At 57.6% G+C, this 51210-nt stretch overlaps 5 protein-coding genes across 15 annotated transcripts; 2 read left to right on the plus strand and 3 right to left on the minus strand.

The window, feature by feature from the left end:
• The first annotated feature begins 584 nt into the window (after positions 1-584).
• Positions 585-9341, plus strand: SYTL1 (synaptotagmin like 1). Of its 3 annotated transcripts, none has more exons than XM_042996162.1 (15): positions 587-929; positions 3334-3562; positions 4536-4684; positions 4838-4961; positions 5042-5087; positions 5507-5579; positions 5913-5998; positions 6136-6249; positions 6424-6590; positions 6834-6930; positions 7268-7426; positions 7692-7770; positions 7878-7977; positions 8762-8967; positions 9175-9341. In XM_042996162.1, the coding sequence occupies exons 2-15, from the start codon at positions 3372-3374 to the stop codon at positions 9312-9314; spliced, it is 1731 nt and encodes a 576-aa protein (XP_042852096.1). In that variant the 5' UTR covers positions 587-929; positions 3334-3371; the 3' UTR covers positions 9315-9341. The 3 variants fall into 3 exon arrangements, with proteins under 3 accessions (XP_042852095.1, XP_042852096.1, XP_042852097.1); XM_042996163.1 differs by having other exon boundaries at positions 589-929; positions 4877-4961; XM_042996161.1 differs by having other exon boundaries at positions 585-929; positions 4536-4961.
• MAP3K6 (mitogen-activated protein kinase kinase kinase 6) lies at positions 7984-22469 on the minus strand. 2 transcript variants are annotated; one of them, XM_042996160.1, is made up of 29 exons: positions 21793-22469; positions 20388-20527; positions 20278-20301; positions 19839-20029; positions 19555-19723; positions 19065-19171; positions 18466-18636; positions 18268-18380; positions 17470-17629; positions 17083-17245; positions 16896-17003; positions 16721-16770; positions 16536-16631; positions 16295-16382; positions 16060-16193; positions 15579-15706; positions 15188-15324; positions 13630-13735; positions 12974-13131; positions 12679-12871; positions 12433-12571; positions 11972-12131; positions 11666-11842; positions 11253-11394; positions 10833-11004; positions 10626-10738; positions 10466-10539; positions 10093-10169; positions 7984-9884 (listed from the first exon to the last, which is right to left on the minus strand). In XM_042996160.1, exons 1-29 carry the CDS (start codon positions 22133-22135, stop codon positions 9794-9796), a joined length of 3924 nt encoding a protein of 1307 aa, XP_042852094.1. In that variant the 5' UTR covers positions 22136-22469; the 3' UTR covers positions 7984-9793. The 2 variants fall into 2 exon arrangements, with proteins under 2 accessions (XP_042852094.1, XP_042852093.1); XM_042996159.1 differs by having other exon boundaries at positions 10833-11002; positions 11236-11394.
• Positions 22470-24082: 1613 nt separating this feature from the next.
• On the minus strand, positions 24083-28900 carry FCN3 (ficolin 3). Its single transcript, XM_007078163.2, is given in 8 exon segments — positions 24083-24361; positions 25182-25316; positions 25425-25554; positions 26818-26945; positions 27335-27379; positions 27741-27836; positions 28114-28195; positions 28844-28900. Coding segments are annotated over 8 exon segments (912 nt in total). The 3' UTR covers positions 24083-24122.
• A 1964-nt stretch (positions 28901-30864) lies between these two features.
• Positions 30865-35073, minus strand: CD164L2 (CD164 molecule like 2). 5 transcript variants are annotated; one of them, XM_042996257.1, is made up of 8 exons: positions 34905-34982; positions 34526-34552; positions 34272-34439; positions 34100-34171; positions 33448-33492; positions 31751-31895; positions 31465-31476; positions 30865-31193 (listed from the first exon to the last, which is right to left on the minus strand). In XM_042996257.1, exons 3-8 carry the CDS (start codon positions 34396-34398, stop codon positions 31187-31189), a joined length of 408 nt encoding a protein of 135 aa, XP_042852191.1. In that variant the 5' UTR covers positions 34399-34439; positions 34526-34552; positions 34905-34982; the 3' UTR covers positions 30865-31186. The 5 variants fall into 5 exon arrangements, with proteins under 5 accessions (XP_042852191.1, XP_042852187.1, XP_042852188.1 ...); XM_042996253.1 differs by lacking the exon at positions 34526-34552 and having other exon boundaries at positions 34905-35072; XM_042996254.1 differs by lacking the exons at positions 31465-31476; positions 34526-34552 and having other exon boundaries at positions 34905-35071.
• Positions 35074-35230: 157 nt separating this feature from the next.
• GPR3 (G protein-coupled receptor 3) lies at positions 35231-45070 on the plus strand. Of its 4 annotated transcripts, none has more exons than XM_042995767.1 (4): positions 35231-35374; positions 37411-37727; positions 43015-43937; positions 44767-45070. In XM_042995767.1, exons 3-4 carry the CDS (start codon positions 43020-43022, stop codon positions 44953-44955), a joined length of 1107 nt encoding a protein of 368 aa, XP_042851701.1. In that variant the 5' UTR covers positions 35231-35374; positions 37411-37727; positions 43015-43019; the 3' UTR covers positions 44956-45070. The 4 variants fall into 4 exon arrangements, 3 of the variants coding, with proteins under 3 accessions (XP_042851701.1, XP_042851700.1, XP_042851702.1); XM_042995766.1 differs by having other exon boundaries at positions 35231-35349; XR_006221032.1 differs by lacking the exons at positions 43015-43937; positions 44767-45070 and adding an exon at positions 38230-38718 and having other exon boundaries at positions 35231-35349.
• Positions 45071-51210: the final 6140 nt, after the last annotated feature.

Consider the following 51210-nt stretch of genomic DNA (forward strand, 5'->3'; position numbering starts at 1 on the left):
GGGGGGGGGGCAGTCTGGGAACTGGCAGCAAGCAGCAGGAGGCCGGGGCTGTTCACAGCAGTGGAAACTTGGAAGTTAAGATTTGATAGGTGAGGGGGAGGGGTGTGGAGACAAAGTCAGGGGACCAAGCAGCTTGGCTGTGGCCAGCGCTTCCCAGGAGGCACATGTGGACAGGGTGGAGCAGTGATTGTGGACTGTGTTGGAGAGGGGACACTTGTGGAAATGGACTGTGTTGGAGAGGGGACACCTGGTACCTACCACATGCCGGCTTGTGCCGGGCGCTCTCCTGTCTCTTAGAATAGGGCTCTTCCCACTTCTATCCACAGTGTGCAAGAGAGGAAATTGCAACTCGGCGTGTTTGAGACACCTGCCTAAGGTCACAAAGTGGCAGAGCGAGAACTCTCTCTACTAAGGGTCCTCTGACTGCAGTCTGCAACCCTTCCAACCCTGCTTCTTAGAAAGGTCTCTAACCTTGCTTTCAAAGCAAGTTCCTATCAGCAATTCAGCGGGCAGGGTAGGGGCACCACCCATTCCACAGCTGAGACAACCAAGGCTCTGAGGGGTTGGTGCCGCTCTGCCCTGCGGTACAGGAATTACAGAATAAGTCCACAGTGGAGCTGGGGCCAAGCCCCGGGTGCCTCCCGCCCACCAAATTGGCTCTGGGTCCTCTGCAAGGCAAGGCTTTGCAGCACCCCACCCCACCCCCTGCCCCGGGTGCCGGGAGTCCAGGCCTGGTTTTGCATCGGGCCCTGCTGAGAAGGTGAGAAGGTGTTTCCTCCTCCTCCTCCTGGGGCAGCTGCTCTGGGCTGCTGATTGAGTCAGCCTTAGTCCCTCACTGCACGTCTCCTGAAGTTCAGCCCTGAAACTCGGCTGCCAGGGGAGCTGAAGTCATCCTACGAAGGTGTCTGAGCCATACTGGACCCCTCCAGGTAACATACCTCAGGACCAGGGTTCCCTGCCAGTGTCCAACGGGTAGGCACTTCCACCTGGTATCCTGGGTACCCTCTGGGGCCTTGGGTGTGGGAGGAGGTGGGAGAGGGTCTGGGACTGGAACATATTGACCAATGGGTCTGTCCCATAGGGTCAAAACAGAGTGGGGAGGACGGGACACTTGGTTCTGCCTCTAGAAGGAGAAGGGTCTGCAGGGAAGGAGGCGCTGCTGGGGACCCCAGGCTCAGACCTGCAGGACAAGGGCATGGTCGGTTCTGCAGAACATCCCCCACCTCCCTACTCAATCACACACACCCGGTGGTCCCCAGGGCACCAGATCATACCCCACAACACAGCCCAGTCACACATACAGCACAGGAGGAAATACACAGTGTGTGGCACGCGCCACACAACGCTGTCACCGGAAAGTTACTGAACGTACCAACACAGACAACAGTCACCCACGCGGCATCACATTGTGACATTATGCACAGACACACACGCATTGATACAATATTCACACCCACAAAATAAACAGCCTCCTAGATCCCACAGTATGCAGACTCTCACAAGGGCACGACGTAACAGAGACCTCAACACAGCCTTGCACACCATGCCACAGAAGAGCCCCCGACCGTGCATTTGCAACACCCAGCACTTTGAACACAGCAGATGTGCAGGAAGTATTGTTAACATTGGGCACATGGGCATTCACAGTGTTATACGTGGTACTCGATATAGACATTCGGGAACCCCAAGCCCTGGGGTGAGGGTGGGGCAGCACAGGGAGAGGGCTCTCTCGGGCTTGACTCAGCTGGGCGGGCACAAGCCAGGACCTGCCTGCAGAGCACCCTCTTCTCATCTCAGCCTTGCCTGGTGCCCTGGTGTGGGAGAGGCTGGGAGGGGCAGCAGGGGAGGAGAGGCTGCCCAGCGGGCTCACGCCATGCCTCTGCTCTGCCCATGGCCCAGTCATGGGTCTCTTGCCGCGTTCACATGCCCCTCTGAGCTTGGCAAATGTTTTCCTTCCGGAGTCACCATGGTACCTGAGCAGCCTGGGCGGCTTTGCCGAACTTGGCCTCCACCTCTGGGACCCCAGCCAGGTCCTGGGTCAGGGCAAGGGGGAGAACCCATGTGGCCCAGAGGAGAGGGGCTCAGGGGCTCGGGGAAGAGGGCAGGGGTGGCAGTAGGGGCATCCCTGGCTGGAGTCCTCAGTGGGAGTGGGTGCAGTGGTTACCTCAGAGGGGAGGAAGTGGGGGTGTGGGCTGGGGAGGAGGTTGCTTCAAACAGGAAGGCCAAATGGGCCAGGGCAGAGTGGAGGTGAAGGGTGGGGGGAAGGAACCCATATTGGGAGGTTCCCCGGGGCAGGAGGGTAAGCAGATGTGTGTCTGTGTGTGTGTGTGTGTGTGTGTGTGTGCCTTCCCCATGTGTGTGCAGGTATATTTCTGCATTCAATTAATCAAACTTTTACCAACTATCTCTTGTGTATAACATACGGGGTTTTGGGGTGAGGCCCTGTCCCTATCTTCAAGGAGCTCACAATCCAGTTGGTGGAGGGGCAATTTCTGTGCAAAAGTCAGTGTGATTTGTATGAATCTCAGGTCAAGGTTTTGTCCCCAGGGTTATTATACATTCTGTGGGTCCTCGTGTGCATGTTTAAGAAAATGTAGGTACAGGAGCACCTGTGTGGCTCAGTTGGTTAAGCCTCCGTCTTCGGCTCAGGTCATGATCTGGTGGTCCATGAGTTCAAGTCCTGTGTCAGGCTCTGTGCTGATAGCTGGGAGCCTAGAGCCTGCTTCAGATTCTGTGTCTCCCTCTCTCTTTGCCCCTCCCCCACTCCCACTCTGTCTCTCTCTCTCTCTCAAAAGTAAATAAACATATATATTTTTTTTAATTTAAGAATATGTTAGGTACATGTCCTGGTCTGGGCATGGGTCTATATGGGACTATAACTGCATAGGGTCCTTTGTGGAGGAACATGTGTCCACGTGCCTGTCTATGCAGGTATGCCCATGTGTATACCTCCCTGTGGGTAGTTGTGTCTTCGGTGTCAGTGTGTGTGCATGTGTGACTCTGTACACGTCTTCAAGTGTGTCTATGCGTGTATTCATGAGCTGGTGTATGCACGTGTCCATGGGGGTGCATCATGCCACCTTGATCTGCCAACATTTGGGTGTATATTTGGGCAGAAAAGGGCAGTCGGGGTGCCTGGGTGGCTCACTCGGTTAAGCGTCTGACTCTTGATCTCAGCTCAGGTCTTGATCTCAGGGTCATGAGTTCAAGCCCTGCGCTGGGCTCCGCTCTGGGCGTGAAGCCTACTTTAACAAAGAAAAAGGAAAGGCAGTCAGCTCCAGGATGTGCCCCGTATTCGGGCAGGGCCTGACCTGACCTCTGGTCTGCCCCCAGGGAGCCACGTGTGCCCAGCTGGGGCACTGCCCCAGCTGATGCCCCACAGGGGTCCCCCATCTCAAGAGGGACTCTGGACCCTGCCCTGCCTCCTCATGGCGCATGAGCCAGAGCCTGAGACTGATGGACTGTTAGACCTCAGCTTCCTGACAGAAGAGGAGCAGGAGGCCATTGCCGACGTCCTGAAGCGAGATGCCCACCTTCGCCAGTTGGAGGAGGGCCGGGTCAGGTGAGGCAGGGCAGGGGAGCCCAGGAGGAAGGGGCCCCAGACTCTGGGAGGCTCAGGTGCGCCAAATATCTGGGTAGTTCTTGTTTTTGCCCATTGGTTGCCTGCGCCCTTAGCCAGCTCAGCTCCTCACCCCTCCCAAGGTGGCTGCACCAGCTCCCTTACCAGCCTTCCTGCCTCCCAGCTTGCCCTCTCTGAGCCCCTGGTCATGCTGTGCCCGGAGCTCCCCAGATCTGTTCTTAATATCCCCTAGCAAAACCTCCTCTGTTTCCTCAGCATCTCATGTCAGGGCCAAGCTCCTAAGTGTGGTCTGCAAAGCCTCCCTGATTAGTCCCTGCCAGCCTCCCCGATCTCATCCTCCACCAGCAAGCCCCACCCCTGACACACATAAGTGTCCACTACAGCCACCCAAGTGCTTAACAGTCTGAACACACCCTTCACTCCTATGCTGTCCCTTCTTCCTGGAAGAAAGAGCACAGTGGCAGAAGAGCATGGGACTTCAAGTAGCATTTGGGGACAGACAGACACCTCTCAGCCATGTAACCTTGGGCAGCTTACCCGACCTCCCTAGCAACACTCTCCTCATCTGTAAAAGGGGCCTAAGGAGCACTACCTCATAGAATTAGGAGGAGGGATTATGCACAGTAGTCATTTAATGAATGATAATGATTCTCCTTCTCTGCCAGGAGAACTCCAATTTGTCCTTTAAGAAGCAATTCAAATGTCACCTCCAGTGGGAAGGCCTCCTAGATTCCCACAGGCAAAGCTGGCCCTTCTCATATCCATCATGGCACCTACCTCATTATAGTGTACTTATCTACTCTGGATGCAGTCTTCCCACCAACCCGAGCTCCTTGACCCAGAGTAGGGATCGAGTCTGATTTGTTGTGTCCTTGGGTCCGGGTCCAGGGCTTGGCACAGAGTGGGTGGCAGGAATGTTGGTTGGGTGACAGCCATCCCCTCCCTCATCCTCCAGCAAGCTCCGGGCCTCGCTGGCAGACCCCGGACAGCTGAAGATCCTGACGGGAGACTGGTTCCAGGAAGCGCGCTCACAACGGCACCACCATGCGCACCTTGGCTCTGACCTTGTCCGAGCCTCTATCCGCAGAAAGAAGAGCTCCAGGGGTGAGAGGAGATCCCTAGGGTCGGGCTGGCTGCACACAGCCCAGGGCACTGGGTATACATGGACAGGAAGAGAGGGCCCCTGGTACTGTGTGTCTTTGGGTGGGCACCACCCCTCCCAGGAGCAGGAGGTAAGTGAGCATCTTCAAAGGCCAGACTTCCTGAGACTGAGGGGTCACAGAACTTCTCACCCAGGCACGGGAGACCAGGCTCCAGGCAGCGATAGGGAGGCTGAGGCTGCGGCTGCTGAAGAAGAAACTGAAGAGGAGCTGGAGCCCAGGTGAGGAGGGGTGACAGGGAGGGGAGGGTGCCTACCAGTCCCCTGGGGCCTGTCCCCTGACAGCCACCTCTCCCTTCTAGGCTCCCCACGGACAAGGCCCCCCAAGAGATGCTCAGCAAGGCTGAGGTGAGTAATGAGTCACTGAATGAGCTGATGAATGAATGGGATGTGAGAATCAGGAGATCCTGGTCTGGGCCGCTGTCATCCTCCTCTGTCCAGTGGAGATACGGACCTGGCCTCTAAGGGAATCTCAGAAGCCGGCTATTAGAGGTGGTGGGGGACGGAGCTGGGCGAGGTCCAGGACTCAGACACTACTGTCTGCCACCAGTGGGACCCTGGGAGTCAGGCAGGGCAGGCCCTGGCATGTGAGGGGGTGTGACGTACAGGCCCAACTGGTCCTGCAGCTGCTTGCCAGCCCTGCCTTGAGGGCTGTGCTGAATCTGTCTGGAGTAGCCAGCTGGAGCCTCTGACCTCTGACCCCACTGTGACCTTTGACCCCCTTGCCACTAGACCCCACTGTGACCTCTACGCCTTGCTTCTTTCAGGAACCTGATTCTCCCTCACCGTATGTCCCTCTAAAGACTTCAGAGCATGAGGAAGAGCCCCAGGCCCAGGAAGGTGAGTGGGAGGGTGTGCACTGGGGAGTAAAGAGGTTTCGGGGATCAGTCTAAGTGACCCCAACCACCTGTGGGGGTCACCTTCTCTCTCACCTTCTCTCTCTCTCTCTCTTTCTTCTCTCTCTCTCTCTCTCTCTCTCTCTCTCTCTCTCTCTCTCTCGTGTGTGTGTGTGTGTGTGTGTGTGTGTGTGTGGTCTCCTTGGGCGTCCCGCAGCACTGGGGCCTGAATCTGCAGGTCACCGGGGTCGCAAACCAGTCCCTCCAAATTGGCTCAGGGGCGGGCAGGAGAGGGCCACGCTCAGCAGCTTGTGCCCCATCCCCGCCCCGGGCCCAGGGGCCCCACAGGTCTACGCGGTGGAGGCGGACCCGGAGCCCAAGCCGCGGTCGCGGGGAGAGGAGCCACCGCCTACTACAGCCCAGGTAGGCGGGAACGGCCCGCGGCTGCTCCCAAGACCCGGAGCGGATTCTGGGCGGGCAGTGCCCTTTGCCCCAGACTTTAAGCCGCCTGGGAAGGGGCTGGGAAAGAGGGGGCGCCCGGTCACTTCCCCCCTCCCCAGACCCAGGCGGCGCCAGAGATCCTGGAGAACGGAGAGGAGGCTCCGGGGCCCGGCCCCTCACTCGACCGCATGCTCAGCAGCAGCTCCTCCGTGTCCAGCCTCAACTCCTCCACGGTGAGGGGTGAGGGCGAGGACCTGGGGACGCGGGAGACCGGTGGGGAGGGGGGCGCCTTCCCTCCGTAACTCCGCGCGTGGCCCGGGCCTGACCCCTCCCTCGCCCCCCCCCCTCCCCTGCGGCGACCTGAGCCCTGCCTGCACGCTCTCCCTGACCTGCACCCTCGTCCGCAGCTGAGCGGCAGCCAGTTGAGCCTGTCCGGGGAGGCGGAGGCGGGCGCCGTGCAGGTGTGCGGCTCTGTGCACTTCGCGCTGCGCTACGAGCCGGGCACCGCGGAGCTGCGCGTGCACGTGATCCAGTGCCAGGGCCTGGCGGCCGCGCGACGCCGCCGCTCGGACCCGTGAGTGCCCGACCCGCTCTCGCCGCCCCACCCCACCGTTCTTCGTGACCTCAGTTTCCTCGTCTTCAAAATGGGGAGTATCAATGTCCATGGGAGGTGTGGGTGAGATAACTCCTGGGAAGCGCTGCACGGGAAGCCGTGCTCCCCGGCTGGAGCTGGGGAGGCCCACTGGGGCGGGGGGGGGGGGGTAGGCCCTGGAAGGGCCCCCCACTCAGCTCCAGTCCTCCCCTCCCCCTGCCTCAGCTACGTCAAAAGCTACCTCCTCCCGGATAAGCAGAGCAAACGCAAGACGGCGGTGAAGAAAAGAAATCTGAACCCGGTCTTCAATGAGACTCTGCGGGTGAGGCTGCGACGACCAAAAGACTCCCCCATTAATGAACCCGACGGCCCTTCCTGCGGGGGCCGGGTGGCAGGGACCGCCATAGTATGGTCATTGCAGGTCGCTCCGATCCTCCGTTCTGCGGGAGGAACGGCAGGGAGGCCCTCCGTCCATGCGTTCTCCAGGGGGTCAGTCTAGTGGTGGGCATGGCGCTAGTCCAGACCCCCATTTAATGGCCTTCGGGGCTCCCCCGGATTCCCTCGTGCAAGGAGAGCGGTAGGACAGGGGCGTACACTCCCGCAGCGCTGAAGCCGGGGCCAGCCGCGGTGGTCCATTAAAGCGCACTTCCTGTCCCCAGTACTCCGTCCCGCAGGCCGAGCTCCGGGGCCGTGTGCTGAGCCTATCCGTGTGGCACCGCGAAAGCCTTGGTCGCAACATCTTTCTGGGCGAAGTCGAAGTGCCTCTGGACACGTGGGACTGGGGCTCTGCATCCACCTGGCTCCCCCTGCAGCCCCGGGTGAGGCAGCTGGCCCGCATGGGGAGATCTCCCACCTGCACCCTGCCGAGCTTTCCTCCAGCCCCACTCAGACTCCGCCTTAGGCCTCCCCTCCCCTCGGGGCTACCTTACTCGCCACCTTACTGCTCCCTTCGAGGGCCTGGCCCCCGACGGCCGGTTGGGTGCCCCCGGCTGGCCGCGCCCGGTCGATGTATGGAGACCCCACCCCTTTGCGGCCCCTTCGGCTTGGGCCTGCTCCCGCCCCTGACGAGACCGCCTCTCGCAGGTCCCGCCCTCTCCCGACGACCTTCCCAGCCGCGGGCTGCTCTCTCTGTCGGTCAAGTACGTCCCCGCCGGCTCCGAGGGTGAGTGACCGCCCGGCGAGAGGCCGTGCTGGACCGGCCCTGGGAGGAGGGGACCTCCAGTCGCGCAAGGGCGTGGAGCCTCGGGCCTGAGCCGTGCCTCTCCGCAGGCGCGGGACTGCCCCCCAGCGGGGAGCTGCACTTCTGGGTGAAGGAAGCTCAGGGCCTCGTGCCGCAGCGCTCAGGAACCCTGGATTCCTACGTACAATGGTGAGGGGCATCGGGACCTTCGCGCTTCCCTTCCTCCGCGCCCCCTCCTCGGGAGCGCCCCACCTCCGACAAACCCCTCCTAATCAACCACCCTTGATCCCCCCCGTCTGATCTTTGACCACTGAGCGGGGGTGAAAGGGACGACTGGAGCAAAGGCCTGTCAGGGAAGTTAAGGACACCCTTGAGGAGCTGCATTTCAGAGTGACTGGCTCTTCCCTGAAAAGACCTGGAAGGCCAGGCTGTGGGGCTTGGCCCTGAACTTGCAGTTCAGTGGTTTTCAAAGTACCCTCTAGGGGTCTTCTAGGGGTGCCTCTAGGTGGTACCCCACACTCCGAGAGTGAAATGGAATTCAGCGGATCAGGTTCTGAGCTGCAGACCCAGATTCCACCACGGACAGTGTTGGGCTTTTACTTTTTCAGTGATATTTTATCTTGCAGAAAGGGTTCTGAGGCTTTAAAAAGTTTGGAAACAACTTTTGAGGGCAACAGGGAGCCAGTGAAGGTCATTGTGTGGGGAAGTAGCAGAGACATTACTCCAGGGTCTTGTGAATAAGAGTTGTAACTTTTATTTATTTTTTTTATTTGTATTTTTTGGGGGGGAGTTGTAACTTTTAAAGGCAGGAGGCCTGAGAGGTGGCTGGCACAAAGATCCCCGAGTTGGGAAGGTTTGAGGCCCAGGTGTCAGGCAGCAGCCAGGGGACATGGACATTGTGAGGGAAAATGGGTAGGATTCAGTGAATGGTTGGTTCTGGGTCATGTGATTGCCAGCCCACCTCCCCCCACAGTTCAGTGCTGCCTGATGACAGCCGGGCCAGCCGCCAAAGGACAAGGGTGGTGCGACGCAGCCTCAGCCCTGTGTTCAACCATACCATGGTTTATGATGGCTTCGGGCCTGCTGACCTGCGCCAGGCCTGTGCTGAGCTCTCCCTCTGGGACCATGGGGCCCTGGCCAGCCGCCAGCTGGGGGGTACACGCCTCAGCCTGGGCACAGGTGAGTGGGGCAGGGCCCTGGGGAGATCTGATGCTGAGAAGCAGGGGCTCCGTGTGTGGCCTCGGGCACTTCTCTGCCCTCTCCTGGGCTTTGGTGTCCACTGAGAACTGGGAGTGGAAGTGCATAATCTGGGACCAGGCAGGTGTTCCTCGAGACCTGGGGTGTCCGGTGTGAGCACGGCCTCCACCCCTGTCTGCACATATCTAGGCAGCAGCTATGGGCTGCAGGTGCCCTGGATGGATTCCACACCAGAGGAGAAGCAGCTGTGGCAGACACTCCTGGAGCGACCATGCGAGTGGGTGGATGGCCTTCTGCCACTCAGAACCAACCTGGTCCCCAGGACATAGTTGTCCTATAAGCCACCCAACTCCTCTCAGGACCCCCATCTCAGGGCCTGCCCTTGGCTAAAACCAATAAAGTTTATTCTAAGGGCAGCAAGGGGCTGGTGTCTGTTTGGGGGTGAGGGTGATGTTGGGAAAGGGTGACGGTAAGTGAAGGGGAACAGGTGAAGGAACTTTAGACTCAGACGGAAAGACCTTAGGGAGCTGCACCCAGGAGCCCCTGCCCCCACCCCTTACTTCGGAAGTTGCCAAGGCCCAAGCGTACAAGGGTGTTCTGTTTAATAGTCTTTGCCTGGCGGTACTTGATATGCTTGGGGCATCTCTATGGTTGATTCTGCCCACTGGGGCTAGGCCTGGGCCCTACCCTGCCCCCCATCCACCTGGCCTCCTCCAGTTGACCCGGAGTCCTGGGGCAGGTATATCAGAAGCTTCTCGTGTCTTCTCCATTCATCCATCCTTGGGTCTAGCCTCCTGTCTCTGAGCTCTCATTCAGCCTCTTGGGGGCCAGGGGTAACCGGCGTGGATCTTCCTCGCTGTGCCAAGATGGCTCTCCAGATGCGGCATACCATCCCTCCCCTGGGGATAGCAGGCTCAATGTGGCTTGCCAGAATAAGGTCCTGGGCCCTAATACCCACTGTCTGCCTGATGCCCTCTCTGTCCCCAGAGGACACTGGTTTCCCTGTAATTTCCAGGGAGGAATCCAGGCAGGCATGTAGCTGGGGGTCAGGATCTGACCAACACGAAGCCATATGCATGGGTCATCCTTGGAGGGCCCAGGACATACCTGATGCGGGTGTAGATGAGGTCATCTCGAGTGGCACAGGTCAATAGGGTATGGAGGGTGAAACTGTGGTTCAGCAGCTGGTTGCGGACAGAGACCCCGATGCAAAAACAGTGGAAGAAAAAATCAGAGAAAGATGTGTTCAGAGACTCAGGTACTAGCTGTGTAGTACCACCAATATGCTAGGGCAAATACCCCTTTTGGGGCCGCAGTTTTCTCATCTGTACCATGGTGGGGGGGTATACTAAGTGCTCTTCCCACAGTGAATTCTCTGTGTGAGGGGAAGAGAGAAGGGAAGTGAGAAGAGCTGAAAGATGGGCAGAGATGGAGTCTTTGGTCGGTGGGGGTCAAGGATAGCCAGCACTCTCCCCCTCACCATCTGGATGGTGCCTGAATCCACATTCAGTTCCTGTAGCCACTGCACCAGGCCCTGATCCACTGTGAGAGCAGCTGTCAAGGAGGAGTCAGGTGGTGAATCCAGGGGTACTTCCTGCCAGAAGCTGCCTCACACTCACAGCTAGTGTTCACCAGCTCACCTGGGGGCTCGGAGGCCAGGGCAAAGATCCCTGTCTTCCCGCTGACCTGCTGTAGAGCTTGGTGCACCAGGGCCTGGCACTCCCGCTCCTTCTCAGCCAGGACATCTCGAAGCCTGTTGGAGAATGCAGAGGCTGAGAGAGTAGAATAGCCGGAGGAATGAGGGTGAAGCTGGCCCAGAGGGGATGGACAAGGCCCAGGGGCTTTACCTGTCAGTTTCTGCTCTCAAGAGGCTCAGCTGCACCATCAGGGGCGGGGATCCCTGCTCTGGTTCCCCAGGGAGCCGGCTCAACTGGACCAAGGTTTCCTGCTGCTTGGACTGGGGTTCCTCTTCTTTACTTGACTCCTCTGACCTCGGTGGGACCGCCTCCGTCTCCACCTCTGCCAAGCCAAGTGACTGGGGTGAGGTCAGGCAGGGAGGGAACGCCCATCTGGGATCCCCAAACACATCCCCAAACACTGGGGGTAAGGCGCAAGGCGCTGGGTACCCGCCAGGCAGTGCCAGTCTGGGATAGGCCCGTTTGGCCACGCCCCACCCGTTCCTTTCCGCCCCTGCGGAGCCTAACCCCTACGGGCCACGCCCCCTCCCGGCCCCATTTGTGCTCGTCACGCCCCCGAAGGGGTTTTACCCTCGCTGGCCCGCCGACCAGCTCCATTCGGCCCGCCTGGGCCCAAGACAGCCAGGGCTACCCGTACAGCTCGGCTGAGCAGCGAGTCCAGTACGAACATCCAGTGTGGGCGGATATGGCGCCTGCGGAGGATCTGCTTCACCTGGAGAGGGAGAAAGGGCGCTTGGCTGAGTCTCAGACAGAGGTGGGGCTCGAGTCGGAAGGCCCTAGAAAGCCTTCTGCCAAAGGCTAGTCGGACTTGGGGCCGAGGGAGGGGCTGGGAAGTTAGGACTGGGTAGATGTCCCTTTCCTGCGGGCTCTATCTTCACAGGGAGGACATGCAACCTTGCAACACCAAGTCCTTGCACATTCCCAGGCACAGGGAGCTCACTACCTCTTATTAGGCAGCCCTAACTTCAAGAAAGCTCCCTCACCGCATCCGGGAAGGCGAAGAGCGGTCCATGCAGAAGCGCCGGCCCGAGGCCTTGGGCCCGCAGCTGCCCTTGCAGCGCCCGCAGCTCCTGGGCCAGCTGCCGACGGTTGGGCGTGTGGATGTGCGCGGCGAGGCAGCGCAGCAGCTGTTCCACATGATTCCTGCCCAGACGGGGACCCTGAGAAGGAAGAGGGGTTGTCAGTGGGTGTTGCCGCCTGAGTCAAGAGAGTTGCCGGTGGGCGGAGGGGTGAGGGAGGCTTCCCGTCCGCGCTCGACCGCCAGGGAGCGCTGGGGCGGCCGCACCCACCTGTTCCTGCTTCAGGCGCAGATTCTCCGCCAGCGTGGGCAGCTCCTGCTCCAGCACCGAGGCCAGCATGGCCCTGCGCTTGCTCTCCTGGTGCAGCAGGCTCAGCCCAGAACTCTCCTCGGGGGAGGTGGGCTCCTCCGCCCCGGGTTCCTCAGGCACCCTAGTGTAATGGGGAGCTGCCGGTGGAGGGCGGGTAGCAACACCGGCCAGCCACCTCCGCCCCAGGGTTTGAATCCTGGCTCTTGTATTTTTATGCCTACCTCACAGGGATACAAGAGATAAGCCTGGCACTGAGGTGGCACAATAAATAGAAGTCAGAGCATCTGGGAGGGGGCACCAAATGCCATCCTTGCAGGTGGCTGGAGGTGCCAAGGCCGGGCGGGGTGGGGGGCTTCTTCTGGAGGGAGTACAAGGGCAAACCCAGATGAGGCAAAGTCACTCTCCAGACCCTGGGCTCTCACCGGAGCTGGCTGGTGTCTCCATAACTGAGGCAGCGCTTGGGCGGACTGGGTGGATGCTGAAAGGGTGCCTGCGGGCACGGGAATGTCTGCGACTGGGTGGTCGAGTCGGCCGAAGGAGTGGGGCTGGCTGAAGGGGCGTCTGAGGGAGGGACATGGCTGTCAGCATGGGCCCCCGTTCAGTCTTGTCACCTCCACAGCTCCTCTGCCCTCACCCCAGCGTGCCCCCTCCCTCCACTTGTGTAGTACCTGAGGGCCGCGGTGCGGGTCTGGGGGAGCCAGGGCTGCGGCTCCTCTTCCCAGGCTGCAGGAAGGGGTCCCCCAGCAGTGCCTGAGCGCTGGCTCGGAGACGGGGGTCTGGCTCAAAAGTTCGGAGAAGGAAGGTTTGGGCCTCCGCTGACAGAGAAGTGGGCATTGGCGGATGCACCTTGTACATGCCCACCTGGGAAGGGTCGGGGAGGGTAGACAAAGGTCAAGTTTAGAGGCGTTCAGGGTCCAGTCTGTCCCCACCCGACCTCATGAGCCAGGCCATGGGGGGTCTCACCTGAAACATGGCGGCTTGCGGGCTCCCTAGCTCATGGAAGGGTGGGCGACCTGTGGCCATCTCGATCACAGTGCAGCCCAGTGACCAGATGTCAGCTGCCTTCCCATACCCTCGTGGGCCCTGGTCAATGATTTCTGGGGCCATATACTGTAGGGTCCCTAGGGCAGGAGCAGTAGCAATAAGGCTCACCTAGGCTTGATCACTGCGGGGATGGCAGGGGGCTCTATCATCCTCTGGCCACCTGCGCCCACAGTGAATTCTATCATCCAAACAGTTCCCATCACCTACCCTGGTGGTCAAACACCTGTCCTGAGTTTCCTCACTCATCCTAGGCTCCATCATATTCTGGCTCCTTCACCCCCTGGAGGTTCCATCATATATCCTGGACAGCATCATCCACTCTGAACTCTGTCACATGCTTTAGCCCGCATCAACATTTCTGAGCTCCATTCCAGGCACTTAAATTCACCATCATCAGCTATCCGAGCTCCAGTTCTAGATTCTATCACCTCACCTCTGGCTCAGTCACCAGCCCTGGGTTACATCCCCCATTAGGGCTCTAACTCCGTGGCCAGGAGAAACACCATTCCCTGAAAGGTCTTAAGAATTCTTCTGTCCTAGGTCAGCACCCCACTCACCACCCCACACCCCACTACCTGTGAAGGTCTCAGTGCAGGGTGTGATGCCTGCCAGCCTCTTGGACGTGCCGAAATCAGAAATCTTGAGCAGCCCACTGAAGGTGTTGATCAGTACATTGTCCCCCTAAGTAGAGTGGACATTGTGCTCAGTGCACATCAGGCTGGGCTTCTGATGGCAAAACCGGGCCCTATCCTGGGATCCCATCTCCTAGAATCCCAGCCTGACCCCACCTCTATCAGCCTCCTCCCTCTGCGATCCCACTTATGACTCCTGGGACCTGGCACCTGGTTTGCCTTCAGGTCTGAAGTTCTTTCCTTCCCTAGGGAGCCTCCTTGATTAAATTCCCCACCCTTTGCAAAGGGGTCTGCACTCTTAATTTAAACTGTCAGTCTCTGTCTGGAGCCATATCTCCTCCTGTCCCCCTTCACCAGTGAGCCAGGGTGGGCCAGCTACAGGGCTTACCTTTTTTCATTTTTAAAAATTATTATGATGATTATGCTTTTTAAAAAGTCAGCTTTATAATTACTTTATAATAAAAGCCAAGGATGCAATTTTTACCATTTTCAGAGCATAAGTCAAATGGCTTTGAAAAATCTATACAATTGTATAACCACAACCAAAATAATAATATTGAACATTTCCATTACCCCCAAAGGATTCCCTCATACTCTTTTTTTTTAAATGATCTCAGGAATAGAATTTAGTGATTCATCACTTACATATAACCCCCAGTGCTCATCCCAGCAAGTGCCCTCCTTAATGCCCATCGCCCATTTAGCCCATCCCCCCACCCAACACCCCTCCAGCAACCCTCAGTTTGTTCTCTGTATTTAAGAGTCTCTGATGGTTTGCTTCCCTCTCTGTTTTTATCTTATTTTTGCTTCTACAGGGCTTACTCTGATGTCGCTCTCTCTCTTTTTAATTTAATTTTTTTATTAAAATTTTTTATATTTATTTTTTTAAGAGAGAGAGACAGAGTGCAAGTGGGGGAGGGGCAGAGAGAGAGAGGAAGACACAATCCGAAGCAGGCTCTAGGTTCTGAGCTGTCAGCACAGAGCCCAACGTGGGGCTCGAACCCATGAACCATGAGATCATCACCTGAGCTGAAGTCAGACGCTCAACCGGCTGAGCCACCCAGGTGCCCCTAATTTAATTTTTTTTATTTAAAAATTATTTTTTAATTTATTTTGAAAGAGAATGAGAGCAGGGGAAGGGCGAAGGGCAGAGAGAGAGAGAGAGAGAGAGAGAGAGAGAGAGAGAGAATCCCAAGCAGGCTCTGCGCATCGGCGCTGAGCCCAATGCGGGGCTCAAACTCACAAACCATGAGATCACAACCTGAGTCAAAATCAAGAGTTGGACGCTTGACTGTCCACTCAGGCGCGCTCTCTCTTTTTTAATGGTTATTTATTTTGAGAGAGAGCACGTGCACATGAGCAGGGGGAAGGGCAGAGAGAGAGAAAGAGAGAGAATTCCAAGCAGGCTCTTCGCTGACAGCAAACCCGTGAGATCATGACCTGAGCTGAAACCACGAGTCGGATGCTTTAACCTACTGAGCCACCCAGGCGCCCTGCTTACCTTGATGTCTCGGTGCACAATGCGGTTGTCATGCAGGTAGCTGAGTCCCTGCAGGATCTGGCGGGTGTAGAAACTGATGGTGCTCTCATTGTCCTGCAGGGGTCCCCACACTGACCGCAGCAAGGAGGACAGGCTGCCTGGGCAGAAGCAATCCGAGGTCATCACTGGCGCCCACTTACTCCCGCCCTCAGCTCCCTGCTCAAGGCCCGGGCACACCCATGCCATGACCCAGACTCCATCACCACCCAGCCGCACTGTGTCAGCTAATGCCAGGCTACGCCACCCACACACGCTAGGATTCATCTTCCCCAAGGGTTTCCCACCCCTCCCTGGCTCCATCCCCATGCCTCGCACTTCCAGTTCCACTTGCCATCCCACGCGGGGCAGGTACCTCCGGGCACTTCCTCCATGAAGATCTTGAGGTAGCCGCCCTGGCTGGCGGAGCCCAGATAGCGCACAATGTTCTTGTGGCGAAGGCGTTTGTGCAGCGCGATCTCTTCATGCAGGGGTTGAGAGAACCTGGGGGCAGGTAGGGAGAGACCAACAGGCGAGCTTGGGGCAGAGACGCTCCCCCAACTCCAGCACCAGCCAGGCCACGCCCCCAGGACCTGCCCCAACCACACGCCCCTCTCTGACCTTCCCCACCCTATCTGTCACCCAGCCCACAGACCCCTCCGGACCCTTCCGCCCTCCTGGTGCCTGCCGTTCTGCCCACAGGCCCGGACCCACCGGGCATCTGTAAGCCCGACCAGGAGGGCATCCACGGTTCCCGCGCCTACAGTCGCGGCCACAGGACCCCCCTCAACTCGTGGTCCCGGCCACCTGGGCCCCAGCGAGCGCCGAGCCCCGCCCGCGCGCCCCACACGCCGCACCTGCTGTCCCGCTCCGGGATCTCCTTAATGGCTATGCGCACCCGTGTGTGCCGCTCGCGGCCCGCGTACACCGCCCCGTAGGTGCCCTTGCCCAGCACCAGCCGCTCGCCGGTCTCCGTGTACTCGTAATCGAACTGCGGGGGCGCGGGGGGGGGGGGGGGAGGATTGGTGAGATGGGAGCTCAGCAGGGGCCCGGGCCCTTCCTCCTCCCCGCCCTCCCAGCCCCCTTCCTCACCTCCAGCACCTCCCCCACGCCCTCCGCCTCCTCTGTGGGCACCGTGGAATCCGGATTCGTCACCAAGGCTTGGATCAGGCTGCAGAACCTGAGGGTGAGGGAGGTCAGGCCCACGGGAGGGGTAGCTTGGGCGGGAACCGTCCCCTCCGAAGCCCGGGAGCACCCAGGGGACATGTCCCTTCCTTTCCCTCACTCCCCTGGCACGCCCCACCCCCGCCGCCCTCCGAGAGGCTGCGCGCACCACTGGCAGTGCCCTACGCTGGGGAAGCACAGCTGCACGTCCTGAGCCGGTGGGAGCGCGTAGAGGAAGCAGCAGCGCTCGTCCCTCTTCGAGGTGCTGAGAAGGGAGGAAGATCCCCAGTGAGCGCCCGGTGGCTGGCAGCGCCGCCCCTCCGGGGACCTGGTCGCCCTGGTCTCGCCCCTCACCTGACCCCGCAGATGGAGGCCACTGGGAAGGTCCAGCTGGATGGAATGTCCTGGGAGAAGAAGGTGGGTCTGAGGGGGCTGCTGGGGACTGGGAGAGTGGCTTGGGGATGGGACAAAGGTTCTAGAGAAGGGGTGCACAGCAGTGAGGGATGGGGGACCTCAGCGGTGACCTCACCTCGGTTTCGGGCTCCAGCAGGCTCAGGGTCACTGAGCTCACCGGGTCAGTACCCTGAATCTCGAGCCTCGCAGGCAGCAGCACCTTGTTCATCTCCAGGACCAGCACCTGCAGGTGATGAGGAAGGGGCTGGGTTAGAAGGGGCCTGCCCCTCTCCCAGTCCCACACTCCCACTGGGCGGCCTCACCAAGCACTGGTCCCCTTGGGGACAAGCCGTCTTGAGTGGCTGACAGGACTGTAGCAAAAAGCGGAGCCAAAAGTGGGCACGGTGCGGGGGTCCTTCAAGAGGCTCTAGCGTGGGTCTGAAGTGTTGGTACAGCAGGAAGGTTTCCATCATGGACACCAGGTACCTGCAGGCACAGCCTCGTCCTCAGCTCAGCCCAAGCCCCGGCTGGCACTGCCAGGGAGGGCGGACTGGCTTGGACGAGGCCAGAACACGGGCACTGGGTGCGGCGGGCACCGGTCTGGAATAGGCCATGTCGTTGGCTCCAGGGCTCAGGCTGGAATGCCAGTGGACATAAGCGCGGGGGCTGGCAGCCCAGGCCGGGCCAAGACTGTGAAGGGGACCACCTACCATATGGGAGCATTGAGCTTGTATAGCTGCTCTGCAGCCAGCGCCACCTGGGCGAGGTCATTGGCGAGGATCTGAGCTCCCAGGTAGAAGCCTACATCCCAGTAATACTGCATCTTTTCCACACAGCCTTTTCGGGCCAGCAGGCAGCCCAGCTTCATGCCTGGGAGAGAGCGGTACGGGTCCTAGGGAGCGTGGCGGCAGGTGTGGGCAAAGCCCAGGTGTGGGCCGCAGCATCCGTGTGGGCGGGAAGATGGAACCAGGTGAGGGGCGCGGTGAAGCGCCCGACTCTTGATTTCAGCTCGGGTCACGATCTCACGGTTTGTGGGCTCGAGCCCTGCATCGGGCTCTGCGCTGATAGCACGGAACCTGCTTGGGAATCTCTCACTCCCTCTCCCTCTGACGCTTTGCCCCTGCCCACTGGTGCATTCTCTTTCTCTCTCTCTCTCTGAATAAATAAGCATTAAAAATTATTAAAAAAAAAAAAAAAAGAAATAGCTGAAAACTTTAGTGGGACTCTCAGATGGGAGTAGGAGCTTCGGCACAAGGAAGGTTTGGGGAACAAGTGTGTGCAGAATTCAGTGTATAAGGAACACAGGTGTGGCCTTAGGAACACCTGTGGGCTCAAGGGCTCATGAGGGCCCAGGACAGGTATGAGGGTCCAGATGTGGGTTCGGGAAGGATAAGTCCAAAAGGGGACAAGGCCAGTCCCAGCTCCGGCCCAGTGTCCTTTCTCCCCATGCTCTCCCCTGGCCCCTCTGAGGCCCTGCCGGTGGGAGGAGGGGTGCAGGACGGACTCACCTATGAGCTGGAGCTCCTCAGAGTCCTCAAAGCGCTGCCCAGCAGCGATGAGCAGCACAGCTGCGTTGATGCCCGAGTGGAGGCTGGGCTCCACATCAAAGGCCTTGCGATACCTGGGGTGGGGGTGGGGACTCAGGGCTGGACTGATGCCCACAGGCCCCTCCTTCAGCCCACTGTCTACCCACTGGCGCCCCTTACCAGTGATAGGCTTGCTCCCGGTGCCCAGCGTCCTGGAAGCCAGAGCTGAAGAACATGTCCTTGTAGACACGGCCGCACATGCAGTACAGGTCAGGTGCCACGGAGCCCTCACACTGTACCAGCGGCAGAAGCACAGCCAGGGCCTTCTCCCGGTCCCCAGGCCTGTTCCTCCTAGGGAAAGGGGAAGATAGGCTGGGGACTTACCCGACGGCCCCGCCCCCTCTCTACCCAGGAACCCCTAGACCCTGAACGGCAGGGCCCCTTCCAAAGGCCTGACGATAATGAACCCAGAATAGCTGTGACTCTGGTCAGCACTGACGTCTCTAGAAGTAACGATCCAGAGAGAAGTGATTCCTAGCAGCTGTGACTCGGAGGAAGAGTGACCGCGGGAACTGTGACCGCTCCAAGGGCAGCAGCGCCACCCCCACCCCACTCCACCCCAGAGGCAGCGGTGACAGGACAACAGGGACCATTTGACCTCGGTGTGACCCTGGTCAGCAAATTCCCTGAATGGCACTGATCCCAGACTGCGGTGACGTCACATGGCAGAGACCCGTGTCCTCAAGTGGCTGTGACCTGAACGTGGCTCTGCCACTCACCGGTTGAGGGCGAACGTGTAGTGGAAGCAGACGTTGTGCTGCTGGGCCACGTCACAGGTGGGCAAGGCCTTCAGCGTCTCCACCAACTCGATGATGGCTGAGTAGTCCTGCGGGAGGGCACGGCACACACTGGCACGATGGCCTCTGGGGGGGGGGGGTCCCATCGGCCCCCAGACCCTGAGGAAAACCTTGAGTTGGGGTCCCCTCCCATCCCTGACACCCCATCTTCCCACCCACCACACCTAAGGCCCAGGAGGCAGCGTAGACACCACACCTTTCACAGAGAACCGACCGTGTGCCCCAACTTCCCTGCTGCTCTGGGAGACAGCGACATGATCGTCCCCGGCCGCAAGTAAGGAAACTGAGGCTCAGAGACATCAGATAATTTGCTCGAAGCCACCAGTGACTGAGGGGCACAGCCCGGGGATGGACTCGGGCTCCTCTGACACGGAATACCGCTGCCCCGCCTGCCTCCCTGAGCACCACACACCTGCACATCGCGGTAGGAGAGCAGCAGGTTCATGATGATGTCGGGGCTCAGCAGCTCCACGCTGTCCAGTCTCCGCTGCAGGCGAGCCAGCTCCTGCCGCAGCTGCTGCCCGCAGAACCGCTCCCGGGCCTGCCGGATGTCCTGCCGAATGGTCTCCCGGAAGTAGCCACTATCGCCCCCAGCAGAGGAGGGAGGGGGAGAGAATGACGGGGCCTGTCCCTCAGCCCCAGCCCACTGGGCCCTCACCGGCCTCCTCCTCCTGCGCCCTCTCTGCGCCCCATTACCAAGAGTCCGTGGGCGTGGCCTCCAGCAGGCGGGCGAGCCGGCCCACCAAGGGTGTTAGCAGGGCCTCCGTGCCCACCCCGGCCTGTACCAGCCCATCAGCCAGGCCCCTCAGGAGGCCTGCATCACCGCACAGCACCCGACCCGTGGCTGTCACCACATAGGGGATCAGTGTGTAGCTGCCAACACAATCCTGGTGGGAGGGAGGCAGGAATCAGTGCAGGTCAGGGGTCAGCACCAGGTCAGAGAGGGGCACTGAAGTGGTCAGAGGTCAGCACCAGTGAGGATGGGGACAAAAGAGAAGGGGCACACTTCATGAAGGCTGGCCGTAGGGAACAGAGGCCCACATGGGGAACTAGTGAGGTCAGAGGTGACTGAAGAGGCCAGAAAAGGTAGTGGCGGTCAAAGGGCACATTGGAGGGAAGGCTGGATTCTGCTCACCGAGTTCTTCTGGAAAACATCCTCCTGCAGGGGACAGTCAGATACTGGTATTCTAGGTAGGCACCACCCCAGGCCCTGTGCCTACCCCCACCAGCCACCTGGCCACCTACCCGAAGGGCCTGCAGGTCAGGGAGGTCAGCCTGGGAGCAGAGGAGCACGTTGTTGGTCATGCTGAAGCTCTCACGCACGCCGAGGTGGTAGAACAGGGAGGGCTGTGCCAGGGAGCTGCTCACCTCCAGCACCACCACATCTGTGGGCACAGAGGTGGAGGCTCTGAGCCTTGAAGCCTGGCTGGGTGGGGAAGGAGCCTGGGGATCCACCCTGGCTCGGTCGGTGTTCCCATGTGACTCCCGCAGGGTCCCGTTTTGCTCTGGGTCTCAGTTTTCCCCTTCTAGGCCCCTCTAGCTCTTCTACAGGACTGATGATATCTGTGGTGTTGCAGGAGAGGATTGGGCTCAACAGGCTGGGACCTTCATCCCGCTGTTCAGAACCAGTGAGCACTGAGCATGGAGGAGAGGAGCTGTGCACCAGCCAACAGCCTGTTCCGCGCCATTTGAAAGGCATTCGAAAGGTGTGGCGCAAACACAGAAGTCCCCTACCCTGAGTCCTCAACGCAGTCTCTTGACAGGGGCGGGCACCAGCAGTGTGTTTAGACAATGCTGTGCCTGTGTGTGTATCGCTTAATGTTTCTACCTCTGTGAGTGACAGTGGCTGCGAGGGCCTGCGTGAATCAACGTATGTGCGATTTGTGAGTCTAAGAGTATGTGTGTCTTTGTATCCTCGAGGTCGCGTCAGCCTTCATTTTTAGGCTGCGATTTTAGGGCCATCAGGCAAGCTCGGTTCCCAGACTCTTGGATGAACAAATAAGTGTCAGGGGCGGGGCGCCTGGGTTGGCGGAAGGGAGGGGTGACCAGAGCGGGAATAGCCGCCTGTCTGGCCCCGCCCCCGAGCGACCCAGCCCTGCCTCCAGTTCCGCCCACTACCTCACAACCACTGGGGCCTCACAACCTAAACCCCCTCGCCCAGAATCCCGCGCCGATGGATCCCTTGGCTTTTCTTTCGGCCTCTCTAGCCCGATCTTCCCAAGTAGTATGCTACCTCCCCTGAACTCCAGCCCCCCAAGTACGGCCCCTTTCCCTACTCCAAGCTCCACCTCCCAGGATCCTCCCTCACGAGCTCCGCGTGAGATCGTCTTGAGGCTGAGCCCTCCAACCTCACTCCTGAGATACCACACTCTGTCCCACTCCCAGCCTCGCCCCAATCCTAACCCCAGGCATGGTGCCGACTCCAGAGTGCTTTAAGCCCCAGTCCAAGGCCGGCCGCGCTCCAGATCCCCTAAATTCCACTTTTATCATGGCCCTACCTCGACCCCTCAGCCTAGCTCACCTTGTGCCCCCCAGACCCCATACCCATCTCGGGGTCTCCCCGGAATCGCCGAACCACGCCCCCTTCGGCCCTCCCCGGGACCCCCAAGCCCCGCCCCGGCTCCTGACCCCGCCCCCAGCGCGCCCTCACCCGCGTTGTAGAAGGAATCCAGCGCCGCGGTGTCTCCCAACGCCAGCGTCCCGAAGGGTAGGCTGCGCAGCTGAGGTCGCGGTCGCGGCCCGGGGAGCTGCGCGCAGGCCTCGCGCAGGCAGCGCAGGGGCAGCGGCTCCGCCTCGCCTCCAGCCTCGGGCTCCACCCCGGGCTGCGGCTCCCGGGTCAGCACATAAACCACGCTGAGCGGCCGGCTTCGCGCGCAGCCCCGGCCGGCGGGCGCGGTGGGGGGCCGGCCCCGGCTCAGCGCCTCGGCGAGCGGGTCCTGCCAGCAGCTGCCGGCGCGCTCCAGGGCTCCAGACCGCTGGCACGGCCCTGCCATGCGGGGGCGCTCCGGTGTCAGGCGCCCGGCTCTGGGCACCCGGGGCGGGGCAAGAGCCAGTGGCTACGGCTCCAGGGATCTCAGGATTGGGAATCTCCTACGAAATCTGGAAACCCAGAGTCGGTCAGAGGCCCTGTTCCGGGAATCTGGAGCCCAGCCAAAGCCAGGCTCCGACCAAAGGTCCTGAAGATCTGAAGTGGGGATTGGGTCCCGAGAATCTGGGGCATCCAGTGATCCGCCGCTCGGAGTCCCGGGAATCGGTCTGGCCGTGCCCACCACCCGGACTCCGCAGGAAAGAGTCCGCCGTCGCTCTCTCCTGCCCTCACATGTAGGCCGGGCCCAGCCCTTTCCCGGCCGACTGGGAAAGCTCCACCCTCGGCCCTGGGGCAGCGCCGCTCCCTAGCGGCCCGGGACTTGGCCTCTCCCCTCCCTCCTCTCCCGCCAGAACCTCTGAGACTGGCCGCTTCCGGAACAGCCTGTGCCCCTGTGCAGCCAACCACTGTGGTCTACTACACGGCAGGAGCTTTTAAGACGTGTGCCCAGGCAAGGGCTAGGAGGGACTTGTGAACTTCAGAACCCGCCCCCCCTGCCCCCCGCCCCCCCGCGCCGTGCAGGTGTCTGTGGAATTGAATGGATCTCCAGAGAAGACCAGAGTGTGCAGAACACAGCGAAGGACATACATTCTCCAGGGCTCCACTGTGCAGTCAGAGAGGGACTAGAATGGGAGAAACCTGCTCCTTTGCCTGCCAGGAACATGGTACTTGGCATCTGAGCCCAGGCTTTATTTTGCCTTTTGCCAGGAGGCTGCTTCCCCCAGCATCCAATCTCCTGTGGAGCCTTGCTGACCTTTGACCTCCACCCGGAATATGACCATGGGACCTGAGTCCCCACACCCACACTTCTCTTCCTACCCGAAGAAGAACCCGAAACCTCAGCCCTTGGCCTGCCACACCCGCACAGCTCCCCAGATCCCTAACCTCCTGGTGTTGGCGAGGCAGCAAACCTCAGTGGGCTCTGAAATCAGGAACTGGGGACTTAGTCTCCAAGATCGCTCAGTTCCGTGACGGAGCAGAATGCAAGCCCACGACTGCCTGTCAGACTACAGTTATTGTGCTCTGTGTGTTGCTCTGCCACTTTCTAGAATGTGACTCTAGCGAATTAAGGGCTTAATAAATGCTAACTCAGTAACTGCTGTTTCGCTGCCTTGTTACCCTGCGGAAGAAAAACGGACCTTCCCTCGTTTGACTCAGAGTTCAAACGAGCCCCGAATGGGACAGACAAGAAGTAGTAGAGAATGAGAACTTGGCTGCCGAGAGAGGAGGGGGTGGAAAACAGATGACTTAGAAGGGACAGGCATGGGTCAACAGGGGGAGAAAACTGCGCAAATCCCCCCACAAAACTGTACACTTGTAGGACCCGGAGGACGCAAGGGTGCTGTCAGTGGATGCTTGAATCCTTCTGAGTCCTCCCTTAAGTGCTCCTCTGGCTTCGTCTTGCACACCTCCAGAGATAGAAGCCTCACTACCTTATGAGACCAACCCTTCCATCTTCCTGACTGGAAGATCTTCTTTGAATAGAGCTGCACCCCGTGTCTCTGCTCTGCCCTCTTTTTTTATCTAATTTTTTTAAATGTGTATTTATTTTTGAGAGAGAGAAAGAGCACGAGCAGAGGAGGCAGAGAGAGAGAGGGGGACAGAGAATCTGAAGCAGGCTCCAGGCTCTGAGCTGGCAGCACAGAGCCCGACGCGGAGCTCGAACTCACGAACTGAGATCATGATGCGAGCCGAAGTCGGACACTTGGCCAACTGTCTGCTCTGCCCTCTTGAGTTTTTCCCAGTCACTAGAAGAGTCCTGCAAGCCTGGAAAGGGTTAAAGTGATTTTATTTTTAAACGTGGACAGGGGAGCAGAGGCGTTTGGCAATGGGGAGTGTAGCCCTCGGTCCGGAAGCTGTACAGGATAGATAAGGGTGCTGGCTGCCACGGTGTCCTAGCGAAGCATCATGTGAACCTTGCGGTAAGCGTGGCCCACGCCCCGGCCTGAGGCCCAGTCGATGCCATACTTGTGAGCGGCGGCCTCAGACGTTGCGTAACGCCTGTTGAGATTGGACCGGTAGCAGGATCCGTACCACCAGGCACCGTGGACAGTCACGGCACAGTTGCTCTTGCTCGTATCGTGGTCATCGTAGGTGGTAAAGGGCTTCCCGTTGTGGAGGCTCAGGGAGTCTCCTGACAGGGGATGGAGGCACCTTGGAGCCGGGCACCATGCCTGGCACCCTTGAAGGGATGATCTCACAGGAGCCTCAGAGCCACCGTGAGGTGGACGTTATCAGGCCCCAGGAGGAAACAGCAGTACCAAGGAGCCAGAGTGTTCTCCCAAGGTCACTCGGCTAGTCACAGTGGTACTGGGACTTGAACTCGGGACTGCGGCTCCAAGGCCACTTGCTCCTCCCTCTGCCTTGTCTCCCTCCCAGAATCCCCAGCTCCCATCAGCAGCCTGAACAGCTCTGCCTGGGGGAGCTGGGAGGGACTTCTCAATGCCCGGGCAAGGGGGATCCTGAGGCACGTCCCCACAACCACTTCCCTCTTTGAAGTCTCTCCTCAACAGTCACTGTTTCTCTGAAAAAGAAAAAAAAAAAACAAAACCCAAAAACCAAACCTTCCCTGCTTCCTCTTCTGAAGCAGATAGGGCAGATGCTCAGCAGGGCCTCAGATGGCTCCCACATCCTCCCTCCCTGCCTCTTCGCCCATTTTACAGGGGAGGAAACTGACAGGGGAGGAAACTGACAGGCAAGGAGCTCTCCCAAGGTCACGCTGTTAGTAAATGAAAGGGCTGGATTCAGACTCAGGACTGTTGGCCTCCCAATTTCTTCACTCCTGCCTGCACCATTCTGTCTCACGGGTGCCATTTCTCAGATGAGGAAACCAAGGCTCGCAGAGGGGAAGAAATTGCCCTGGGTCCGTGATGGAGGCCGTGGTCACACTGGGAGTGGATCCAGCCTCCCTCACCTTCTTTCCCTGCTCTGGGCCCCACCTCGGGTTCACTCACCTGCAGTGCCCTCCGAGAACTTGCCCAGCACCAGCTGGTAGTGATCTGCCTCCCCGAGGAGGCGGAAAGACTCGTAGCGGGCAAAGGTGTGGTTGCCAGTGAAGTCCTCCAACTCCACCCGCAGCTCCCAGGTGCCTGGAGGGAAGAAGGAGGCAGGGGTGGAGGAATCCTCAGATCCAGGGTGAGGATTCAGAGTGCCAGAGAAATGCCCCCCAAACTCCCTGGGACCTGCTGGGAATTTACCCTGAACAGCGAGCTGGTGCAAATTCTCATTCCCCAGTCAGAATTCAGACTCCTGGCTCCCAAAACCTGCTTTGTAGGCGGACCAAGAGCGGAAGAAATCCACGGACCCATCCTGTCGCCTCTGGAACACCTAAGGAGGCAGAGAAGGCCAGCTCAGCGGCCATTACTCCAGGCCGGGCAGGTCATGAGGAGAAGCCGGGGGTGGGGGTGGGGGTCTGTGGCAGCGGAGAGTGGGTGCACTGTGAGGGGAGGGCGGACACCTGCCCCCTCTTTGGATTGGGGGCTTGTTAGTAACGTGTAAGTCCAAGTGACTTTTGTTTTTATTTTCTAAAGATTTTTATTTTTTTTAGGTTAATCTCTACATCCAACGTGGGTTCAAACTCACGACCCCAAGATCAAGAGCTGCACGCTCCACCGACTCAGCCAGCCTGACGCCCCAATCTTTGCCTGTGAATAGTGATGAACTCCACATTCCCTCACTAACTTCTACGGACACTCAACCTCTTGCCAAAGCCTGACAAGTCCCAGGGAGACTGAAATGATTGGGAACATCCGCCCTGTCCTTAGAGGACGGTCAGTCGTGCTGGGATCAAATTTGATCAAGTCAGGTCAAAATAACCTCCTTAACTTACTATGGGAATCGAGATATTAGAGCAGAGAGGTCACCTCCAGAGGTCCAAGCTCGAGTCCTGGCCTTACCCTGATGTCCCTCGGTCCCCACTGCAGGCTAAGCTGTCCTTAGGCCCTGCAGTTTCCCTCCTCAATATCCTTCAGTCTAAGCACCTCCCCTTCCACTGTGGCCCGGGGCCCCTGAATTCCTCCTGACCTGTGTCCCTGCCTCCATCCTATCCCCCACTGCCATGCACCTTCCATGGTGCAGCCTGAGTCTTTTCCCTAAAACGTAAGTCTGATCAGGTCCCTCCCCTGTTTACAACACTTTCATGGCTGCCTGTTGCCTCCGGTGCTCCTCAGTCAGTTATTCAATGCCCTCCATGAACTGGCCTTTGCAGAGGCCCTTAATCCGTCCTTGACCCACACCTGTAGACATTAGCTGGCCTCTTATCTGCTCCCAGCTCATTCACATGGTCTCCTCAAACCGTCTTGTGTTCTCCTGCCCCCCTGTGTGTTTGTCTTTCCTTCTACTTGGAATGCCCTTCAGTTCCGCATCTACCTAGAGAACTTCTATACAGCCTTCAAGGCCCTTTCAGATGGCATCTCCTTTGAGGAGCCTTCTCAGACTTCCTCAGGCCCTCTGGGAGCTCAGTAAGCATTGGTCCGGGAAGGACTGAAGGAATGCTTTAGCTCCAGAGGGCTCTGGCTCCCCCTAGGGTCCAAGAGGAAGAAGTGCCCACTGGGCCTGGCCTCTGAGCCCCGGAGTCTCCCTGGCACTCACCAGCCAGCCGCCCTCTTTGGTGTCCATGTCACACAAAACTGGGAGGGCTCTGCCCTCGAGTAGGCATAGACGGTACCAGCCGCTCAACGTGGCACCCCGGCTCCGCAGCTCCTGGCAGTTTCTGGGGCCTGGGGAAGGAGAGATGGGCTGAGATGTGTTGCCACAGTGTCTCGCAACCCTCACCCTGCAGGCAATGGAACAGGCCAAGTGTGGGACCCCAGGAACCCTCTCGATGGCTCCTGAAGAGGGACTCTACACAGGGAGTCTTTCCCCAGGGAAAGACAGAGTGTTGGACCTGAGGTCTGAGTACTCCCAAGGGAGGGCCCTCAAACCCAAGGGAGGGTGCCCAGGCCCCTTCCTAATCTTGCCCTCCTCTCCCAGCCTTCTACACCCCCCCCCGCCCCCCGGGGGGCGATCATAGTGGATTGCTGAACCATGGCTAAGCAGAGACACCCCTCTCTAGTCCAGGGACAGAAACAAAGAAAGCAGAGGAAGTCCATGGTCCCACACACTCCACCAGGCTCACCCTTGGGGCCCATCTTGCCAGGTGGTCCAGGTTGCCCTGAAATCCCAGAGACCAAGGTGCCTTAAGTCCCACCGCATGCCCAGGGCCAAAAGGCAATGAGTGACTTGGAGGCTGAAGTCAGATCCCAGCTGCAGTCCTTCCTGGCTCTGTGATCGCGGGCACACAGTTTATCATCTCTGAGCCTCACACCCCGCTCAGCAAACTGGGGATAGAACCAGCTACCTCACAGAGTCAAACTTGGGGTGCTGGGCATCCAGCCCACGGCCTGGCACACGTTAGGTTCCTTGCCTCTTGGTCCTTGGTCATGGCCTCTCAGCACAGACAGTAACCAGTAACCGCTGATCCCCAGCCTGCCCAGTTCACCCCGGGTCCCTGCCTTCTCCCTGGCATCTCTCACCTTGAGGGCCTGCAGCTCCTTTCTCTCTGGGACTTCCTGGGGCTCCAGGACAACTGGGCAGGAGGACCACTTTGCTGGCTTCCAGTCCCCTGGGGTCTGCAGGAAGAAGCAGGGCCGGGTGGCCACAGGGTGGGCATGGGGGAACGGGTATATCTCTTCCAGGCCCCTCTGCGGTTCTCTTTCCATCTCCCAGATTCTAGCTGTCAGGACCCTTGCCTCCAGAGCTGCACCATTTGCATCAATTTGCATACATTTACAGTCCAGAGCCCACCCTGCTCCTTGCAGCTCCGTGAGGTTGTGAGGTTGGGCGGGAGAAAGACCCCCAGGGAAGGAGTGAGGGCGGGTGGGTGGGGAGAGCATCTTAGGCTGCTACCTGGGCAGTTGGGGTGGTCCTGGCAGGCTTCCCAAGCAAGAAGAGCAAAAGGGAGAGTGGGGTCCACAGTAGGCCCATCTTGCTGGTGCCCCAGAGGATACCAGTTTATAAGGGGGCCAAGCTGGTGGGAGAACCTGCACTCCACAAGTCCTGCTGGGTGCTGTTTGTGCGTTGCCTCTGGTCCTTACACAGCCTGGCTCATAGTCATTATTGGCCTCGGGTTACACGCTTGGCACAAAGCAGGTGCTCAATAAATACTGGTTAAAGGAATGAATAAACAAGGAGAAAATGAGGCCCAGAGGCAGGCCGTGGCTTGTGCACTGACATTTGTCTGCCTGGGCCCACAGAGATCTTGCCCAAGCGCCCCGCCAGGGAGAGAGGCACTCTTGACAAAGGGACTTCATACCCACTCTCAAGTCTGTTGGGGAGCCCCTGGCAGGGCCTAGGAAGTAGTTACTAATATAGGCAGACCATTGAGCGGGCAGACTGTGCAGGGCAGGTCTGGAGGCTAGGAGGCCAGTGAGGCGGCAGTAGCCACAGTCCAGACGTGAGGACTGACGACTGAGCTGGAGAGGGACCTCAGGTGACAGGAAAGCAGAGAGAAGCCTCATTTGCTTGTTCGTTCACTCATCCATCCTTTCACTCACTCATTCATTCATCAAACCTTCCCTGAAAGCCTTCTCAAGCCCTCTCTTCTCAGTGCTTGTGGGGGCAGGGAGGGCTGGGGTACAAAGCGGGTGTCAGAAGGTGGGGGCCGAGCTTGCCAGACAGGATGGGTCCATGACATGGACTCTGAGATCCTGAAATTCCAATTCAAGGGATCTCTCCTCCCCACATTCTTCCACAGGTGGGCCAAGATTTGCAGACAAGCGTATTTATCATGTGCTATTTATAATTTAAAATTTTAAGTTTATTTTATTTATTTTGAGAGAGAGAGAGAGAGAGAGAGAGAGGATGAGTGGGGGAGGGGCAGAGAGAGAGAGAGAGAGAGAGAGAGAGAGAGAATCCCAAGCAGGTTCCGCGTTGTCAGCACGGAGCCCGACTCAGGGCTCAAACTCAGGAACCATGAGACCATGACCTGAGCCAAAATCGAGAGCTGGACGCTTGACCGACTGAGCCACCCAGGTTACCCCTGAAATGTGCTGTTAAGCATAATTATTTCTGGGGAGTGGGGCCAGGGGGAAAGGGTTTCTCACTCTTTCTATAAAAAAAAATCTGTATCGTCCTTTTGTTCCTTACAGGCATTTACTACTTTGGAAAAAGCAAACATCCGAAAGAAATTTCCTTAACTGATGGTGAAATCAGAAGGAGGTGGGGGCATTTCCTCCCTCAGCTCTGGAAAGGATGGGCATTATCCCTGCCAGCACTAAGTGCTGGGTGGAGAAGCCAAGGGAGGGCGATCCAGGCAGGAGAAACTTCGTGTATAAAGCCTTGGAGAAGAGAGAAAGCCAGACAGGCTGGGAGCAAGGAGTAGATCCGAGTGTTGAGAAAGGGGCGCTCGAAGGGGAGGCTGATGTCGGAGACGGGGGGCTTTGGTGGAAGTGTGGAAGGGGAGGGGCGAGGAGGTGACTGTTAGGCATGTCGATGGTGGCACGAGTGGGCAGGTGAGCTCTCTGTGAGGCCGAGGAGGAGCCGGAACTGCTGCGGGCGGCAGGGTCCCTCAGTGCCCTTCCAGCTGGAGTGCAGGGAGGCCGGGCCCAGGGGCAGGAAGGGGCGCGAACGCTGTGGGGTGATGGCGTCTGGAATGCGGATTGAGCTTGTGCATCCGCTCTGAATCTTCCCCAGAGCCCACGGAGACAGACACTGCTGTCACCCCACTTTACAGATGGGGAAGCACGGCCAGGGCTGGGAAATAACTTCCTCCGGTTCACACAGAGCAGTCAGGCTCCACCCGCTGACCTCGCCACCATCACCCTCTATGGCCTCTCCACTCCACTTCCTGGGACAATCATGGGATGAAATCAGATAACACCGTCAGACTCTCAGCCACATGCCCTGTTTCCAGCAAGTGCCCCCGCAGTGGGAGATGTTATCAGTCAGGGAAGACTTCTGGGCAGGGGTGGGGTGAAGTGGGGTGGGAGAGAAGCGGAGGAGGTGGGCATGGGAGGGCAGGGGCTTTCCAAGAGGACCTGAGTGAGGAAGGCCACGAGTACAGAAATGGCTGTCGAGTCCCAGGGGCATCTCCACCTTGGCATTGGGGCAGAGACCTAACTTTAGGAGCCGAGAGAGCCTGAAGATGCCTCTGTGGGGGAATTCTGAACTTCTGCTTATTCTGGAGTCAGAAAAACCTGGATTCAAATCCCAGCTCTCCCCTGTCCTACTGCATGATCTTGAGCGAGTGTATCTACCTTTCGGAGTTTCCACAGGCTCATCTATAAAGGGCGGGGGAAGAGGGCTAAACACGTATGACAAATGAAAATATTAAAAAAAAATTTTTTTTAATGTTTATTTTTGATACCGAGAGAGACAGAGCATGAGCAGGGGAGGGATAGAGAGAGACGGAGACACAGAATCCGAAGCAGGCTCCAGGCTCTGAGCTGTCAGCACAGAGCCCGGTGCGGGGCTTGAACTCACGAGCAGCGAGATCATGACCTGAGTTGAAGTCACACGCTCAACTGCCTGAGCCACCCAGGCACCCCTGAAAATGTTTTAAAAGGCGGCAGTAACAGTCCAAGGTTGAATTCTCATTAAGGAGAGGACAACAGCTGTACCCCAACCCCAACAAATCCACACAGCCCAAGACACAGGATGTGAAGCACAGTGCTGGGAAGAATTCCTTTATTTGGGGGCAGTGCCAGGTGGGTGGGAAGAGGCAGGCACAGACCCCGTGCCAGGCAGGGGGCCCACAGGGATAATGGATAAGACGCGAGGTGGTTGAAGGATGCTCTCAGCCGCAGGTACCAGGCCCGGGACAGGAGGGGATGTCAGCTGCCAGGCACTGAGCCTGCTTAATGCCCACAGGGGCCAGAAATCGGTGGCCAAAGTTCTTCCCACCCCGGCACCTACAAGGGGGCCGAGAGGGCAGCCTCTTCGTCCTCCTTCCCCGCAGTGTGGAATCCAGGCCTGAAGGGGGTCAGATTCTGCAGAGGCCAGACAGAGAGGGCACTGAGGGCAGTGGCCCTGCCTCAGCCGGGCTGAGGACCCCCACCCCCAGGAAGCAGGCAGTGGCTGGAAGAGCGCACTTGAATGGAGGCTGCAGCAACCCGCCCCACCACATGCACACGCACGGCACACGGGGGCCTCAGAGCAGCCCCCCTTCTTAGAGGAAACCCAAACTGCACACACATCCCAGGCTCCTGCCTGCGGCCCCAGAGCTGCAGAACGAAGGCTTGCCTGGGCTCCGTCACCTACCGGTTCTCCTCTCTGCCGGCAGCATGAGGGACAAAGACAGATGGGCTCAGTCGGGCTCTCAGACACAGGGTCCAGGCCGGGTCCTGGCCCCAGCCAGCAAGGGGCAGAGAGAACCCCACATGTTGAGAAGCGTGGCTCACATGGGCGATGATGTGGGGAACACACTGCCCTGCCCTTAGTGCTGCCGCATTGAGAAGACAGTGCACTGGCGCTTAAAGGGGACCTAAAGGGCAAGAGTCAGGTGGGGGAAGTGAGCTGAGTCCCTACTGGCAGGCCAGGTACTCACAGTGTCTGGTAGGTGCTGTCCTTGGCCTTGAGGAAGCGCAAGACGAAGAAGGCCGCTGCCTGCAGGCTCAGCACGAGCACGACGCCCCCAATGAAGCTGGCCCCATCAAAGCCAGGGCCGTGGGCTTCAGGGACTGGGGGGCTCCCTGCAGGGTGCAGGTCATAGCAGGCCACTGTGGACCGGGATCCTAGCCCTACCCCAATAACCAGCACAGGTCACCTGGAGGCCCCAGTCCTCCAAATGGGAGCCTTGAACAGCAGGCTCAGAAGTTCAGCCCAATCCTGTGGGCAGTTGGGAAGCGCCTGCTGGGAGGGGCAGTGCCTGGGGCAGGGGAGGGCGAGGCCTTGGCTCCAGCCCTGGCTCTGCTCCCAGTTGCTCTGTGGCTCGATGTCTTTCACGTCCTCTCTGGGCCTCAGGATCACATGGTCCTGATAGCAATGAGCTCCCTTCCAGCCCCCCTATCCCACGCTGGCCAGGCAGGGTGAGGGTAGACCCAGAAGTTAAGCGTCTAGAGCCCTTCAGCTGAGAGTTTCTTTTGGCCTCGGGTCTCAGGGTTCAAAGCCCAGGTGCAGATGATATAGTCCCTTTTCAGGACTCCTAAGTCCCCGGACCCTGGAGTCCCCCAACATCCGGGCCCTTAGAGAAGGAAGAAGGGGAGGCCCACACCCTACCAAGTGGGTCCGTGGAGACCGGACGATGTGTGTCAGAAGGAGAAGCTGGGTTCTGAGGGTGAGATCTGTCCAGTCACCTCACAGTTAAGACAGAGCCAGTCTCACAGCATCCCCTGACCCTTTCCCCTGTCCCGTCTTAGGGCCCACGGTTGCCAGGCTGTCTGGGTGGCTCCCAGCTGTGCCATGTCAGCCATCAACTCCCGCCACGGATTCGATTTCAGGCCCCAGGCCAGGTGCCAGGGCAGGGCAGGACTGGTGGCAGAAGATCATTCTGGGGCACTGCAGAGGGGCCCAACTAGGAGCTGGGTCCTCCTCCTGGAGGGTATAACTTGTGTAAGGGGGCCTGAGAATAGGAAGGGCAAAGGGGGTCCCAGCTACAGCTCAGGGAGCCCCAGAGAAGGACAGTGGGGGGAGGAGGAGAGGGAAGAAATGAGCTGCCCAAGACCGATCTGGGGCTCAGCCGGAGGGAGCTGGGCCATCAATAATTCAGCCTCCAAGATCAAGTTTCTGGCTTTAATTAACCAAAAGCCTCTGCAGCCATCCCTACCAAGTCTGGTGACCTCCAGGCCCTGAGGGGCAGTGGGAACCAAGGGGCAGAGTTCTTGCTTCCGCTCTGCCAGGAACCTGCTTTGTGACCCTCTCTGGACCTGGGGGCTGCAGTGGGCAGGTAGTCACTGCGCTACATCTCGTTGGCAACCTGAGCCACACACCCTTCAGCACCAAGGGCAGGTTCTGAGAGTCAGCCCGAGCTCCCAGAACTGCTGGTGTTGGGGAGAAGGGACGGCAACCATCATTTCCCGATTGTTTCTATGTGTCAGACATTGAACTAGGCGCCATACACCTGCTCATAAGATTCTCGCAGCAACTCTGTGAGGGATTACCCAACCCATTTTACAGATGTGGAAACTTCTTCTCAGCAGAAGTCACAGGGCTGAGGTCACAGAGCATGTAGTGCCTGAGCCCGGCTCTGTCTCTGCTGGCAACTCTAGTCCTCCCACCGCTACCATTCCCCCAGGTAGCACCTACCTGTTGTGACTGTCTTTGGTTCATAGGTGGGGTGGTGGTGGGCAGCTGGAAAGACAAGGGAATCCATACAAAGCCAGCCCTCCCATTCTCTGACCCCCACCAAGACCCCAGCCCAGGCGAACGGCCGGACTTCTGACTCAGATCAGGCTCCCTGGTCCGGGTCCAGGTCCACCTGACATACTTTCAAGCCTTAGTTCACACAGCTCTTCCACCAGAAGGGGCCTCTCTCCATCTCTACCTTTAAGGGTCATCTCTGATGCCACCCCCTCCAACAAGCCCTCCCTCCCCATTCCCTTCGGAACTTCTGATTCTGAAGTCCTGTGTTTTAAATTAGGCAAGATAACTCCTCCATCCCCCTCTACGCATCTGTCCTGGACCCTCTGGCTGTGCCAATTTTCAGATGGGAAAACAGGCCAGAAAGGGGAAGGGATTTCTCAGTGAGCTAAAGGCAGAAACGCAAGTGGACCCCACTTCGTGGGCAGTCTGCTCCCAGATACAGACGATATAGTCCCTTTTCAGGACTCCTAAGTCCCCAGAGCCTGGAGTCACTGGAGACCCTGGAAAGAGGCCGATTCCTTCCTGAAGGGCAGGCTCTAGCTTGGGGACACCGTAGTCCCCTCTCTCCAACTTAGGCCAGTGGGAGTCCTCTTACCTGGACACGACTCTGAGCGGTTGTAGACGGAGCAACCTTCCTTGACCACCTCAGCTCGGGCCACACAGTGTCCTGGTGGGAGAAGGTGTAAGGGCGGGATCTGGGGAGAGCGGCCAAGGCTCTGAGGTGCAGGACTGGGGGCACTCGACTTGGCGAGGGCCCAACTCCATACCTGGCTCCTCTGGTTGACACTGCTCCCACACGCAGCCAGAGAGGTTGTGTGCTTTGTGCCCCTCCACACAATGCTCACAGAGCTTGAACTGTTTGCAGGCCCCCGGGACAGCTGGCCAGATGTTCATGCGGAGCAGGGCTCCCCGCCCAAAGCCTCGAGCTCCTTTACCTGGGAGTGGGAGCAACTCCTTGAAACTGAGCTGCAGCCGCTTCCCCACTACCGTGGCTCTCCCCCGTTTACACACATACACTCACCTGGATCCGCTAAGCCCCACTACACACCTGGAGTTTCCACAAACACATGGCTACACACACCCACAACCTCCCCCACATTCATCCAGAGCCCCCTTCCTTTGCATACAACCTGGGGTTCCCTGATCCATGTAGAACTGCTGCCCCCAGACACACCTGAAGCCCCTAATCCCCCAACCCCTGGAGCCTGTTACATACTCCTAGCTCCACACAGGGCTAGAACCCCCTTCGACTACCCCTAGAGCCCCGAACTCGTCTGGAAGGTCCCCTCCTGCCCCCCACCCCCAGGCCAGACTGCTCCAGAAGAGGCGGCTGGATGAAGGGCACGCTCCCCCTGCCCCAGCCCGGGCTGGGCCCTCAACCAGATCCTGGTCCGCGTTACCAGCCACAGCGAGCTGGGCACACAGGAGGAGGCAGCAGCAGCCGCCACAGAGCGCGGCCCGTAAGGCGCGGGGTCCCGGCGCGGCCATGGGCGGGGCGGGGGCTGGGGGTCGGCGGAGAGCTGGTGTGATGCGTCCCTCCCGGACTCGGCTCCGCTGGGGTGTGGGGAGCGAGACCCAGGCAACCTGGGCGTGGCCAGGTGGGCGTGGCCATTCTGGGGCGGAGCCAGTGGCAAGGCCGGGGTGGGGCCAGGTCGTCAGGGGCGGGGCCAGGCAGGGGCGTGGTTGATGGGTGTGGCCTGGTGGGACTCGGTTGGGCGATCTGGGGCGGGGCTCGGACAAAAGGGGGCGGGATCCAACGCTCGCCTCACACCTGGTTTTGGGAGCCCCCACCAACGGCTTCACGAAAACTCTGCTCGGTGGAGAGTTATTATCCCTACTTCACAGGTGAGGAAACTAAGGCTCAGAAAAGGTGAGTGGGTAGGCGGAGGTCACAGTGGCAAAATCTGGATTCCACGCGAGGTTACTTCCTCGCAGGCCGGGCCTTGTCGAGCGAACCCCACCAACCAGGCTCCACGACTGGGGGACTGGCTTCAGCTGGCCCCTAGGCTCTGGCTGCTCGCCTTGCTTCACCCCTTGCGTCGTACTCTCTTCTGCCCCTCAGCCTCCCACGTCTGCCTCCAACCCACCACACTCTCTGGTCTCATTATTATTTTTTTTTTAATTTTTTTTTAACGTTTATTTATTTTTGAGACAGAGAGAGCGCATGAACGAGGGAGGGTCAGAGAGAGGGAGACACAGAATCGGAAACAGGCTCCAGGCTCTGAGCTGTCAGCACAGAGCCCGAAGCGGGGCTCGAACCCACGGACCGCAAGATCGTGACCTGAGCTGAAGTCGGACGCTTAACCGACTGAGCCACCCAGGCGCCCCTGGTCTCATTATTAGTAGGACAGTTGGGACTTTACACAGCCTCCCCTTCAGCCTCAACTCCTGCCCTGGCACCGGCCTCTTCTGGTTCTTCCCCCTCTGCGGCTACTTCTCAGGTTCCTCGGAGGGCACCTCCTCTCTCTCTTTCCCCCCTCCTCTTTCACGTCCACTCTCCTGCCCCTTCTCTGCTGCTCCTCCTTTTCCTCTTTCCCCCTCTTCTTCCCCGGTGGCCCGGTTTCTTCCTGAGCCCTAGTCCACCTCTCCTGGGGCCATTTTGGCCATTCCTCTGCCATTAGTTCCCATCTGAAAGCCATCAGGTCTCATAGCGTCATCTCCAGCCCCCTCCCCAGCTGCCACCTGTAACTAATACATACTTCACACTTTTGACCTCTTACTATTAGCAGAATATACATTCCACTAAGAGCTTTTACCTGCAGCTTCTCATCTAATGTCAACAACTGCCCTCTAGGCATGGGTTTTGTTATCCCCAATCTGTGGGCTTTGGAGGTAAAATCAGGGGCACCTGGCTGGCTCAGGCAGAAGAGCACGCGGCTCTTGATCTTGGGGTCGTGAGTTCAAGCCCCACGATGGGTGTAGCGATTACTAAAAATAAGCAAGTAAACTAAAACAAAATCACCTGCTCAGGGGCACATAGTTGTAAAGAGGGGGGCCAGGATGTAAGCCCAGGATCCAGTGGGTCCATCTGCTTCATGGGCACCTCCACCTGAGTATGCCTCAGGTCTCTGAAACTGCCCTCTTTCTCTTCCCCACTCAGGGAAGCTCCCGAATCGAAACCAAGATCTCGTCTCCATCCCCTCTCTCTGTCTCAGCCACATCAGCTCTTTCCCTCTTCAGAGACTTCGTACTGGTGTGCCTTCTCCTTGAAACTCTTCTCTTCTCTCTTCAATGACTTGTTCCATGACCTCCCTGCTTCAAAGAGGGCCCCTGGTTATTCTCCATGCTACTTCCTTTTTCCTTCAGAATATGTATCATATGTATAACGAATTACTCTTTTGTTTCCTAGGCTATAATTCCTATGAAGGGAGAAACCGCGTTTATCTTCTTCTGTAGTTAACTCCCTATACACTTAAGGGCTAAGTAGGTGTTTATTTGGGGGGGGGTTCTTTTTTTCCTTTAATATGAAATTTATTGTCAAATTGGTTTCCATACATCAGCCAGTGCTCATCCCAACAAAGTAGGTGTTTATTAAGTAGCCATATTGTATCGTGTTGTGACTGTGTACATGTTAGCCTGTCCTTCTGGTCTGTGAGACCCTCAAGGACCCCCTAGTTAATATCATGTTAAGTGTCTACTTATAGACTTGTGCATCTTTCCCCCATCAGAATGGAAGCTCTGTGAAGAAGCCAAGGATTTTTGTTCATTGCTGCATCCCCTGGGCCTAGAACCATGCCTGGAAAATAGCACAATGCTCAATAACTATTTATTGCATGTTGAAAATGCAGGGATGTGGGGGTGCCAGTTTGGCTCAGGTGGTAGAGGATGTGTTGATCTCAGTGTTGTGAGTTTGAGCCCCATGTGTGGCATGGAGTTTACTTACAAAATAATTTTTTTTTTTTACAGAGAGAGAAATAAAATGCAGGGATGTGGCCAGATCATCTCTCTGTCCATAGCACCCACTCGAAGCCCAGGGAATTTTCAGTGAATACTGTCTGAATGAACAAATGGGTCTATGCTAAGAATGTGTGCGCTGATGATGCCCAGATTCTTGGGGCTTGGACACGGAGCTTGTGTGAATATTATCTGTGCCTCGGACACACACCCACCGCCAATGAGAGCCTAGGCCCATGGGATTCCCCTGATCGGAGAATGGTGAAGGAAGAAGTCTTACCTGGAGGCGAGTGCTCACGGCCATCTGGTGGTCACCTGGGGAACTGCAGGTATTGTCAGCCCTGGTTAAATTTCACTCCCCGCTGCTTCAGGGGAGACGGTGATGTTTAGGATAGAATGGAAGGCACAGCGGATTTGGCTACACATACACTGGCTTCAGATCCCAGCTCTGCCATCTACTCTGTGATTTGGGGCAAGTCCTTCAGCTTCTTTAGACTTCAACTATGAAATAGGGATGCAGGGTTGTTGTAAGCCCTTCGATCTAGTCTGGCACCTGGTAGCTGGAAAGGACCGGACAGGGTATCAGCGGTGGGAAGGAAGCAAGGAGGTATGGCAGAGGGCATAAGGAGGAAAGAAGAGGAGGGGCCGCACAGTAGCCCTTTAGAGAAGAGAGACCCAGTTGGCAGTGTTGGCCTCCATCGTCCCATTGATATAGGGCAGTTTGGAGCGTGGAGAGAGTGCCCATGTGAGAATCCATAACTTTGCTTGAGTCTCTGGGGTTTCTCATGACTAGAAATATCATTGCCCTCTTCTCTTTCCTGGCTGCCTGAGGACCAACTTCCATCTTGAACGACACCGTAATTCTATGGATCAGGGCGTTCTAACCAACCAACTACTTCAGTGGAAGCATGGTCACTGATGTTCTTTGCCCTGAGAAGGCAACAGTACCTAAGACAGAACTTTGAGAAAAACTAGCCAAAATGTACAAGACCACACCAGCTGTCATCTTTATATTTTGAGTCAGAACCCACTTTGGTGGTGGCACAACTGGCTTGGGCCTGATTTACAATTCCTTGGATTATGCAAAGAAAAATGAACCCAAAGAGAGCCTTGCAGAACGTGGGCCGCATGAGAAGAAAAAGACCTCAAAAAAACAGCGAATGGCACAGGAGAACAGAATGAAGAAAGTCAGGTCTCCACACAGGCCAATGTTGGCGTAGACAAACAGAAGTAGTAAAGATTCTGCCAGGGACGCCTGGGTGGCTCAGTCAGTTAAGTGTCCAACTTCAGCTCAGGTCACGATCTCGCGGTCCTTGAGTTCAAGCCCCGCGTCGGGCTCTGGGCTGATGGCTCGGAGCCTGGAACCTGCTTCTGATTCTGTGTCTCCCTCTCTCTCTGCCCCTCCCCCGTTCATGCTCTGTCTCTCTCTGTCTCAAAATAAATAAAACGTTAAAAAAAAATTAAAAAAAAAAGATTCTGCCATGACTATCTGTGGTGATTGTGCAAACTTTTCATGAGAGGATTAATAAGCTATGAACATTTTTTTTTAAATGTTTATCTTGAGAGAGCGCATGCACAAGTTAGGGAGGGGCAGGGAGGGAGGGGAGACAGAGAATCTGAGGCAGGTCCCACACTGTCAGTGCACAGCCTGATGTGGGTGGGGCTCGAACCCACAAAACGTGAGATCATGACCTGAGCCGAAATCAAGAGTTGGATGCTTAACCGACTGAGCCACCTAGGCACCTCTACTTATTAGAGAGAGAGAGAGAGAGAGAGAGAGAGAGAATGCGTTCACGTGAGCAGGGAGGAGCAGAGAGAAAGAGGGAGAGAGAGAATCCCAAGCAGGCTCTGCGATGTCAGCGCAGAGCCCAAAGCTCCATCTCATGAACCCATGAGATCATGACCTGAATCGAAATCAAGAGTTGGAAGCATAACTGACTGAGGTACCCAGCCGCCCCGTCTTTTTTTAATGTTTATGAAAAAAAATTTTAATAAAGAACCATAACTGCTACTGAGAATGACAGAAGACAGTCCCTCATGCCACTCTTTCCTGCCTACCTCCCAGCCACCTTTACGCATCCCTGAGACCAGCTGGATGGTTGTTGGGACCCAGCTCTGATGGGGGAGAGAGCAGATACCTGAGGTCTGGGGGACTGATGGCCCTGTATTCTCTCTCTATGGCGACCCCACTCTCTTGACAGTGTGCCTATCATTATTCTCCTCTCTCTCTAGATGCTGCTTTTTACTTTAACCATCCAATCAACAAGTGTTTGTTGAACGCCTACTATATAGCCAGGTTCTGTTCTCAGCCCAGAACAGAACAAAGTCTCTACCTTCATGAAGCTTACATTCTGGTGGGGCTGACCCGTAGTAAAAAAGAAGCTACGTGCATAAACAGATAATGTAAGGAGTGGTTAGTGCTCTGAAAAATAAGAAATCAAGGAAAGTGGGGGAGAGAGTGATGGGGGGGAGGGGTAATCGAGGACAGATGTCAGGGAAGCCTGCTTCAGAAGAAGTGACTTGAAGGCAAAGTCCTGAAGGAAGTGAAGAGGTTCTAGGGGGAGGGAGGAAATTGGCAAGGACACACTCATCCACGGCCCGTGCCCTCAGCGGCCATGTTCCCTGGGGCTTTTTTCCTCACTCTCCGCTCCCTCCCCTGCGTGGTATCATCTACCCCTAGAACCTCAATTATCACCTGCACATCTGTGCCTCCCAGGCGTCCTCCTCCTGCCAGGTATACAATTGGCAGCCCACACAGCCATGCTGATATGGCACCAGGCCCTCCCAACAATCCTGAGGTAGACACTAACATTATCCCCATCTCACAGACGACAAAACAGACACAATGGGCCTAGGAAGCTCACCCAAAGTCACACAGGAAATGGAGGAATTGGGATTTGACCATCTCCACCCCCAACTCGCCACACCCAACCTGAACCGCCTCATCTTCCCCAGCTCCTACCGTCTCCTCTTCCCTCTACCCTGCCACTGGCCTGTCGCCCCCTCCCCCAACAACTACAGGGGTGTCGTGTTGAGGGAAGAACAACAGGCCCCGGTGGGGCCTGGGATCTGAGCCCCTCTCGATTCCTTAACCCCTAACCTGATCCCTGCCCTCCACCCCCACCCCACACGCCCGGATGGTTGCACTGAGGACCAAAGCTAGAGACAGAGGAAGGAGAAGCGGCCAGTTCCTCTCCCCCTGGGCACATCTGGCACATCTGGAAAAGTCAGCTGGGGGGAGTGTATGTCCCCGGGACAAAGGACAGGCAGGGACGGGGAAGATGGAGCCCCTTCTCCATACCCCCCCACCCTGCCAGGGTGCCTAAGGTGGGAGGTCAAGAGGGGCCTGCTCAGGGGACTGAGCTGCCAGGTTTTCTGCTTCCAAGTTCTTCCCGGCTCCCCCTCTCCTGCTGCTTCGGGGAAGTGCCCCCCACCCCCCACCCCTGCTGGCTTTCCAGATCCCTGAATAAATAATTCAGGGTTTGAAATCTTGCCAGGCCCACCTCTCCCGTGCTGGGAGGGCGCTATTGGACTGACATGAGTGACGTCACCCAACTCTTTATCCCAGCCCCAGCATCACGAGGACCTGCCCTGACAGCAACTCACTTGCCTGGTCACTGTCCGCCTAGACCGCGTACCCTGTCCCTCTCACCCTGGGGCTCATTCGCCACAGTCACCTGGTATCTTCATTCCAGGACCTTACAACTCTCTTCTCGTTGTTTTGTCACCTCAGTACCTCAACACTTGTGACAGGGTCATGGTGACCCCAAGTCCTATCATCTGGACATTTCCCTCACCACCGCCTCTGACACCCTGGGATCCCTGAGCCCCATCATGTCAGTCACCTGACCCTGCTCTGGTTGCCCTGGGGGCTTCCCTTTCTATGGCACCGTGGCCCCATGGCCACCATCCCCAAGATCCTGTCACCATGCTCATACTGTCACCGCCACCCACTTCCCTGCTCCCTCGCGCTGCTGTCACCATCACCTCAGGGCCCCATCATCTTGGCAACCCCCGTCATCCTCGCCGAGGACGCCCATTCAGCCTCATCCCTCGGTCTCCGTCACCCGAATCCCGTCCGTCTCTACCACCTGAGGGGTCCCATCACCCCACAGCCTTTCCGGGGCTCCTTTCTGCTGTTCCTACATATTCCCCGCAGCCTCCCTGCGACTGCTCCGAGGCTCTCCCACCAGCGCCCCCCGAAACCCCGGCCCGCAGAGGGCGCCGCGTCAAGGACAGCGCGGGCCGATCGGGGAGGGGGGCGGGGCCGCGGCCACGGTCGCTTTTTATGAATGGGGGAGCGGGCGGTGCGAGGCCTCATTACTATGCCGCGCGACGCGCGCTGCGCCCCAGCGCGACGCACCCATTGGCCGGCCGGGCCACTTACGTCACCGAACCGGTGGCCGGGGGCGGGTCGGGGCGGGGTGACTCACGCCGCTTCTCCCGCGGCCGCGGGGGCTTCTCCGGGTCCGCGCACACCCTGCGCCGCCCGGACCCGAGCAGAGCTTCCCCGCGGCCCGGCCACGCCGAGTCCCGAGAGGTGAGTAGGGGGCCCCGCGCGGGCACCAGGCGTCCGGAAGGGCACGCAGGATGCTGGGGCACTGGGTCCGCGGACAGGCTCCCAGCGGCTGGCCGAGGTCGGAGGTCGAGACCCGGAGCCCAGAATCTGGGGTAGCAGGCGGGGACCCAGTGTCCGGGTGCTGAGAGCCGTCAGCTGGGTGACCCCGCTCGGAGTGCGCACTCCTCCAAGGCCCCGAGGCCCTTGAAGGGACTGATGGTCCTATGAGATTGGGCCGGTGGGACCGGCAGGAGGCATCTGGGGCAGGCACCCAGGCGTCCGAGCAGGAGGAGGTGTCTGACTTAGGGATCCAGACTTACGGACAGGATGTGGAGTCAGGTCCAAGATCCAGGTGTCCGGGCAGAAGGAGGGGTCTGACTCAGGGATCCAGGCCTCCAGCAGAGGGTGTCTGTTCCAAAGATCCTGAGATTCAGGAAGAAATAGAGGTCTGGCGGGGACAGAAGTCTGGGCCGGTGTATGTCGGAGGTGGGGCTGAGTTCCTAGGTGGTGATACCCCAGAAGTGGAGAGTGGGGGCTGGCAGGAGCTTCACGGCGCATTCCCTGGGGGCGGAGCCTGGGACTGGCAGTCCAGAGAATCGTGAGGGGTCTGGTGAGCCTCAGAAACTGAGCGTCATCCTGATCCGGAGGAAGTAGAGCTCCCCTCAGTCTAGAGATGTTTCCCTTCCCCGGTCCTGGGCCTACCTCGCATCTTCTGGATCCTGTGGGCCCCCATCCACTAATGGTAGTCCTTCATCTGGTTCTTCTCTGGTCGCACACGTGGGAGAAAGAGGCCTCAGGACCCAGGGGTTTGGAAGGGAGAGTGAAAAGACCCAGGCCTGGGGTCTGCTGGAGACCTGCTGGCCTGGGGGTGTGTATGTAGGGGAGACAAAGGTATTCTGGAAGGAGCCCTGGGGCATGACTGGGGGACAAGGCACTGGGACCCAGCCAGGTATTCTGAGATACTCTTACAATGTATCCTGAGTGGCACCTCATCCCCTCCAGACCCCTTCACCCAGCATCCGGTCCAGCCAACTTCTCACAGGGCCTTTCTCCTACAGGTACCATGATGTGGGGTGCAGGCAGCCCCCTGGCCTGGCTCTCTGCTGGCTCAGGAAACGTGAATGTGAGCAGCGTGGGCTCAGCAGAGGGGCCCACAGGCCCAGGCGCACCGCTACCCTCACCCAAGGCCTGGGATGTGGTGCTGTGCATCTCAGGCACCCTGGTGTCCTGTGAGAACGCGCTGGTGGTAGCCATCATTGTGGGCACTCCCACCTTCCGCGCCCCCATGTTCCTGCTGGTGGGCAGCCTGGCCGTGGCCGACCTGCTGGCAGGCCTGGGCCTGGTCCTGCACTTTGCTGCTGTGTTCTGCATTGGATCGGCGGAGATGAGCCTGGTGCTGGTTGGCGTGCTGGCGATGGCCTTTACCGCCAGTGTCGGCGGCCTACTCGCCATCACCGTCGATCGCTACCTTTCTCTGTACAATGCCCTCACCTACTATTCAGAGACAACGGTGACTCGGACTTATGTGATGCTGGCCCTAGTGTGGGGGGGCGCCCTGGGTCTGGGGCTGCTGCCTGTGCTGGCGTGGAACTGTCTGGATGCCCGGGCCACCTGTGGCGTGGTATATCCACTCTCCAAGAACCATCTGGTGGTCCTGGCCATTGCCTTCTTCATGGTGTTTGGCATCATGTTGCAGCTCTATGCCCAGATCTGCCGCATCGTCTGCCGCCATGCCCAGCAGATTGCCCTCCAGCGGCATCTGCTGCCCGCCTCCCACTACGTGGCCACCCGAAAAGGCATCGCCACACTGGCCGTGGTGCTTGGCGCCTTTGCTGCCTGTTGGCTGCCCTTCACTGTCTACTGCCTGCTGGGCGATGCCCATTCCCCACCCCTCTACACCTATCTCACCCTGCTCCCTGCGACCTATAACTCCATGATCAACCCCATCATCTACGCCTTCCGCAACCAGGACGTGCAGAAGGTGCTGTGGGCCATCTGCTGCTGTTGTTCCTCTTCCAAGATCCCCTTCCGATCCCGTTCGCCCAGTGATGTCTAGCCACATCTTGGTGACCCTTCAGCCCTGATCACTACAGAATTCCAGAATGTTAGGTCCTCCAGGGCTTTGTTCCACCCCACCCCCCACCTCACCCCCTCCCAGCTCCACACCCCGAAGACCCAGCTGGTTCTGGAGTTCTAGGACATTGGGTGTTTCACAGGATTCTGTTCAGATCCCTACAGGGCCCAGCTGGCTCCATGGTTGTCGAATGTTCAGGTGGCCAGGGTTCCACTCAGAAATGTCCCACAGCCCAGCTGGCTTGGAGTTCCAGGATGCTGCTGGGGGTTTTACAGTGCCACTCCAAGTCCCTGATCTTCCCCCTCCCTTGACCTTAATCATGTCACTTTACTTTTGAGTTTCTGAGCTAAAGAGTCAGAGAGGTTAGTCACTCAGTTGCCTAGATAGGAGAAAGAAAGATGTATCTCTATATATGTGCACATACAAAAAGAGTATCTATTTATAATTTATTTATTTACTTATTTATTTATGAATTTATTTATGGGTGGTAAGGGGAAAACAAGAGACCTACACCTTGAAATCCAGGCCATACCAGGGTATCCCCAGTCCCCAGACCCCCATTGCTGACCTCAGTTCCTAGAGGGGGAAAAGGGAGAAAGAGAAACCACGTATTTTGTTATTATTTTTGCTTATTTTTTATCAAAGAGATCATAGAAACCAGAGCCTTCTCCCCAGGCCCGCCCCTCTCGGGTTTGCTGGGAGAACACACCAGCCTCTGGTTTTTTATTTTTTTAAGAAGCCATCACCTGAGCAACCGAGAATTCCTCTGCGCTGGGGGCCGGCTGCCCTCTGGTGGCCGTTTGGGGGAAACTGCAGCCCGGCCAGGCTGCCCGGACCGGACCGCGCGACCCCACCTCCACTCCAGCCCGGCGTCCAGCGCCACAGCCAAGACCTGGGGGCCAAGCCCCACCCTGCGGTGCCCTAGAGGAGGCAGGGTGTGAGCCAACACCTGATTCCTCTGCCAACCGGGGTATGGCCTCCAGTGCTTCCCTAATGCCATCCCTGACCCATCCCTCAATAAAGAATGATTTTGTGATAAATGTTTGTCTGTATGTGTGAAGAGGGTGGAGTGGGGCTGATGTGGGGTGAGCCCCGAATGGGAGGGTTAGGCCAAGCCTGGGAGCCTGAGAGATCTGGGGAGCTGGAGACCCAGAGTGGCGTGTGGCTCTCAGGTGACATCCCCACCCCTTTAGAGGATCTGATGAGCCCCACTCCTCTGCTCAGACCAGGGCATTGCCAAGCAAGGACCCCCATCTTATCCTGGGGACAGGAACCAGGGTGCTAGACCCATCCTGGGTTGAGGATGCCCAGCTTAGCTTTTGTTTGGAGCTTTAGCATGAAGTAGATGCTCAAAGCATGTCCATTTCCTTAATAACAGCTCCGAATTGTGGGTGTTTACTGTGTGCTAGGCACGGTGCCAGCACACTACATATGTTACCACATTTACGCCAAACAAGCATCCCATGGCACAGGTAATCCCTTCTCCATTTTACAGATGAGAAAACCGAGGCTGAGGGAGGGCTGCTGACTGGCCCAAGGGAACATCCATTTCCACAGTCTGTGTGCTCTATTGGCCAACAGCCTCTCATCTCCTTCCTTCCCGAGCCTGGTTTGTATTGGGGTTCATTCTCGGGGCCAGAGGCCACATTTGGGAGGAGGTTGGATGGAATACGGTCATTCTGGAGCTGAAAGAGCTTCTCTCCTATCCAAAGGAGAGTGATGGTAAATGTGCGCATGTACCCTTGTGTGCATTTGACGACCTAAGTGTGCAGGACCCTGAGCGTGGGTGTTTGGGAACCAGAAAGAGTATGTTCACCAGGCAAGGGCAGGAGCAGGTTTTTGGGAGTGTGGCTAAAGAGGAAGCTCTTGACTGAAGCTTCTCAGCCTCCCAGGCCTCACAGGTAGGCAAAGCCTAGAGATGGGACCCTCGGAGCACACCCCTCCATTGTACAGATGGGGAGACTGAGGCCTGGAGAAGAACAACCACTTGCTCAAACCCACACAGCTGCTCCACGCTAGGACTCAGGTCTTTCTCCATTTCTCCGGCCAGAGCTCTCTCGCCAAGTATTCAAGGCTCCTTCCCCATAGTGGCCACAGGACTCCAAGGGGAGTGGACATGCCAACAGGGGCTGGGTCAGAGCTGGTGGAGGGCAGACCCAGCTCCAGTGCAAATACAAAGCAGGGAGGTCCCGTCAGGTCAGGTGGAGTCTTTCCTTCCCCACCTTCCTGGAAGGTCCCCGGAAAAAGACCCCCACTGAGCAAACACCTCCCCCATGCCAAGCTTTGGTGCAAACATTTCACACATCACCATGGCCTTTTCGGTGATGGCTCTCTTCCCATCTTACAAAAGAGGTAGTTGAGGCTCTGAGAGTAGAGGCTCTCATTCATTCACTGCTGTCCTTATGGACAACTTGAATTTCAGCTCGGGGAGATAGTAATAAGGAGACAAATTTAAGATTTGGCAATGTCAGAGAGTGAATAATCCGCAGAGAAAAATAAAGTAGGAAAGGGGGCCACAGGGAGTACATGTACTCTGTAAACAAGGGCTCCCAAAAAAGGCCTCACTGAAGGGGACATTTGATCTGCTCAAAGTCACATAGTAAAGAGTTGAACTGGGATTTGAACCCAGGTCCATTTGAGTCCAAATCTGTTTGTTTTCCTGGGTAAGGGAGTGAGTTTCAAGAGCAACTCAGAAACAGCAAAAGCAAAGAAACTGCGGCAGGGAACCCTTTCCCCAGGCTGAGGAGAAGTTGGGGGTCTCCAGACTCCCCCCAGACCTCTGGAGTGGGCAATGTGTAGAAGGGCCTCCTTACTGCCTCTCCCGTGTCCGAGAAGCCCCGCCAGGGGAGACCAGGTGCCCATACTATTCTGGGCAGACTCGGCCTTTGGCCTCCCCTTCCCAGCTTCGGTATCCGGGGCTCAGCAGAGCCTAAGGCTTTTTGTCTGGGAGGGCCTGGGGGTGCCCCGTGCCGGGGGTCCTCCTCGGTTTATCCGGGTGTGGTTGTGTGGTGGATCTGAGGCATTTCTGGGCGCCTGCAGCTGGGGTGTCTCTGCCTTGGGCTCTGGGCCCACCCTGAGGGATATCTGAATCTGCCCCTTGGGTTGCAGCCTGTGTGTGAGGTGGAACTGGCTGGCTTCTCCTTCTTCCAGGGATTCTGTAGATACAGCTGAGGTCCTCCCTGTACCCCCACCCTGTGCTTCCTCCCAGGAAGCCTCCTTGGCTGAGTCCTCCCATGGCCGTGAAGATGTGCTTTATGCAACATACCTTGCCACACTTCTCGAGTAGACATTATAGAGCTTGACCTCTTGTCAGCATGGGGGCCCCCCGAAGGCAGGGCTGTGTGTCCCCTTGCAACTGAGGGTCCCTGAGAGAAGGGACATGCCTGCCCTCTCAGAATGAAGCGTTCTATGTCTCTTTCAGCCTCAATTCATCTGGTACTCAGCCTGGGGCTGCTCAGCACTGCATGCCTGGCTGTACGTGTGTATGTGTGTACCTGTTTTTTGGGGGTGTCTCCAAGCCCCTGACACTTTTCCAACCCGGTGCCTGATCCCACCCTACCACAGAGGCTTGGGAGGGTGACCTAGGCAGCAGAAGGGGGAGTCCCCAGGATTGGGGGGAGGTAAGGGCTGGGGTCTAGAGCCCTGCCTTCCTGCTTGGATAGGCCCTAGGGCCCACCTTTCCTCCTCTTCTTCCCAGGTCCTGTGTGGGGGAGGGGAGGAGCCCTGAGTGCTGAGCCCCCGCTGGGGCCATGACCGCCTCTCCCTGCAATAAGTGAGGAGACAGCAGCTATTAATATAAGATGAGTTCACGGGCTCACAGCTTCCGCGGGCTGGAAAACAGGCTCCCGGGGCTGGGGGCTGCGGCAAGTCTCATCGTCTGTCAGATTCTCTCCTGGAGCCCGGAGCCCGCCAGCCCCACGTTCCCTAGCTTCCTACATGCTGAGGCCTGTTATACATGCAGACCTATGAGTACACACACATGGGCACACACAGGCACACATGGGGTGGGGGGGTGTCCAGGCCCCTGGCCAAACACACATATGCACATACATCCAGACATGTGTGTACACCCAGATGTATTTGCACACTGGTACATACACAGTGTGCACACAGATATATCACTGCACACATGCTAATCGACTTCACGTGCACATTTGCAGGCAGATATACCTACTTCAGTGTTCGTACATGCCTTCACACAGAGTATACACACAGACTTACCCCTGTATACACATGTGCACGAGGGTCCAGACATGTTTGCATACCCATCTGCACACCACTGCACACCCACATATATACAGACACAAAACTGCACATGTATATACAGATGGTATCTGGTCAGGTACGCACATTTGCATATAGGACCACATTCAAGGACTTGAATGCATGTATATATGTCCTTTTGCACACAGTGTCACACAGGCTCCCTGCTGCTATCGGTGCTCAGCAATCATGAATTCACAGGCAGACCCTCAGTTAGTTTCCAGCCAGTAGGCTGGCTCTGCCTCCTCTCCTTCTCTCTCCCCTCCCCCACCCCCATGACAGGCAGCAAGTGCTCCTGCCAACCCCAATGCCTGCCTTCAGCTTCCCGCCCCCCGGGGGTCCCCAGATCCCTGATTAACCCCCTCGCTAATTGGCCACCAGCCCCTTGACTTTGCTGCAGGCCTTCTCGGGGAGCTGGGAGCGAGAGGCTGCAAATTGGCCAAGCAGGATGGGTCTGGGGAATAGAGTGCGGGGGTGGGGTGGGGGTGCTACGAGCCCAGTGCCTGGCTGGAGCCAGAGCTTAGGTGAACACTGACATCATATTCCCTTGGGAGGGCACCCCTATGATTCATGTGTACACAGTCACATGAAACCTTCCCTGCACACACATTTACATACACTCCCCAGTCATGCAAATGGATAGAATTCACTCTGCTTTTTTACACAAATGCATGTATTTGCATATACCCAAGTACATTCATGAACAAACCCAGTACGTGTGCAAACATGTTACACGTACATAAACGTACCTGCCAGATACACAGAAACCACTTACACATGTACATCCAAACACACCTCACCTAAGCACACAAATATAGTCACATGTATACAGACTCGCAAACATGTACGCTTACATGTTACACATGCCTATTTGTAGGCATATATGAACGTACGTCTACATGTGAGTGCACGCCTGTGGAGCCTAGGCACGCATGCACACCACTCACGTGTGTGTACATACCTTAGTGAATATAGCCTCCTCCAGCTCTGCAGAAGAAGCCTGAGGTTTGCAGTCTGCTGGTAGGGTGGGGGGTGGCAGAACCCACCCAGGGTGCAAGTTGCCGTCTCCCAGTCTCCATCTCAACGCCTAACTCTGGAACGTCCGCTGGGTTCCCCTCAGCCTTCAGGACTCCAGACAGAAGTGCAGAGCTTCTGGGACACCTAGCTGGCTCAGTCAGTGGAGCACGTGACTCCTTGATCTTGGGGTTGTGAGTTCAAGCCCCACATTGGGTGGAGATTACTAAAAAAATAAACTTAAAAAAAAAAAAAAAAAAGCAGAGCTTCTGGCTTAGTCTCTGTTGTTCCTATCTCCTGGACTCTGGGTCTGAGCCCCCAGGGTGTTCTACTCTCTTGTAGGCAGCTTGGGGCCTATAAGAAGAGGATTCTATTTCCATGCCCGCTGCCAACTTGCTGTGTGACTTTGGACAAGTTGCTGTGTCTCTCTGCGCTTTGTTTCCTCAACTGTAAAACAAACAGCACTAAAAGGTTTTGTGTTGGTAATCCTCCCAGGACTGGCCTAAAGAATCCATGGGGTCGTGTTTATGGATGTAATGTACTCGGGCACATATGTTTGGGAGAGGTGTTATTTCCGGACATGGTGAGATGTCAGGATGGAGAGGTTTGCATACGTCATGGTCAACTTAACTCTTCACTAAATAGGTGAGGAAGCTGAGGCCCAGAGAGGGAGCAGCAAGGTGGGAGCTGAAAGACCTGACCTCTGACTTCTCAGCCATGAAGTCTGCTCCTCTTTAAATATGTATCCAGCGTGAGCAGGTAGGTGTGTGCACAGTTCGCAAGGTTAAGGGCAGAGTGGCTGACTGCTGAGGTGGGAGGGGGTATCCACGCAGGACTCCCGCCACCAAGGTACTGAGAAGTCGACCATGAGAGCTTCCTGGGGGTGTGAAAGCCTTTTTCTTTTTTGGTCCTCCAGCTCCAGACCTCTCTCTAGACACCTTCATCTCCTGGGGCTGAGGGGCAGTCTACACAGAGCACCTGAAACTGCTCCCAGCCTCATTATCAAGAAGGGAACTAGCTGACAACCACCTCAGAGCAGAAGTCACAGGAAATAGTGCCAGGTTGCCCTGGTCACTGGGCGGCCAGGAGGGGGCAGTGAGGAACTGGCGGAGGCAGCGCGAAGGGAGGGGTGGCTCCTGAGGACCGTGTGAGGTTTGCTTGCTGTTACGTGTTCCTGTAACCGTGTGCCGATCTGTGTCCTTGTTTGCACAAGGGCAGGGCTCTGTGTACGGCGTGCGCACGTGACCCTGGGCCTGGGTTCTCAAGTGTGCCCACTCACGTGGATACGTGTCGTCTTGTGTGTGTGTACGTCTTTGTGCAGAAACGTGTGCACCTTCGCGGGTGTGCGTGCGTGTACTGAGCGGTGTCTGTGGGAAGCCCCAGGCCACACCTAGGGAACCCACTTTGTTCCCGGGCAGCTGAGGGTGCAAGGCATTTTCAACTCTTATGATCTGGGACAGTTGGGCCCTCGGCCCAGCCCACTTGATTTCAAAGAACAAAAATAGCCAACACCTGTAAAACTGGGCACCAGAGGGTGGGGCAGACCCAAACAGAAGACCTTAACATGCCCCCAACGACACCAAAGACCATGATTCTAGATGCAGAGGTTCTGAAAGCTGCTTAGAGTTGCGTGGTGGACAGAGCACGAGCTCTGGCTTCAGAGAGACCCGGGCTTGAACTGTGACTCTGCTCCTGGCCAGCTACACGGTCTTAGGCAACTCGACCTCTGGACTTGTTTTCCTCACGTGGACAACGAGGGACCGACCCTTCCCTTGTAAGGCTGAAATCAAGTGTGCGCAGTCCTGAGCAGGTAGCAGGCACTTAGCAAATGCTCGTTCTTCTCAGGATTAGCCCCAAGAGGTGAAGCATGGGGTCACAGCTCCCAAGTTGAGCAGCCGGAATT

This window comes from Panthera tigris, chromosome C1, assembly GCF_018350195.1.
Source record: "Panthera tigris isolate Pti1 chromosome C1, P.tigris_Pti1_mat1.1, whole genome shotgun sequence".
Lineage (NCBI taxonomy): Eukaryota > Metazoa > Chordata > Mammalia > Carnivora > Felidae > Panthera > Panthera tigris.

What these genes read in the sequence shown, in the direction of transcription:
- SYTL1 (XM_042996161.1), top strand. Translation starts at nt 3,372, where the DNA reads ATGCCCCACAGGGGTCCCCCATCTCAAGAGGGACTCTGGACCCTGCCC. An exon ending in GGCTCCCCCTGCAGCCCCGG is followed by an intron (nt 7,427 to 7,691) that starts GTGAGGCAGCTG and finishes CGCCTCTCGCAG; the next exon opens with GTCCCGCCCTCTCCCGACGA. An exon ending in CTGGATTCCTACGTACAATG is followed by an intron (nt 7,978 to 8,761) that starts GTGAGGGGCATC and finishes CTCCCCCCACAG; the next exon opens with TTCAGTGCTGCCTGATGACA.
- MAP3K6 (XM_042996159.1), bottom strand. Translation starts at nt 22,135, where the DNA reads ATGGCAGGGCCGTGCCAGCGGTCTGGAGCCCTGGAGCGCGCCGGCAGC. An exon ending in TCTCCTACCGCGATGTGCAG is followed by an intron (nt 19,172 to 19,554) that starts GTGTGTGGTGCT and finishes GCCCTCCCGCAG; the next exon opens with GACTACTCAGCCATCATCGA. An exon ending in TGCTGGAGCCCGAAACCGAG is followed by an intron (nt 16,771 to 16,895) that starts GTGAGGTCACCG and finishes TTCTTCTCCCAG; the next exon opens with GACATTCCATCCAGCTGGAC.
- CD164L2 (XM_042996253.1), bottom strand. Translation starts at nt 34,992, where the DNA reads ATGGCCGCGCCGGGACCCCGCGCCTTACGGGCCGCGCTCTGTGGCGGC. An exon ending in CCGCTCAGAGTCGTGTCCAG is followed by an intron (nt 33,493 to 34,099) that starts GTAAGAGGACTC and finishes TTGTCTTTCCAG; the next exon opens with CTGCCCACCACCACCCCACC. An exon ending in ACCAAAGACAGTCACAACAG is followed by an intron (nt 31,896 to 33,447) that starts GTAGGTGCTACC and finishes TGCACCCTGCAG; the next exon opens with GGAGCCCCCCAGTCCCTGAA.
- GPR3 (XM_042995767.1), top strand. Translation starts at nt 43,020, where the DNA reads ATGATGTGGGGTGCAGGCAGCCCCCTGGCCTGGCTCTCTGCTGGCTCA. An exon ending in GCAACCAGGACGTGCAGAAG is followed by an intron (nt 43,938 to 44,766) that starts GTGCTGTGGGCC and finishes TATTTTTTTAAG; the next exon opens with AAGCCATCACCTGAGCAACC.